Source organism: Polistes canadensis, unplaced genomic scaffold, assembly GCF_001313835.1.
Source record: "Polistes canadensis isolate GaletaPanama2010 unplaced genomic scaffold, ASM131383v1 scaffold_117, whole genome shotgun sequence".
Lineage (NCBI taxonomy): Eukaryota > Metazoa > Arthropoda > Insecta > Hymenoptera > Vespidae > Polistes > Polistes canadensis.
This window is the reverse complement of record NW_014569664.1, coordinates 49,885-118,058: the sequence shown is the minus strand read 5'-3', so window position 1 is coordinate 118,058 and position 68,174 is coordinate 49,885. Positions and strand designations below refer to the sequence as shown.

At 28.5% G+C, this 68,174-nt stretch overlaps 4 protein-coding genes across 8 annotated transcripts; 3 read left to right on the top strand and 1 right to left on the bottom strand.

Moving 5' to 3' along the window:
• Positions 1-24: 24 nt before the first annotated feature.
• LOC106787868 (transcription termination factor 3, mitochondrial) lies at positions 25-3,054 on the bottom strand. 3 transcript variants are annotated; one of them, XR_001381849.1, is made up of 3 exons: positions 1,998-3,054; positions 814-1,146; positions 25-189 (listed from the first exon to the last, which is right to left on the bottom strand). XR_001381849.1 is itself a non-coding variant. In XM_014750592.1 (2 exons), the coding sequence occupies exons 1-2, from the start codon at positions 2,914-2,916 to the stop codon at positions 866-868; spliced, it is 1,200 nt and encodes a 399-aa protein (XP_014606078.1). In that variant the 5' UTR covers positions 2,917-3,054; the 3' UTR covers positions 410-865. The 3 variants fall into 3 exon arrangements, 1 of the variants encoding a protein (XP_014606078.1); XR_001381850.1 differs by lacking the exon at positions 25-189 and adding an exon at positions 410-743; XM_014750592.1 differs by lacking the exon at positions 25-189 and having other exon boundaries at positions 410-1,146.
• A 5,396-nt stretch (positions 3,055-8,450) lies between these two features.
• Positions 8,451-38,832, top strand: LOC106787877 (L-ascorbate oxidase-like). Of its 2 annotated transcripts, none has more exons than XM_014750609.1 (9): positions 8,451-8,673; positions 22,013-22,112; positions 23,765-23,885; positions 28,036-28,246; positions 28,647-29,042; positions 33,194-33,568; positions 34,386-34,658; positions 38,148-38,363; positions 38,514-38,832. In XM_014750609.1, the coding sequence occupies exons 1-9, from the start codon at positions 8,598-8,600 to the stop codon at positions 38,663-38,665; spliced, it is 1,920 nt and encodes a 639-aa protein (XP_014606095.1). In that variant the 5' UTR covers positions 8,451-8,597; the 3' UTR covers positions 38,666-38,832. The 2 variants fall into 2 exon arrangements, with proteins under 2 accessions (XP_014606095.1, XP_014606094.1); XM_014750608.1 differs by lacking the exon at positions 8,451-8,673 and adding an exon at positions 21,623-21,842.
• Positions 38,833-44,196: 5,364 nt separating this feature from the next.
• Positions 44,197-46,753, top strand: LOC106787861. The gene is made up of 4 exons (XM_014750586.1): positions 44,197-44,445; positions 44,543-44,638; positions 44,967-45,217; positions 46,402-46,753. The coding sequence occupies exons 1-4, from the start codon at positions 44,197-44,199 to the stop codon at positions 46,751-46,753; spliced, it is 948 nt and encodes a 315-aa protein (XP_014606072.1).
• A 1,090-nt stretch (positions 46,754-47,843) lies between these two features.
• On the top strand, positions 47,844-61,559 carry LOC106787874 (sodium- and chloride-dependent GABA transporter 1-like). 2 transcript variants are annotated; one of them, XM_014750603.1, is made up of 12 exons: positions 47,844-48,026; positions 52,692-53,003; positions 54,055-54,189; positions 54,267-54,395; positions 55,215-55,335; positions 55,409-55,473; positions 55,558-55,780; positions 56,850-57,066; positions 59,627-59,776; positions 59,860-60,063; positions 60,170-60,340; positions 60,423-61,559. In XM_014750603.1, exons 2-12 carry the CDS (start codon positions 52,697-52,699, stop codon positions 60,558-60,560), a joined length of 1,860 nt encoding a protein of 619 aa, XP_014606089.1. In that variant the 5' UTR covers positions 47,844-48,026; positions 52,692-52,696; the 3' UTR covers positions 60,561-61,559. The 2 variants fall into 2 exon arrangements, with proteins under 2 accessions (XP_014606089.1, XP_014606088.1); XM_014750602.1 differs by having other exon boundaries at positions 55,409-55,780.
• Positions 61,560-68,174: the final 6,615 nt, after the last annotated feature.

The following is a 68,174-nucleotide window of genomic DNA, read 5'->3' as shown; positions in this document are numbered from 1 at the left end:
GAGAGAGAGAGAGAGAGAGAGAGAGAGAGAGAGAGAGAGAGAGAGAGTATAACTTCAGATGATTCTTTCTCTCAAATATTTACTTTACCTACAGAATTTTTACCGAAAAAAAAGAAAATTAAATTAGAATCAACTGGAAAAAAGACAACTCCTTCAGCAACTACCTCAGATGCTTGGTGGCAACAACATCTTGAAAAAGAAGAAAAAAGAAAATAAAGCAATAAAAGATAGCAAAAAAAGAGTTTCAAGAACAAAAACAAAAGATTGCTGATGAAATAAAAAAATTAGAATCACAAAAAAAAGAATTGGCAACAAAAATCAAAGAAGATTCTGTTAAAAGATAATTAAAAAAGAAAAATCTTAATTTTTGTTTCATTTTTTAATTTATCTTTTACCATCTATTTTTATTATTTAATGTTAATGACAATTTGATAAGTATGTATTTTTATTTATTAATTTCGTATAAATATTTACGTATATCTAAGTTTTAGACAATTTAAAAGTTACTGCACTTAATTGTAAAGTATTATATATATTTTAAATGTTATATTCGAATAAAATTGAAAATTTAAATTAAATTCACTCCTTTTTTTATGTCTCATAAGCATGGACATAATGAGTGAGATACTAGGTATGGGTTACGTTTACAGTGTCTCATAGTAGGTACCTTAAGTCACATTAATTTTTGTTTAAATAAAATTATTTTATGTATTAAAATTAAGCTTATAAAGCGATTTTTTACTCTAAAAGGTATCAAATTATTTATTTAAAAAAAAATAAAAAGAATTTACAATCTAAATTATTTTTAATTACCTGAAGTATTGAGGGCATTTACATAACCCGTCTCATAGTCGGGTCTTTTATCTTACATAATAGATTTCAGATATGAATCAAAAGTCTCTGTAGATGTTTTTGCTACATTTTGACAAAATTGGTCATTCGTGCCACCGATCAGAGCTATGAGTGAAACATACATTGGTTTAGTTGGGTCGTACTGCGCTCTACCCAACTTTTCCAAAAACTTATGCCTTTGCTCTAATCTACGTTTTCTGCATAACAAAACGTATGGTTGAGATGAAATAAATTCATGAGATAATTTCATCTCATTATGCGCATAATCAAATGTACTGATTATATTTTTTTTACCTGAAAATATAAAAGATAATAACAACTTTTAGTTACTCAGTAATCGATAGAATAGATTTGATTGATGCGTTTATACAAGGTATCCTAGTTTTTTCCACAGAATTTATTGATATATTTTATAAGTAAAAATAAAAAAAAAATTTATAAATATGAGCTCTAAAGTGTTTATTAAAAAAGTTATAACAGAAATATAAAATGATAATGGACTGGTGTTTTGTCTACACAGCATAAGAATCATTGCCGATATATATTTGATTATGTGACAATAACATATTCGAATTTCACTTTTTACTGCAAAATTTATGGATCTAATTGGATAGTTGTTTCGTATATTATATAGTACCAGTAAGGCAATAAAATGATTATTACCTCTAAAATGGAACAAAATAGATCAAAGAGAATAGAACAATAGATCCTTGGCCTCCAAAATTACTAAATATCACACGAATGGATTTTTACTTACGGGAAACAGTAAAAGAAAAAAATTATTATCGTTAATTAATAAGAATGGAAGCAAAGGATTAGTAACGTATTAGGTGCAATTATGTAAAATAAACAAAAAATTCGTAATGCAATAAATTCTATTCTCCATAAATATGTCTTGCGTTCATGATAATGAACATTTTGAAATGGAATTATAATTTGAATCGATAATCTATTCCTATACTATATCGAAAAGGAAAACAATTCATTGTCATTCTGTATTATTGTTCTAACTTTTTAATGAAATGTTTAAAAACTCATGTTTATATAACATTTTTATTTTATTTTTACTGATAAGTATTCCGATAAAATTTTGCTGAAAATAACTAAGACATCCTTTATAAGTTGACGTTAAAGAAAATTCTTACATTTCATCCATATTTTAGGTTGATTTAATAGTATCGCTTTCATTTCGTATCGATTAAAACCCATTAATTCTTTGACAACAAATGTATTTTCTCTTATGTGATTCATTTTGTATGTTATTAATTTTGAATTTTTAGTTGTCAATTGTCTTACTTCTTTTCCATTGAGACAAAAAGTAGTTTGAAAATATCCTAGCCTAGTATCTATAATCTTAGTGGAAAAATTTAACCATTTAGGATTAAAGCAAATGATTGTTTTGATCATATTTATATTGAACTGATGAAATCTCAAATATCTTATTCTCGTATGTAAATCATCCATGTCCACTTTAAATAGATATGGATTTTTAGTGAAGAATTCACCTAAATATTCACCAGGTACACCACAATCATGTAAGAATCTTATATATGGAAACAGATCTTTTTCAAAATCTTTACTCAACAAAAATTCCATCAGTTCTACGTCAGTTTCATGTTCATATAATTTTACACCAAGCTTTATTAATCTTTGAATAGTTTCAGAACTATTTGCATATTTTGCTATATTATAACTAGGAAGTTGATAATTTCCAATATGAGAAATGTCTTCATTACAAAAGTCCAAAGCTTTAGGTAATTTGATATACTCATCATAAATACTTAAATCATCTACATTAGTTATTGTCTTTTGAATCCAATCAGAACTGTTTGATTGAGTTTCTTGTAAACTTTGCACAGGTATAACTTCATTTTCTAAATTCAATGCTTTTTCAACATAACCTCTTTCCTCAGGTTTAGATTCAATCGTTGAAAAATGTGCATTGGGATTAATCGAGTTATTTATATTTCTATTTTTTGACAGAAATTGTTTTTTAAAAATATTTGTTATGACTTTAATTTGTTTTGCATTACTAAGGCTGACATAACACCGTATAGACCACATTTTGATAACAATATATAGTTGTAAATTAACTTAAGTTGTTAAATAACTTTTCTTCTTTCTAACCCTCTTTACTTTTTAAAATATATGTATAAATGCATTTCTGAAGGCACACACATGTTTATACACTAAAAATTAAATATAATTATTTAAAATTCAATTACAATATAATTCTACTCTATATACGTTCAAAGAATATATCATATACTGTCAAAGAATACTGTATTTGATAGTTTGTTTGTACCGTCATCGCGTTAAGTACCTACAACAGAATAGTACCTACTATCGTCTACTGGTGGTTAGGTTAGTAACTAAGATAAATCTGGTTAGAAAAAAAAGTGGACTTGTAATCTTCTATGTACTTCTATATTCTTTGATAGCGTTATAATTTGTAATAATATATTTTTTCGAATTAACGATAGAAAATAATAGAATTATTAATAAATAAAGTAAAAATAAATAAATATTCGAATATATACATTGACTGCAAAAAAGATCAACAATTTTAAATAGATAGACATAAAAACAATATAAAAATAAAAATACTAAATTCATCACTGTGTATTACAATGTAATCACCAAATAGTCCAAAAAATAGTTAACAGGTTATATTACTAAAATGTAATATATATTTGATAATATGTAATAATCTCGGGATAGTATTCGCGCGTGTGATTTTCAAAGCAGATATTAAAATTAATATTTAAAATGCAAATATAAATGTTGTCCTTTAACACGTTGAGCACCACGCGAATTCTTAAGAAAATACCGGTCAGGTAACGCGTGTGGTCTGATCAGAATTTCCTTAACCCATTCCAGACGGCGATTTTTTTCGAACACGGTCCCCAAGAGCGTAATTTTTTTCTTTTTTATATTGTTCATTTTTAATAAAAAAACTTGTTTACTATGGAAATCACTCAATTCATAAGTGAATTCACATAAATAAGATGATTGCACACCGTGTGTGCACCTCGCTCCTTAAAATAATTTTATTGTTAGGAGCGGATTAAACACCATGTTTGCAAATGTACGGTAAAATAAAAATACATCATTAAAATTGATAAAGACTTATTTTAAAAATAGTTAGATAATATAAAACCGTTACTTTGCTTTAAATAATGAAGAATAGAATATAAACTTTTTAAGAAATAGTAAAAAGTCAAAAAAATAAGTTGAATAATGAAGAAAATAATATAAATGAAAAATAAATTTTTAGGAAAATGTCTAAAGGTAATAAAGTAATGTAACTCAGTAATGAAAAAGAAAATTTAATTTGTAAATATATTTTTAGAAAATAATAAATTGATCGTAAAGTAGCTACACATTAGTTGGTTGATGATACCGCTTGAGACATTTTCACAAACATAATCTAGGATTTCCGACACAAGCAGGGCAACAAACCGATGCAAAATTTTGTTTTTCTGTACTTTACAGATACTATTAATATAAAAACAGTCTTACCTTGACGACTATTTTACTCACAATAATTGATAATTGCTCATTACTACTATCGCTCATCTGGTGTGCAACCCGTCTTTTTGCATCGGAAAGAAATTGCACACATGGTGTGCAATCGGTCTCGAATGGATTCAAAATTCGCGTGGCGCTCAACGTGTTAACCCTTTCGCGGCTAACAGCGCCTTTAGGCACTCAACTATAGATGCTCTGTCATATAGACAACATTTAATGTTAGTTTATGTAAGTTAATATAAGTTTCCTATAAAAGTCATATAAACAACATTAATAAAAGAAATTTCATAGAAGACAACGTGCCAGTTTGAAGGTTAATTTCGAGGAAGACGGTGCACCGAACATATACTCCTTGCTTTTAAACAACAATACACATTTCCTTTGATTAATTAACAATTATTTTAATACTTTAATGCACTCTACTTACATTACAGGAAAATTTTACCCTCGAAGTCATCACTATGAGGGAGTGCTAATATAATTACATAAAAATGAAAAAAATACTAAAATCACAACGTTATAATTTTAAATTCATTGTTGATAATGAGTGCGATCTTGGAAGATAGGAAAGCGGAGGGTGCCCTAATATGATGTCATGCATTGATAAATACTTGCGTAACGGTGTACTTAATCACGGAAAACGTTGGGAGGAAACAAAACTTATCGATATATATCAATAATATGTAGTATTCATATTATTCAAACAAGTATGATCGATATATTGATATAATTGCTGACTAGTAGTATTTTGGCCAGGTATATTTCGTTGAATAATTAAAATGACAATATAATTGTGAGCACAAAATAACTTTTATTTATTAACATGCTAGAAAGTTAACTTCTTACATTACTTTGTTCCTCTCTATCTACTTCTATTTAATCGCAAGATATATTTCGTTCAGTTATACATTTTCTACACTTCCGTTACTTTGGTTATCTAATCATACTCTACTCAAACTAGAAAACTTCCATATATCCGAGATCGCTCAAGATTCGTATGGAAAGGGAAACGGAGTATCCTCCCGAAAGGCGTTACGGGAGAAAAAGGATAGGTCCCATTGGTCCCGAACGTCTCATTTTCGATCAGCTGACATTAATTAGCCCCAGAAATATTCCTTCGGATTTTCTTACACAGGTCTCGCTATCTACTCAAGTAGACCACTCTACTCGGGTTCATTTTATACAAGGATGGTTCCTTTTCTAAATAACACATTGAAATCTAAAAGTTTAAATGATATGACTTAGGTGATAGCATAAGTACCGAATTCTCCAGATTGTTTCATAATTCTTGTTTATGTTTTATTCTCGATTTCCCATCAACTGATAATGTAAACACAACAAGTAGATATAGGCGAAAACTTTAATTATTGATGGTACCGAAAATTGCCGACGAGATCTTGAATGAAGTCTTTCCACGTGGATTCGTGATCGTATCCCATTTTTTTGAACCTGTATAACGCTATAGCCCGAATTCCCGCACATTTTTTAGTATGCCTATCACTTACAATACCGCTAGGGGATAACTATTTAGGTGTTTCAGAAAACAAGTTTTTATCGTGGAACCTGATTACGAAGACACGACAAGAATTCTTGAGTCGATGGTACAACGATTTGATTTGCGAGCTCCAAAAACAACAGAAGTAGATCGATTCAAAGAATAAAATTGAGGCAGACATATAAGGTGGCAACTGGGGAGGGTCGTGAATATTCATCCTGGAGACGACAACGTGATCTGGGTCGCTACGGTTAAAATCGTTCAAGGAATAATTAAATGCAATGCGACGATTATTTGTTCTTTACCGATTTATTATACTATTTAAGTCACATCTTTTCGTATATTGTAACTTTCCACGATAATTGTTCGACCACTATTGTAAAGATATATGTAACTAGGGAGTCACACTTTACGCACACATGTCGCATCTCACGAATTTTTGTTTGATCGCTATACTCTCAACGGGGGGTAGTATGTACGATCGAAAACCGACCGAAGTTTATTGCGACTTTAATTTCCCAAATTCCAAACATGAGCGTCAATTTGTCCAAATATTGTCCATGACTGTAGTTACAAGCATCCTCTCGCTTAATACCGCTGTGGTAGACCCTTGTTGGGCTAGTTTCTTAAAGCATTTAGCAATCCCTTCTATGATTTTCACGAGTAAAGTGGAAAAAAGCAACGGAGAATCTCTATTACGTAAAAAACGTAACGAAAGGAATAAATAGAGCAGCATATTTTTGCGTTGAAAATCGTACCTAAAGATGCAGAGGAAATATCACAGTACATTCCTGGAGGTCATAAAATTAATAAACAAACAGAACAAACAACCCAGGTATGAATTTCTCTCGTCACATAATTTCCGTTACAACATCTACGAAAAACGTTAACCTTCTGCATCGATGGACTGTTGAGTGGACTTTCCTGCTATTAGATAGTCAACCTAGAAAAGGGATGTCGATCATCTTCTTTCTATAAAAACCGTCGAAGAAACACCACAAGTTTCATTCATTCACTCAACTCGATTCACTTAATATCAAGAAGAACAATTCTTCGAGATCGTATCAGCTACTGACGACGTGGTAGAACAGCATCAAGTAAGAAACGCAAGCAGCATATCAGCATGCAACATATCCATCAAGAAATGTATCATTTAACAATCATCAGGTCTATATCATAGATCACAACAACAACAATCGACATCATAACATACAACGGGATTTTAGCGATAAAGAACATAATACCAATCAAAGCAACGGTCGTTCAACTATCTAATTACTAGGAAATCATAAAGCATTCTTGTTGGAACGAAGCGAGAAGAATATCCCTTATAATAAGTATTTTAAATATTTTTATATTACATCTTGTTGAGCGTATTGCGAGAAGAACTCGTCGGATATTGGGTATCTCTACTTAATAATTTTACTTTAACATCCTCAATCGCATAAATGCGAGCCGCATGCTTACAATTCTTGTATACGTATAAGTGCAAATAATTTCCTTATTTCTCTCTCTCTCTCTCTCTCTCTCTCTCTCTCTCTCTCTCTCTCTCTCTAACGTTGTATCAACATATATGTTATAGGAAAAATGGGAAATGCAGGCATTGTTCACATCGTGGATAACAATACAATTGTAGACAACATATACAAAAATTTAGGATTTTTATGTCGTTGAGGCCTTTCCCTAACGAGCCAAATGAATGATTATATAATTTGACTCAACCATGGCTTTTATTACCCTTTGTTGCGTCAGCTATCCGAAATCACGAAAGTACTCCATGTTGGAAAAGTCTAGAAGCGTATGTACATATAATTTACTTTTAAGGCGTACGCAACAAAGTTAAGTTTTCAAGTAATTATGACAATGGGCTGAGTTGAAAAATTGAAAAAATTTATTTTATAAAATTAATATGTTGATAATTATGATAGTAGACTAATATAAGTAAAAAAATTGATCAAATTAGATTTTATTATTTATTTTATAATATAAATAACGGCAGAATATACAAAAAAGTCATAAAATCCCTTTTTTTTATTTAGTTCACTTTCATAATTAGCGGCACAAGTAATTGTAATAAAAAAAGAATCATAAAATGACTGTTTTCGATTTTAGATATTATCTGTTGTTTCTATTATCGGCACAAATAATTGTAATATAAAACAAATCAGAAAATCAATTTTTTTCCATTGTTTGATTTAGTCAACTGTCATAATTACCAGCACAAATAATTGTAACATAAAAAAAATCATAAAATCACTTTTTTCCAGTTTTAGATATTTTAATACATTTTTATAATAATGGCCACATTATACACACGTATAATTTATTTCACGGAAGTTAATTATTATTACATATAAGGATAAAAGATTAAAATTTAAGACAAGAAATTCATTGGAGTATTTTCCTTTTTCTGTTTATCGTGTTCAGGAAGACGTTTAAAGGCAAGAATATTTTACTTGTAAATAGAATGGTGCCTGTACTGGTTTCTTCCTCTACTAGCAGATCTTTCTTTCTTTTTAATCAGGCATCAACTCTCTCTCTTTGGCAATGAACTTTCCTTGCATGTCGCTAGTGTATCCGTGACTACGATACCGGCAAGACACTACGTTCTCTACTGTATTCTCATTTTTCTTACGGAGATAGAAAAATTTCAAATACCTAAGACTATTGTCAAGTAGATATATTTAAAAAAAAACAAAATATATTTTTTTATGAGAGGATGCTTCTAAGATGTGCCATCTTCGTCGGTCTCGTGTCCGTCGTAGCCACAATTATTTATTTAACACCAATACCAGGTAAGTTTATTTAAAGATCAAGCTTTGTATCTCTCTTTTATATATATATATGTATAATTTTTTTTTCTATTTTATACATTTCCTCCCCCCCCCCACCATAATTTCATTATAAATAAATACTAAGTTGAAATGTAATAAAATTGCAAATTTTGTATACATGAGACAACGTTAAAAACTACTTATAATAAACTCAAATGTTACACTTTATGTATATGTATATTTGGTTTGAGTATCATTTTTTATAATTATTTATCATTAAAAGAAACTTGTGTTATACGTGTAGAGGATATATAGAAATATATTTTTGTGAAAGTATGAAATTTGAGCAAAATTTGTTTATTTAAAATTTGGTTTGTAGAACAAATAGATATAAAACATTTCGTTGTACGTGTATGGGAGGATATACAGTAATGTTTTATAATTTTATTTAAATATTTTTTTTGAGTATTATGAAATAAAAAAAAACTTGCTTCATATATAAAATTTTGTTTGAAGAGACATAGGTATGAGAGATTATACAATAAGCAATTTCATTTTAATAATTGTCATAAACGGTCTATACGATGAATGATCATTAGGTGAATGACCTGAGAGTTTGTACTATATCCATACCGCAAAGAGCCTATCATACATACTGTAATACATCCATGGTCAAGGATGTAAACTGAGTGAACGTTATGATGTCTTTTTTCACTCGATTAAGACCGATTGTAAATTACTCTAACGGTTACTCGCTTGAAATGATAACTATACGACTATATAAAACTAGAAAGAGATCTAAATCATTTTATAGTATTTCAAAGAGTTGTAATAGTTATCTAACAAAAAGCAATTTCATTAGAAACGCAAATGTCACAAATGTTTTTATATATTCATATTTTTTATCAGTTATAAGAAAAAAATACGCTTATATTTGGATCTAATAATTAATAGTTATTTATTATTAAAAATTGTATTTATAATAATAATTTCATGCAAAATTTACAAAATTTCGTTAATTCATACATGTTCGTTTTAATCCGATTTTTGAGGATCAATATAAAATAATCAAATAATTTTATAAGTAAAATTTAATAATTTATTATTGGAAATTGTACATAAAGTGTAGACTTTCTACTAAGATTTATAAAATCACGTTCTTTTATATGTTTGCTTCAATCTGATTTCTAATAATTAACATGAAAAAATGTAATAATTTATAGGTAATATTTCTTAAATTATTATTGAAAATTATATTTACGATAAATTTCGTACAAACTTTCAATAAGGATTTTTAAACTCGCATTATTTTATGTACATTCGTTTCAAATTGATTTTTAAAATAATAAATATAAAATAATTATATATTTCTTAAATTAATATTGAAAACTATACTAGGACATATTTTATATTCGGATTTTTACAATTGCTTTAATTTATATGTTTATTTTTTTTTCAATCCGATTATTAGAAATAAATATAAAATAATCGAATGATACACACACACACATATATAATATTTTATATAGATTATTATTAAAAATTATATTTCATTTCGTTTATTCAATTTTATTAGAATGTTCAAACTCGTGCTAATTTAAAGTATAAAATAAAAATAAGTCACATATTTTTAAAAGATGGTATTTATAAAAATTGAAAGTTATCGAGTGAAAGTGTGAATATCTGTAAAAGTGAAATATCAAAATTTCCTTTCCCTTTTGAAGAGAGTAATTCGTTAACGTTTCCGCTATGTTGTTGAAACAACGGTGTTATGAGATTTTATGGAGGCATTTCCTAAAGGATTAATGACCGGCAAAATATATCCATCATCGTTGTCACTTTAATAGGATGCCCAGCACTTTCGAGTTTATCTTTTTGTTTTTCTCTTGATGATGTACTTACTTTTGACAAATCTTATGCAATTTGTTTTTCTCTTTCTTTTACGGGAAAATAATGGCGGAAATCTTTCTTGTAGAAATAAATATTTTATTTTTCTTCAAATCAACGATTCGTCGACGACCAGAAAATTTATTACAGGAAGAGTTCACTCTTTGCAAAGAAGTTGAATAATAGCGAATAACGAAAAAACTTTAATCTTTCTTCTATTATTCTCGTAAGAGATCTTAGATTTTATGTTGGTAAGAAGTATTTGAAGTGAAAGAACGCATAAAAAAGTACCGGTGGGACATTAAATCGAATCTTTGTGTCGTAAAACAAAATTGCTTGGAATACTCTAAACGCGAAGGCGTGTTTGCGTACCTGTAGATGTAGAAAACACTTTCATCGCGAATTTCTTATATTACACTTTTGCTATCAGGGAATTTGATAAGTATAATATCGAATATCATAATATCGAATTTGAAGATTATTTTCTGGAAATAGAAACCATGGTGTTCTTGCCTTGAATTATTAAAGCACATTCGAGATATAATATTTTATATATCGTCTATGTTCAATCAAAAGCCACTTACTAACATTTATACTAATCTGAGTTATTGTTCGTCAAACAAATTATCAACAGGAAAAATCAGGTTTCGGACAAACATTCTTTTTGTTAATGCTTTCTACTACGCTTTCTCTTTGTAACAGAGTAGATAGTGAACTTTTTCTGGATTGTTTATGAATTATTAAACCATGTAAACAACGTGCTACGTAAGTCATTTTGGGCTAAAAGAATAGTTAAAGACTTTTGCCTGAACAAAAACGATATATTTATTATATAAATTATATTAATTTTTATTATATATATATAATATATATTTTTATTATAATATATTTTTATATATTATATAAATTGGATAAGTATGGGTATTACTACTGATTTGTCTATTACTACAGTTAAAGTTTAAAGTTGAATAACCTAATGAAATATAATTATTTCTTGCTTGAAAAAAGCTTGACTAACCACTTAATACCTAAAATAATAAAAAATTTTTTAATGATTTTCAATTGTACTTTTCATTTGCTTTATTTTTTATTTATTTTTCCATCCGCAGTATTTCTCACGTAGTAATTGAAAATCCGCAGTAATAGATGTGCAGTATATATATATAATATACGTAATAAGTTATTATTTATTAATTACTTTTTATTTAATTAGAATATACTTCTATTATTTTTAAACTTTTTCTTTTATTAAAATAATGTTTAATATTGATTATTAAAAAAAAACTCGATATCTTTCATTAACTATTCAAAGTATGCTTTTTTTAACACAATCGTAGATTATCGATCGCAATAATACCTATACTTACCCTATATACAATTTATGATTAAAATTATTTATTATAAAATAAATTATAAAATAAACTTTTTCTTTATTTTTTAACCTTATCCACTTTCATAGTTATCGGCAAGTGTATGTTATATTAACATTTATTAGAGAATATTCTTTTAAAATACTTTTATTATAATATTAATATTTGCTATATAAATTATATTAATATATATTAAAACTTGTTAATATTTATATATAATATTTATTATATATTTTTTTAATTGAACTATTCAAAAAATCATTGTGCTATATCATTTGTCATTTACATTTGAGGACTATCGAGGATTGCAGGGTTGACTGTAAGCAAGTCTGATAATTCAATCAACTATTTGAATGATTAAAACTCTATTACAACGTTCAATTTTATAACTCATTATCTGGATGTTAATCAGTGTATATTTGTGAAATATAATTTTTCATTAAAAAATTGGAGCGTTTTCTCGGTATTGCAGTGTATTAGAATAACTCCTGAAATAAGTATCGTTATAACTCTATTAATAAGTGGGTATGTTAACGTTACAGTCTGTTAATTCGTATTTTAAATGCTCGCGTTGAGAAAATCTTATGTATAGATGTTTATTTTTTGTCATATTAATAATAGCTTTCGATTCTTATATCTTTCTTAGTGTTTCGATATCTATAAAGTTTCACGATTCCTTATATTATATATATAAGATTTTCTATATTCATATATTAAAATATACAGGATGTCCCAATTATTTTCAGCAACATTTTATCGGAATACTTATCAGTAAAAAGAAAACAAAAATGTAGTATAAACATGAATTTTTAAATATTTTATTAAAAATTTATAACAAGAAATACAGAATCATAACGGATCGTTTTCTTTTTCGATATCGCATAGGAATAGATTGTCTCAATTCAAATTATAATTCCATTCAAAAATGTTCATTATCATGAACGCAAGATTGACATCTACGGAGAATAGAATTTATTGCGTTACGATTTTCTTGTTCATTTTCCATAATTGCACTTAATACGTTACTAATCTTTTGCTTCAATTCCTGACGCTTATTAATTAACGATGATAATATTTTCTTTTACTGTTTTCCATAAGTAAAAATCAATTGGTGTGATATTTAGTAATTGTAGAGGGCAAGGAATTGCTCCTCCTCGACCTATTTTGTTCCATTTTGGAGATAGTGGTCATTTAGCTATTGCCACACTAATACCATATAATGTACTAAACAACTATCCAATTAGATCCATAAATTTTGTAGGGAATCTAAAAAAATTGTGCATTTAATCTTTCAGGTAAAAAATGAAGTCTGAATATGTTGTTGTCACATAATCAAAAATATATCGGCAATGTTGACGAAAAATCAATTCTATTTTGGCCAGGTATATTTCGTTGAGTAATTAAAATGACTTTTATTTAATCGCAAGGTATATTTCGTTCATTTATATATTTCCGCACTTCCGTACTTCGCATTAAAAAATTCCCATATATCCGGGATCGCTCAGGATCCGCAAAGAGAGGGAAACAGAGTTTCCTCGCTAAAGGTGTTACAGGAGGGGATTAGGTCTCCCATTAGTCCCGAGTGTGCCTTTTCGACCTGCCGACTTTTATCAGCCTCAGTAATATTTCTTCGAATTTTGTTTACGCATACTTTGGTTTCTAGAATACACAATCTGTTCTTTTATATACCTTAGTCCTATCAACACTGATACGGATCACTCTACTCGGGTTCGTTTTTCAAAAAGAGGCTTCCTTTTCTAAAAGGGTCATACGATGTCATGCATTGATAAATACTTGCGTAACGGTGTACTTAATCACGGAAAACGTTGGGAGGAAACAAAACTTATCGATATATATCAATAATATGTAGTATTCATATTATTCAAACAAGTATGATCGATATATTGATATAATTGCTGACTAGTAGTATTTTGGCCAGGTATATTTCGTTGAATAATTAAAATGACAATATAATTATGAGCATAAAATAACTTTTATTTATTAACATGCTAGAAGGTTAATTTCTTACATTACTTTGTTCCTCTCTATCTACTTCTATTTAATTGCAAGAGATATATATATAAAGAATAATAGTTTTCTTAAAACTTAGATACCCTGTATATATCATACAGGATGTGCTAGCTAACTATATTGCAAATACACATGTACATGTATCATTATTTTCGAAAGTGCTTATGCAACGCAGCATTGAATTTCGACTAAAATAGAATCATAAATATTTAAACTATTCTGAAACATTCATCTTTTTCCTCTAACATTCTTTTAAAACTTTAATTAAAATAAGAATATGGTTTGCTACAGATAAAGTATGAAATATTTTTGCAAAATATCTTGCAAATGAATAATTTGTCGATATTATACTCATATTTAAGTAACCCTTCGAGTATCCAAGAATTTTCCCACTTTGGTACAACCAAATATGGGCGTTTCTAAGCGTTGCGAGACAGGAGCATACCAAAAATAGGTTGACAAAAAAAGTAAACCTATTATTTTGTTCTTTACTCCTTCTTCTTTCTTTTTTCCAAATAATTCCTAATTAACCTCATTACCTATTACTGTTTATAATCTTAAATAATAATATTTAAATTTATAATCTATTCACACACACACACACACACACACACGCACAGCCTAACTTATTACCGATTATTAATTATAATCTCAAATATCACATTTTTGCATGGGTCGACTTTATTGGCATACGGCCCTGGTTTCTGAAACTAGGGATAGGGTAGAGAACACACGGACAAACTAACACCTTATCGTTATCCTGTACAACTTCAAACTCTGATTTGATTGGCCTCGCTACTACTTACACGGAGATTCCTGGCGATATTGAGTACCAAAGTGTTAATTAGAATGATACAAGGAATTAATTAACGCAAAAAAAATCGTAAAATTGCATTTAAAAGAATATCGATGATTTTGAAATCTTGTGAAAGAATAACCTTGAGAAAACATTCTTTCCATTGTCAAATGTGTTCCTTGAAATGATGTATTTTTGTGATAATTGTAAATGTAGCATATTTGAGAAACATTGCCGTCTAGGAAAAATCCTCGAGAAACGTTTTTAATTGCTTCTGATATTCTTAGATATTCTAAAAAATGAAGAGAATATCGAAGAAATAGAAACTCTTTTTGTTATTAAGCTTTCTATTGTTAAGTATTGATAGATCCAGAAATCGTAAAATGCTAATCCCTCTTTATTTTAAACATAACTCATCCTATGCTTTATCTAATTTATATGTTACTGGGAATGTATGAAAGGTAGGCATTCTATAGAATTAATAGGCAATTTATATAATATACATTACGTTTTTAGATAAAATATAAAATGATTAATATCTCACTCATTATTTAGGCATTCTATGAAATCCCAAAAGACGAACCGAAAAGTATAAAATATTTCTGCTTATGATGTTTCTACTGTCATGTAACTTTCTATGTTCGCCTCAAACAGATAATTCCTCATTTGCATTTCAGTATTTATTCGAAAGAGATGAAATATGCTACTTTGAATTTGTTCAACAAAGACTGTTAAGTCTTGGGGTCTTAGAATATTGTAAAGTATTAAGAAACAAGTTTTAGTTGTGACGCAATATAGGTAAAGGGATAACTACCTGTGGGGGGGTCTCTTTCTATTTCTATATGACCTATACTTTATTTTGTATTACTTTCTTCTTCATATATATGTACGTCCTTTCAATAAAAGCCTTTTAAATCAACGGCCTAGCTATTTTGGACTATATATTAATTCCTGCCAATTACTAGAGGTAAGCAATGTGGTACGATTAGTAACATGGATTGGTAATCCAATCAAAAAAAGATAAAACCCGTGTGCCATTAACTCCAGAGAGGTGGTAAAAAGACGTGACCTCTTTGGTAGAGTATTGAATGGATTTGAATATGTATGAGAAAGTAGTTCATAGAGAAGAAGTGACTTGACACGTACAAGGAAGAGTTCAAAGACGCAATAAAAGTCTTTCATGACACTCTTTTAATACTTTGTCTAGATATCATGTGTCATTCTAAATAATGCTTGCTTTTCATACATTGGGAATAACTATATAATGCCTAGGGAAAGTATATATATACCTATATATATATTGTACATATATATATATATATATATATATATACTTTTTGAACTGACTTGAACCTCGCAAGAGTTCTATAATTTTTCTGAACTACAGAATATACAACAATAGGGAACCGTATTCCTTTGTGCGTGGCTAGTTTCAAAGGGTCTCTAATCCTCAGGTACCAAGAATGTTATGAATGATCTCAAATCGTTTGTAGTTTTGAGATAAAATCATGTCGACGTAAGTGGTACGTCGTTCAAACATAAAAGGCTAAAATAATTCGGATATTTTATACTTTATCCAAAAACGCTAAGCATTTTATGGATTGTCTGCCTTTCATATTAACAGTTTTACATTGTTGCAGAAGTTTTTTGCAGTAGTAACTAATTCTAAATCATTTTTTTTTTTTAAAAAGAAAGAAACTGGTGTGAAAGAATTTTTTTGAAATAGACGTTAATTCGAAATTACTTTCTTTTAAAGCTCGGTCTAATTTATTTTATTCTTTATTTTCTTTTCGATTAAATCGAAATCAAAATTAACATACATTTTTAACGAATCGTTTACATTTACGTTCATTTTTTGAACTAAAACATAATCCAAAGTTACTTTTTTTTAAAACCGTTCCCATCTTATTTTGTTTTCATTAAAAAAAATCAAAATACATGATTAATATATTTTCAAGATTTTTAGCGAATCTTTTGAATTCAGGTTTAGTTTGATCAACGACAAGAAGATAGCAGAAAACAACTCGGTCAGCCAATCGCGTGAATAGAAACCGTTGTTATTAGTGTCGTAATTTTTGAATAAATTAATTTAACCCTATTTGATCCTATTGTTATTATGTAAAAATACTATTTTACATTATTGATTTTCAATAAAGTAACGCTTTCCCTTTATAACATTTTAATAATTTAGTTATTTTGACTATTTTTTATCTATTATTTCATTGAAAAAGTTTGATTTATTATTAGGATCGAAAGTTCATTTAATTACTATATCTATTCATCTGTCATTTTTATTATATTTATATCATATACAATATTTTAATTTTTGCTTTCGTTTCGAGGTATTACGCGCTAATACTATAATACATATATTTTTACTTTCATCTTTTGAGGGACCAGTTAGTTTCTTTGATTCATAGTTTCATAGTGGGTGGAAGGCGGTCCAAAAATAAAAACAGAAACGAAAGTTATTATTAAGATCCTTGACTTTGCCAATCGGAAATTCCAGTGAAAGTAAAAAGCTTAACAGATCGAAAGTGCAAAAGAAAATAAAGAAAGAGAAAGGTCAGGATATGAAAGCGTAGTTGTGTCTAAGCAAGAAGTGAAAAGAAACATAAGAAGATCTCAAATGAGTGTGCGTGCTTATGTTAGAAAAAGAAAAAGAAAGAGAAAGAAAGAGAGAGAGAGAGAAAGAGAGAGAGAGCGAGAAAGAGAGAGAGAGAGAGGAGACAAAAAATATTTTCTGATTGCACGATTGTAAATACGTATGTATGTTATCTATATATGTATATACATACATGCCTATACATACACGATATCTTAATTCACACTCACACACATAGAAGTATGCCTGGAACCAAGAAGTAGTAGCTCCAGGGCAACTTTCACTGATCGTTTCGCCATATCTTTGGAAGCGGCGGCGGCTTCGAATTTCTTACAAGTCATCTCAAACATTATGATATTACGTTGGATAAGGATTGAGTGAAGTACAAAACCTATTGTGTATTTATTTATCTTTTTTTTTCTAAGAGTATTGGATAAGAAAAAGAAACAATGAAAGGATGTTCAGGGAATTTTGTAAATTTTGAAAGATTAGAAGAGGAAATAAGGACATAGAGAGAGAGAAAGAAAAAAAGAGAGTGAGAGTGAAAGAGTACATTGAAAGGTGGTTCGGTCAACGAAATTCGTACGCAAATACTTCGTCAGTCGTTGACGGGAGACCGCGAGGTTACCTACGACTTTTGTCGTACTCAAAGTTAATTTTTTTCATCGATAACTGTGGTGCAGTGAAATATGAATATATTTTTATTATTAATTGTTCTTTTGCTTTTTCCCCATTATGACCAACCGATCGAGTTTTTTTCTATTTAATTTTTCTCTTTCAATTCAATTTATTCATTTCGTTTTGTTCTTTTTTATCATATCATGAGCTTTGGTGGCGGTGTTAATTTGTGATCAATTTTTTTTAATAGCGATATTTTGACTTTCGAATTAGAAAATTTGAATATTGCATGTATCTTTAAACAGGGAGATTGGAGAAAGTTGATACATTTTTTATGATTTTAAATTTCGATAATGTTTTTGATTTAATTAATTATTTTTTATTTAATAATTACTTTATAAAGTATATATATATTTATTTTGACATTTTCTTTTTAAATATGGAAAGTGAAACTTTCTATAAAATAAAATTTAGCTATACGTATGTATTATCATAATGTAATATATCAAAAAAGATCAAAATTAATTTTCCATCTTACACAAAATCATAGAATGTTGATTTTACCAGTTATCTGTGGCGATCTTTTTGAAAAATGAAACGATGACGAGTATACTCATTGAACATAGAGTATATGTAGCTGTTATAATATTGAATATTAAGTTGTATTCAAATAATTGTTTTATTTATTACTAACATTTATTTATTTGCTTTATTTAAACGTTATTGTTTCTTTTTATTTTTTCTTTTACGAATTCGTCTAACTTCTCTACGAGAACCTTCTCACACCTATTCAAATCTGTCCAATTATTACCAAAGATGTTGTATCTTTTTACAGCCTTTCTGAAGTCAACAGAACTTAATTTTTGCTTTTTTTTAGTGATCTGACGGAAAGTAGTAATTTTATGCTGAAGTAGAAGTAGAAACATATTTATTTTAGGTAGATAAGTAATCCAACGTGGCTAAGCCATTTTGAAGCCTGCTTTATTTAAACATATAGTTTGCATATGAAAGAAAAATAATAACAAAAATCAATTACTTAGAAAAATAATTAGTTAGAAATGTAATTTGCTGTTATTGAATGATATTGAGTAAAACCAAATTTAATACAGAATGACACTTCGCACACAAGTCAAACATTGATTCTTAATTGTTTTTAATATTATTTTTCTTATAATATATATTATATATTCTTTTGATCGCATCAATAATTCAGTCTTAATTTTTTCTGAAAACAAATTATCTTCAAAAAATGGCTGTTGTTATTTATAATATCAAAAGTATGTAAAGTAGTATTGAAAGCTAGTGGTCGCTATTTCGATAAAGCTAAAATTTCAATATTTTATATACATTCTGTAAGTTTCTGTCTATTTTTTCGTAATATTTCTAAAAAATTCGATTTATATTTGTAATTTTATCACGAAAATAAACGATTGATAATTTATTCCCTTTATTTAATCAGAAAATTTTTGAATTTTTCTCTACGTGGTAAAATAATTTTGACCGGTAATGTATATATGCATAAATGAGACATTGTTAATTAAATATGATCGACAGAGTGGGCATACAAAAAATTCAATATATTGGGTTGGCAATTAAGCTACTACGGATTTTAAATAAGAAGGAAAATTCAAGATTTTTGCTGAAAAATATAACTTTATTTAATTAGGTACTGTCCGTTTTTGTCGATGACCTTTTGCCATCGTTCAGGCAGTGTCATAATTCCACGTTCATAAAATTTCTGATCTTTGCTATCAAAAAACTGAATTAAATGTGATTTGTCTATCAACAAAATCCACAATCACTTACAATACAAAGAACAATTAATGCATGTGTCATCAAAATATGTTAGTTATATTTTATGGAAACCAATATAAGAAATGCATTGAATTCATTCTTCACTTTAACGCAAATAAAATGTATCAACTTACTCCATAGGAAGATAGTTTATAATTTCATTTCTATTAAATATTGTGGAGCATATAAACAAAGTAATAAAATTTGATTACCTTCTTTTCAAATGACTTCATTAAAAGTTAAATTATATTATAATGTTTCATATATTGTGTATCCAGACAAATTGAGAATTGGGTCAACAAAAATATTTATTCTTTCTTTACAAAAACGAAAATAATTGAATAACAAATGATATTGTCGGTGTAAAAAGAGACTTATGCTATATATTACAGTAAATAGATAAGAAAAGTAAACTAAAAGTATTTAATTTGTCAGTAACTGACCGACTTACATATACATCAGTAATGCAAAACCTTTTAATTATAAAGGAACGAATACAAGTTTGATTTTCGCTGCTGGCCGCATTATAACATTTTTCGTAAATTTTTTAAGAAGAAAAATCAAACTTCCGCCAAAAAATTATAATGCCTTTTTCCTTGATACATCGATATTGTAAATGTTGCACATGCGATCCGGGGGGTCGCAGGTTGTGCACCACTGATATATACAGTATCAAAATAATTGTACTCTATATACTTACTCGTGTAATAATAAAAGAATTAAAATCCCGGTTTGGATTCCTATAACATATTTGAGACAAAGTATGTTATGTATCAGATGATGTGTGGAATTTACTAACTTCGATAAAAAATATTCGATCAGTGTAAAAAATACTTTAACCTGAAGTAATTTATAAACTGTAAAGTATACGAATTTTACCCTTATTAATAGCATTATTAATTATACTTAATTGCTTGTAACATTTATCGTCTGAATTTATTAATTCATGTTGATTGAACATTGTTATTTGATTCATTAATATCATTACTTTACTTCGAGTTTAAAATGCTTTTGATGAAATATACGCAAGGAAAAATTTATTGCAATTTATTATTATTGTCTTTTGCAAAGTGTTGTGCCAAGGTTATTACATTTTTTTATATTATAGTATAATAATAAATAATGACGGTCAAAAATGGGTGGAAGTATCATTTGAAATTTGTGTGCACTTCCTGTCCCACGGTGACGCGTTCATTATTCATTCACTTATTAGTACATGCACTCAACGTTATGGCTTTCCAGAGGATCATTTTACTTTAACGTAATTTAATGGATGATATAGACGTCTGGATAGGAATTACGAAGAGCTTTGCTTGCTTTGTTACTTGCACGAGATCGAGTTTATGAAATCGATAAATAATGTTATGCTTCTCGTTCCCATTCTTTTTGTTCAATTTTCTTTCTTTTTCTTTTTATTTCTTACACTTTGCATAAGAGCTTCAATTCTATAATTTAAATTTTCGATGTAATTAAAAACTTACCCTATGATTATTTTCCTTGCAAAAAATTATTTTTATACTTCAGATGTGTCTTCACTTGATCGATGCCCAAATTTTGTCGCTTTCTGTATTAACCGATTTTTCCAAAGTATTTCTTTAAAAACATATTTATTTAAGTTTATATGTATATATATACCTACACAAATTATTCCTTCGTGTTATTTCCAAATATGCGAATAGCTTCGTTGATAATATCAAAAAAATTGATAAAATATGATTTTTTCAAAGTTTACACATCTTTTTAAATAAAAGTGATTGATCATTTTAATATTGTTACAAATTGTAAAAAAAGATATATTATAAACAATAATAATCGATAACATTATTTATTCTATGGAAGTAAATGTAATACGAAAAAAGTAGGCTGATTAAGGACGTTTAAAAGAAAATTAGTATAAAAATTAAAATGCCGTCACCGGTTGTTATCGTTGTATAACAAATAAAAGGTAACAAGATTAGGTAGACGATGTATATTACAAAGGAACCGAACAGAAATGTGTCACCGAGCACCTACTTGTTAAGGTGTCTTGTGGTAGTCATGATGATAGCTGCTGCTGCAACTTTTCTGCATTTAAATAATTACAGGCCCAGTAAGTTAAAAGCTCTCTCATTCATTGAGAAAATTGCTAAGGAATTCTATCGATTTGTACTCATTGACACTTTCTCCAAATAACTTTCTTATTCCTTTACTAATTTATTTTCGAGAAAGTCATGATTTTTAATTGTTTATCACTAATGTCTTCTTTTCTTTACTTTTCAGAGCAAACTTTCTTATCCTGTGATAGACCATGTCATCATTTAGATTGGCCAATGATTTGTCGAGTGAAACTCACGCTGGAAGTGTTCCAATCTCTCAGCAAGTAAGATATAACCATTTTCTCTCTTTTTCCCCTATAATATGAGAGATTCTCGTTTCTAATCTAATCATTTGTAAAAATAATTATTTATTTCGTCATCTAAATACACGCATGTCATAAATTTATTTTATTTCATTTTAAACGTCTATATGAAAGCCATTATTTCTTGTTAAAGTAGATATTATCCTATTGCATAAACTTTTTTTTCATACTGAAAAAGATATCTGTTGGTTGTCATACGGTTTGACTGACATCTAATTTCACAAATTAGACAAAAATATGGAATATTTATGGGTGATTTATTTTGTCATCTAAATGTACATAAATATATCATAAATTTAAAAAATTTTTAATTCCTGTAAAATAAAGTTCAAGGCTGATATGGAGGAGGCTACTATTATATATTTTAGATCTAACAACAATATATATTCTGTTATAAGAACACCAATAATACAAATTAGATTTAAAATTTTTAATTCTTTCTATTCTCTATTTCAATTTGTTCACTGTTATATTCTATCTATCATGCGTTCACTCACTCATACTTATACGTTTTTACACTCACATTATCTACAACACTTCTTACACACTATATTTAAACCAATACGTTAGACACAAGACACTGATATTTAACATATTATATTTATTACTACTTGATAAAACAGAAATAAGCTTATTGCATATATTTATTTATATATTTCATATATTTACTTTTTCATACTTATATAGAAGGTTTTTACTTGCTTTCATACGTTTTGATGAAAAAATTTATTTTCCCATTTAAATATAAACAAGTATTGCATAAATTTTATTATTTTGATTTTATGTAAAATATAATATAGTTTAACATTTACCCTTTGTTCTCAAAATATCATTACCGACAAATATTAATCGTTCTTAATTACGCTAATAAAAATGAATAAGTTTAAATAATGCTCTTACAATTTGATAAGTTTTGTGTCTATATTCACATATTAATATCTAATAGAAATAAAAATAATATGTTTTATTTATGAAAAAGAGAGAGAGTTCAGATCTTTTTCCAAAGTATTGTTTTTATTAATAATATATATAAACTTGGAAGTCATTGGAATATAAAAACTAATTTGAACACAACAAAAAATATATAGAATGTAAAGGATTAATTGTTATTTATAAAGTAGGAATCATTTAATTGCATATATTTTTTTTATTCAAACAACATCCAATTATAGTTGCTGACTTACAATTATCAAATGTGTTAACTTGAAAAGTAAAACGTATTTTCCCTTTTTTCTTTTATTCGATTACTTGCACGGTTATATAAATGATATAATGTATGAATATGAGTTATCAGAATTAGTAATTTGTTTAGATGTTGCAACGGCCGTTATGCAACTTTCTTCAGAATAGTGCAACGCGGAAGAAGTTAGATTAACCACAAAATGTTTGATGGAAGAAGTACTAGTAATCAAAACCTTTTCAGAAAGGATTCTTCTTTAGATATTCAATCACATACACAAAAGTTTATGATATAAGATATTATTACATCATCAAAGAATCTTCTTCCTATGCATTCAATTTTGATTGATATAATTAATGAAATATTAACTTCTTCGTTATAAGTAATGTTTGAGTAAATATATTTTCTGCAATGTAATTTATTTAATGTTTAGATCATGTGGAAACTGTTTATCGAACGAGACGGCTTGCCTGGCACATAATTGTGTATCAGCTGATGGACAAAGGCGAATAATAATGACAGCGAATCGACAAATGCCAGGACCTAGTATACAGGTAAAGTTACAATTAAGTAAGTCATTATTTAACACTAAATATACGACCAGTCAAATAATCTATCCTGAATTTTGAAATAAAATCTTGTATTTAATGTTATTGCTTTTGTACCATTAGATTTTAGAAGAATTATAATTGTAAAGAATTATATTAGATCGTTGAATAATTTGTTGTATTTTTTCCTGACACAGTGTTTGATTTTTTATGTCAAAAAAATAAAACATTTTTTCATTGGAATTTGACATACTTCTACAAAATGAAAACAAATTGTTGACAAAAATGATTAATATATCATTAATTAAATAAATGCCTTTTAAAATTCTAGTGGTTTAAATTAATTTCAAATATGACAGAAATTATGTAACGATCTAATATATATATAATTTTATTAGTCAACGGTCTAGCCATATTAGATTAATAGTTCTTGGCACGATTATTGAAGTCAAGCAACGTAGGAATGGTTAATAACATGGATGGGGTCACCCGTCTGAAAAAACAAAAAATAAAAACCGTGTGCTGATAACTCCAAAGAGGCTGTAAAAAAAGATTACGACCTCTTTTGATGTATTATAGTAATATTGATTAGTGTGAGAAGATGTTCGTAAAAGATGTAACTCGACTCGTAAAAGAAAGAATAAAAAAACGAATTTATTTAATGTACAAGGTGTCCGAAAAAATAAAGACACACTTATATTACGTGTTGGTAACGTTAAATTGATCAAGAAAGTTTCTATAAAATATATTCGAAAAATTTTTAATGAAGAGTTAATAAATCAAAGATTTCTAGAAAAGTGAACAAAGTTGATGAAAATCCAAACGCAAAGCGAATTTTGCATATGTATATTAGCAATTTTTAATAAATGTATGGATAAAAATTATAGGCGGCAAATTATTAGATTTAGATTTGGTGAACACAATAAGTAATGAAACAAGACCACTGACTAGTAATATAAAGTAAAGCAAATGCCAATCGCTAGTGTGTTATCACGATGACGGGAAAAAAATGGAAAGAAAGATAACGTGAAACAATAACACCAGTGACCTTGGTTTAGATAGGGACGTTCTTAGTAACGGCACTATCCACTAGATATCTTGGATCACAGTAAAAACAAGACCATATATACGAAAAAAATTCTAATTCTAACGTTTTATAAATATAAAAATAAGTTTTATTATTATATATCAAAATATTATTTTATTTATTATTTAAATTAATTTCAAAGTAATTATTATCCGTGCGTAGTTTTGAAGAATATAATTTTTTTTGAAGACAAGTTATCGAATCGATTACGGCTTAAATAAGTATGCGTATGTAATCTACATTAAGATAAACATTTTTGTTGTTGTTATAGAATACATACCGGGTAGTCAAAAAATCACTTTAACACATTGACAGCCGGTCCCGCGAAAACGCGGATTTCCGAGTCTTGCGCTTGAGTCCCGGCCGCGGGATAAAGCGGGTTTTTGCTCGATGTGTGGATTTTTTTTGCTGGTATGAGTATCTTACACATCGATTTTTATTAACTTGCTATGGTTACGCCGATGTTTTAAATATTTTTTTGGGGATTTTCAATGATCAGCGTTGGGGCGTTAAGTGGCCGCTACGGTGCTGGCGCTCAGGCGTTGAATGTTTCGTACGTCGGCGGCTGTTAATGTGTTAACAAGAAAAGAAAAGAAATCAATATTGATTTAGTAATAAAACTACAATAATTTGTCTTTCATTCCGAGATATGAATCTACAGTTACAGCAACAGTTCCCAAATTTTTTCGATTCTCGCTGCTTTTGGTGAATTCAGATTTTCCCAAAGCATCCTATGTTAAATTTTAACGAGTAAATTTTGCGAAATATCCAATAATTCTCTGCAAGGCTTAGGAAAAAATAAATAGAATGCAATTTAAATTACAAAAATATATAATAGAAAAATTTCAATTAATTATAATAATTAGTGGGATGAATAAGTCTGTTGGTCGTTGCACATTTTCTCAAATCGTGGAATTAAATTGGACATAGTCATTCTCTTCGCACAAATAATAAGTCGCTAATGGAAATAAAATAATAAAAATTGTTTAATATCTTACGGCATTCTAGGATATCGAGGTGTACATTTTGCGAATCACTGAGGTACAGTATTACAATATTAAAATAGTATAAATTAAAAATACTTTTATTCCAAATACTTGCCGAAAAAGATTTATAATTTTTCGATTTGGTTAAGCAACTTTTAGGACACCGATATTTGACGTAAGTTTGCGAATTGTTATGTTTGTTTTGTTGAAAATACAATGAATAACTTTGGTTGACATACATATGTCTCATAAATTTCTGTTTGAATATTGTCTATATTATTCAAAATATGTATTTATCTAGCAATTATTAACGTGTAACTAATAGAATATCCTTCTTAAAAGATCTGTTTTCAACAGCCAAGATTTTCAAGGTGAGCGTACTTAGTAGATTAATATGTACTATGGTTGATAACCACTTTACGTACGTACATTACTTAATTAATTTAATTATTCGACAGAAATGAGATTACACGAGCGTCGATATTGATTAGCTATCACTTAGAATTGATTTTCGCTTTATTTTAACACGTAGAAAGTTCTTTCTAGTTTTATATGAGTTTCCTGAGAATAGACGCGATCGATTAAACAAAAAATTTCTCTTTCTCTCTCTCTCTCTCTCTCTCTCTCTCTCTCTCTCTCTCTCTCACTCCTTACTTTATTACTTTATCATTCTATTATATAATCCATACGATAAAAAAGCTAAAGAAGAAAAAACTTTATTCTTCATGAATAATTCTAATCAATTATATGATTGCGTAGTCTGTTATAGTTTTTTTTATCATTAGTCATTTTTTTTATATTAAAAAAAATGTGATTTTTCAATAATATAATAAATATAAAAAAATAATAAGTATTACTAATAATATAGGATAATTATTATTATTTTTTCTTAAATTAATAATACAGGATAAAATAGTAATGTGGGAGAATAAAAGGATTATTATTTGCACTATTATTATATATTCAAAAGATTATTCTAATCGTATTAAAAGTATTTTCGTAAATATTGTTTTCAATGAAAACAACGAGTAAGTTTAAGATTATTTGTAACCTTATTGTACATTTTATACTTTTACACTATTATACATTTATGGGATATTTTTAATTAATATAAAAGAAATTTAAAAGTACAAAACATTTCTCTTTAAAGAAAAATAAATGATTTCAATATGACGAGCACTGAATTCAAATCACGACGACGCAGGATGAATATGAAGATTTAATTTAATTTTGTTGTTTTTTAGTATTCGGGGGTTTTCGGAGTCACTGATTAATGAATCTTTTATTATTTTTTTGAAAAACAAATTAGTGGATTTTCTTATTAAAAATTGATTCAATCTTTTTTAAAATTAGTATGTTGAAGTTTTTGAGATTGCTAATTTTGGATTTGATATTATTTTGTCGAAAAACAAAATGGCTGACATTGTTTTGAAAAACTGCTGGAATGATTTCAAAAGTCTATATTTGGGAGTTTTTGGGGTTATTGATCATGAATCCGTTATTATTTTTATGAAAAACGTAATAGCAGTATCAAAATAATTTTGTTTTTTTTTTAATTTTTGTTGTTAGAAGTTTTTATATTTAAAAATGTTTGTTTTTTAGAGTTATCTATTTATTACCTTATATTATATTCATTTATAGTTATATCTATTTATAATATTACATAAAGTAGTGGATAAAATGTAAGGTTCTTACAAGTACATATGTGTACTATCGTACAAAATCCTAAATAAAAGTGAAACCTGGCTCAACCTGGTTTTAATTTTTTGAAGTTAATGATCAAAGTTAATGATCAAAATACTTAAAATTTCAGTAGCATCATATTAATATTTCTTTTGTTACTTCGCAAATGTAACAAATTATGTTTCGAGAAAAAACACAATTACGGCACCGTTTTTAGAATCTTTTATGACTTTTAATAATATAAACTTGAATAGTTATAAATTTTTGTGTTGCACGCTAAAAAATATGTACAATCAATAAATGCAAAAAGAAAAAATCGATCTTCTGAAAAATTGTGACTAGAACGACACTTTTATTTGATATAAATGTTAAATAAATGTTAATAAATTCATGATTTCAGGTTTGCGAGAATGACATTTTAGTCGTGGATGTAGTTAACAAGCTTCCAGGTAAAGCTGCTGCGATACATTGGCGTGGTCAATCTCAGATTGAAACACCTTATATGGATGGTACGCCATTGGTAACACAGTGTCCTATACCAAGCTATACCACTTTTCAATACAAGTTCCGTGCGTCAGCTGCTGGCACTCATCTATGGCACGCACATGCTGGTACTACTTTTTTTTTTAAATTGTTTTGTTATTTTCTCTATTTTCATAGAACTCGTAAAATAATTTTTTCCCAAAGGCGTTTAATACTGGTTAGGTTAGAAAACAGAAAGCACTTCCTTCTTGAATAAAACTTGAAATATATATAAGCTGAATACTCGTTCAATAATATTGCTCGAACAACGTGAATTTTAATTTGCAGTATAGTCGCCAACTTTGTAAAGATAATTATCGATTTCACCGGAAATTAAACCTAACAATCGTTTTTCTTCTCTGAGACGTTTCCGTGCTAAATAAAATCCTTGTTAAGAAGGGGTATGAATTACTGAAATAAAAAATATTTTATTAGTTATATAATTTTATTAGTATTCATTCCGGTTTCACTATATTAATCTGTTACTAGGTGCTGACGTTACAAATGGAATATTTGGATCGTTGATCGTTCGACAGGCAGATATTCGTGATCCTCAACGTGCTTTTTATGACGTCGATGACCCTAACCACGTGATACTAGTTACGCACTGGCAGCATTCTCCGGAAATATTACTCGATCGTGGACTGACAAAGCCAGCGATACTTCTCGTCAATGGTAAAGGACGGCAGATGAATGGACCGAAAGTTCCTTACATGACATTTAATGTTGTTCCCGGACGACGTCATCGTTTCCGAGCTGCCAATGCTGGTGGTGCTGGATCTTGTCCTATTACAATTTCTATTGATAATCATTCTCTTTTCTTGATAACTTTGGATGGTCATCCTATCGAGCCTCAATACGTAACATCGATTACTTTGGCAAAAGGTTTGTACAAAATTTCATTCAAATCATCGCTTTATTTTATTATATTTTATTTTTTATTTTCGTCTATTAATATAAAATTTTATTTTTTAAATTGTTATAACATTAATGAATTGAATGAATATTTTTAGAATTTTTTATTTTTCTATTTCCTTTTTAGAAATTAAGCTATACTTTTATAATAATTAATGATTATTAAATTTTTAATGATATATAATTTTTATGTTTTTTAATTTATTATTTTTTTAAATTTTATTTTTTTATTTGATATATTTGACTGTTTTAAATAATATAAAAAAAATTTGGAAATATTAATAAATAATATTCATAATCATACAGTAGGTGTAGAAATTATTCGTACACCAATTAATTTTAAACAAAGCTTTATGAAACTGTTGTATATTAACTAATTTTTTATAAACAAGAAATATATACATATTTTCCGAAATCTCTATAATAGGTAGGATGTGACAAACAAGAAATTTCGGTAAAATTTTGTATTTATTATGCAAATTAATAATTATTTTTCTTGTTATTTTCCTATTTTTCAATAATAATTTTTAATTGTACAAAATTTTGAGCTCTACTAATGCTGGTAACGCTTCCAAATATACTGACGACGTCAATTATAATTAATCAACAATCATGTGATTTATTTACGTTATAAATCTCTTCTAAATAGTTACAGAGAAGAACTTTATGAATACTTATTGTTCTTATATTTCCGCCGATTGTTTGCTTTTCCTTGTTAATTTTATAATTTATATAAGTAAATTATTGTTTGTTGTATCTTACCTATTTTAGAGATTTCGAAGAATAAGTTCATGTTCCTTGTTTATAAAAAACTAGTTAATAAACAGCAGTTTAACGAAATTTAATTTCAAATTGATTAGTGTACTAATACTTTCTACACCAACTGTATAATTTTCAAGTAAAATTAATTGATAAAAAACGTAAATATTGAGTGCAGAATTTTAATCCAAATTTAATATTTGTCAATTGAACGATCATGATAAATTTTGTGTTAATCATTTTGATTTTTTTAGTTTTATTTTTTATTTTTTAAAAGCTCTATCAATAACAGTCTAAAATTATATTTATTTACAAATTCTTGTATAGCTGGAATTGATATAGTTATTGATCAATAGTTAATTGTATTTTTGTTTGACATTTATTGTTATATACGAGAATATATTGCGCCTGAAGATAGGCATTATTTTATACTTTGTCACTAATGTTTCTTGTGAACGTCATCTATCAGTAAGAAAGATTATAGCTGACAACATAATTTTATTCGTCATTTATTAACGTTGGTATTTTGTAACCTTGACCTTACACTCGAAGTTTTTTCCGAAAGTTTATTATTATAGTGTATTAGTATATTAATATATACTTTTATAAAGAATCAAAATATTATAACTCTGTCAGTAATTGTGACATTGAATTAATGTAAATCAAAAAAATTGACAAAAATACAATTATAATTTATTTATTTTCTTCTTCTTTTTATTCAGACTTCGTCCTGTTATATTTTAGCTATATTGTTCTCTTCAGAGCGTTTGTTGTTTGATGTCGAGCTTTCATGCCACCGTTTTGGAGGTCTTCCAGGTGGTCTCGTTGTTCCTATTTTTCCTGCTTTTGCCACTTTCGGTAGCCTACTGTTGTCCATCCTGTCTACATGGTCTCTTCACTCTCTTCTCCTCCTTCTTATCCACCTTACCACGTCTTGGGTCTCACATTCTTTTATTATTTTTTTTGTTTCTTCTTTTATCTCTTAGTGAGTTTCCTGTTATGGCTTGTAGCGTCTTCATTTCTGTAGTTCTCAGGATACGTTTTGATATCGCGGACTCCCCCTTGTCTCTGCCGTATATGTCATTATCAGTCTGACACAAGTCTTGTATATGCGTATCTTGCTTGTAATGCTCATATGCTTGTTTCTCCATATGATATCCCTAATGTATCCGGAGATTATGGAGGCTTTGGTTGCTTGGTCTCTTACTTCCTCTTCTAGGTTTCTGTCGCTCGTAATGATCGAACCTAGGTATTTAAATCGCATTACTTGGTTGACACTTTGGTTGTATACTGCTAACTTACATCGTCTGGGCTCCTTGCAGATGGTGAGTGATTCAGTTTTTTGTACCGAAATGGTCATATTAAGCTTTCCTGCTGTTTTTTTTCGAATTTGTGTAACATCCTTTGCAGATCGTCTTCATCTTCTGATATGATGACTGCGTTACCGGCGTAACATATTATTTTTATATTTTCTTTTCCTAGATTAACTCCTTCTCCAGCTGTTTTCACCTCCTTGATTATTTCGTCCATGATCAGGTAAAAAAGGATCGAACTTAGACTGTCTCCTTGTCTGATTCCACTAGTTGTTGAGATTTTTTTCATTGTCATATTGCCTGTTCTTATTATTATTGTGTTTTGAATGTTAAGTTCTTTTATTGTATGTATTATATTACCGTTTACTCTTCTGGCTCTCAGTATCTGTAGTACTTCTCCAAGCATCACTTTGTTGAATGCTTGCTGGAGGTTAACGAAGCACATGAATACTGGTTTGTTAAATTCTATGAATTTTTCGGCTATTTATTGTAGTATGAATATTGCGTCCACCGTGGATCTGTTTTGTCTAAAGCCCTGCTGTTTTTGCTTATTCCTATCTGTTCTATTTCCTTTGCCAAGATTTTCGTCATAAACTTCTGTACTGCACTTAGGAGACTAATTCCGCGGTAATTCTCTTGGTGTCTTGGTTCTTTGTCCCTTTTTTGAATATGGATATTGTTATGCTCTCTTTCCATTGCACTGGCACTTTTTTGCGTTTAATATTTTATTAAAGAGGATACTTTTTTAATTCCTTTGTTAGTGCGTTTCCTCCATATTTAATTAGTTCGTTTGTAATCTCGTCTGTTTCTGGAGTCTTACGGTTTTACACCATGTGATGTTTCTTTTTCCTCTTCCTCGCGTATGTTGTTAGTCTCCTTCGTCTCGTTTTTGTACAGCTCTGTGAAATGTTTTTCCCATTCATCTGTTGTGATTCTGGCGGTCTGTATGTATTCGTTTACGTGTTTTCTTCGGTTTCTTAGCATGTGCCATACTTTTTTTGTACACCCCATAGGTCGTGTTCCATGTCAGCTGAGAATTTTTCTCAGTAATCCCGTTTGATTTGTCTAATTGCTTCGTTTACCTTGTTTCTAGTTCGTCAGTAATCGTCGTATGTTATTGTTTTACTTCGGTACTGTAGATAGGCGTACCTTTTTTCTTCTGCTAGGGTCCTTACTTCTACTTTGAACCAAGGAGTATTATTTCGTTTTACGTTAATATTGCATTTCATTATTATTCATTGCATTATAATTTATTTATAATAATAGTAATTTATTTATTAATATAAATAATTACAATATAAAAAATACATCATAAAATCAATTTTTCCGTTTTAAAATATAAAAAAATATAATAAAAAATAAATCATAAAATAAATTTTGTCAATCCTTTGACTAGCAAAAATTATAGTAAAATTTTAGTTTCATTTAATTGCATTCTGAATTATCTTATCAATATTAAACTATTTCTTTAACTGAAAAAAATCAAAATTGTTGTAAGATTTAACTGAGAAAAAGTTTAAATGCAAAGATTAATACATGCTTGCATGCATCAATAACCTCCAATGTGTGGGGAGTTTCAAAAACTTTACCTTTGATAAATCGTCTTTGCTTGTAGCATTATCAATGATGTATAATGTGTTGCCTATATTCGTGGGCGATATTTAATATTCTTACACACAACTACATACTCATCTAAATCATATTTGTAATGATCCGTTTCCGAAGATGTCACACTTCTTGTAAATTATGGATCTTTTTTAAAATATTCACTAATGTCATTTTTCTGGTTTTAAATATTTTCTTAGATAAACCCTATTTTTTATCTAGGAAAATAAATATTAAAATAGGATTTTTATTTTTTTATTTTTTTATTGAAATTTGTACGTCGTGGTACTTTTTATTAAAAAACTTATACCGTCAAAAACAAATACTCTTATCAAATTTTGTCCTAGAAAGCCAAAAGATAGAATAGTCTTGATTCAAATGATAAAAAAGCCATTTTAATAGATGAGCTTTACGGTATTTTTACGTTGTAAATTTTCTTGACAGGTGAGAGAGCAGATTTTGTACTAAAAGCAAGCAAAAAAATTTCTTCCTATTGGATGAATATAAAAACGGTGAAAAAATGTGGAACAACAATTCCTGTTTATGGTGCTGCGATTGTAAAATATAAAGGAAGTCCTATAGACAATTTACCAAGTATGAATTCAGATGACACTTTGATGGATCAAAAAGAAAACCAGGAAATGGAAACGAATCGAATCGCGATGACGACAGTTCATAAAGAGACGTGTAATAATCCTGAGAATCTTTGTCTCAACAAAATTCAAGGAATACGTAAAATGCCGAAATCACTTACTACCAAAACCGATATGACTATTTATTTACCGATTAATTATATAATGCAGTCGACTAATTCGGAAGGTTAGTAATTAGAAACACGCTTTGATGAATTTTAATATATTTGATAAAATATATTTTTTTTTTATTATCATTTGAATGAGTGTATAACAAATTAATAGAAGTATTACACTTTAAATTAACACTGCTACCGATTATATTCACCATTTCAGGGATCAAATACACCCTTTTGCAAAGAAAATTTTTTTACAAATTTGTTTTCTTAAATAATTGTAATAAAAATCGAATCTGATGTAAAAATATTATTCTAAAACTGTAGAATAATATTAATGAATGACAATCTGATGAAGTGACTATTGCAATAGAACAATTAAAAATATATTAAAAATATATAAACTAAATGATTATAGTTTGAAATATCAGCCAAAATACTTTTTGCATAAAATTTAATTATTGATGAAACTTCTTCAATGTGGTATAAAAATTATAAATTGTGCTATGTTTGGCCAATAAGATCACGTATCTTTGCATGCCAGCACGAGTTTTGTGGAGGCTTACATTGTCCAAAATCAATCATACTTCTTTCAAATTATTTTTATTCAATTTTGGCAATAATCTTCAAAAAAATTCTTTAAAAATATTTGAAGCAACTAAACGTGTAATTATTTTATGCCACACTATATCCTAAATATTTATAATTTTAATTGAGAAAACAATTCAATAATTGTTGACAAGACAGAAAATATGATTTGCAAAAGGGTTAATTAGAGTGCAAAAAGGTAATTATGATCTGCATATTTGTTAATTTGAAGAGCAAAACTTGTAGAATGATATGTGTGAGCACGAAAAATGAAGGTTCGTATTATTTGTTCTTTTGTAGAAAATGGTGGTGTTGATATTAAATCCTTAAATATAAACAATATTACATTTACTTATCCATCGTCACCGTTATTGACGCAGAGTGGTGACATACCGGAAGGTTTATTATGTACAGGAAACGACGAAGATGATCGTAACGAGAACAACGAAACTTCGTTATCATCACGAAAGTGTCGTCACGATGATAACAAAGATACTAATGACACATGTGAATGCGTTCATATACGTTATATTCCTCTCGGAGCAACCGTGGAAATCATACTTTTGGATCAAGGTAATTATATTTATTACTTTCTTGTTTGCTCGATAAATTCGATTAAAGAGGATGTATCTATTAGATGACTCAATAAGTTCGTGTGGTTTTGTTTTCTAAGTAAATTGTACAAAAATTTCTACTGATTTAAAAAACATTCTACTGAGTTAAGCTAACAATAAGATTAGAAAATAAAATTTTCTGATAATGTGATAGTAAATGAGAGACCTGTAACATTGCATGATCAAAAGTTTGTGTAAACAAAAAAGGTTTTAACATGAACTATCGTGTTTTATCTTTACGTTAATTATTAAAACCAACAGTTAGCGTATTTTTTTTATTGAAAATTTCAATGTTTGTCTTGAGACAATTGAGTGAAAATTAAAAGATTTCACAAAGAAAATCGTTGCGTAATTTTCCGTAAACATTTTTTTTTTTTATTAACTCCATACATTGGTAAATTATTATAAAAGTGAAAAAAGATAGCACGTGGACGGTTTCTCCAATGAGATAGCGGCGCTATTGTCATTTATTTCGGTTAGGTTTAATTTTTTACTAGGTCTCCTGGGTGGATTCTTTTGTGCCTTCTAGGAATATATTAATTGTAGTTATCGTTGTAGCTAGCGGGCTTATGTGCGTATCAATTCTTATTTTGTATCTGCCGGTTGCCATGATTATTTCTTCTTCAATCGTTATGTACGTACAGTTACGGACGTACCATGGAACATTCACGATTATGCGTAGGGTTATGAATTGTTGAGCCTCGAGCTTGGCAATGTGACTTACCGTAAACAGTAATAAACACGGAAAGTGAAAACCAGTATTTCCAAGTAGACGCTATCGTGTATATTTTTCATCGACAAGTTTTAAATAGGTCATCGTGTAAGGTTTCGTTTAACGTTAGAGCAAGTAAATAAAACTGGATAGAGTAGTCTTGTTAATTAGAAATGATCAGCTTTACTTGTAATTCGACATGTACCTAGTTTACCTGACGTTGTCCTTGTGAAAACGAATATAGAAAATAAAAGAAGCATATTTTTCGAAACTTGTATTTATTTTTATACTGCATTATATTAATAAAAAGTTTGAAGGTAAAATTTTAAAAAGATATCATAATGTTACAACGTGAAATTATAATTCTACAAATATAATAATAATAATAATAATCCGGAAAATTTTTAATCTGGATGTCGTACTGTTTTATTTATTTATTTGTATTTCATTGTGTATTTTAGATGCATTTATTTTTCATTTGAATCTTTTGAAAAAAGTTTGCAATGAAATCAGAGTTAATTTTACAGATCGATAAAGCAAAAAAAAATGAAAGGAAGAGAAACAGGACATCCTGCGTTTGTAGGTTACAAGCCTTGATATCTGGAATCTTGATCTGGTTTTCTGTGAAAGTTTAATGTATTGATTCTGTACTCTGTTATTTTTTCTTATTACTTTCCCTTTCTATTCCATAAATTGTAACGATCAGTTCTATCGATTTAAACTTTTTCTCCCAAGGGAAATAGCATGCAGATATAAAACTTTATTTACGCGATTTAAAAATTGTGGGGACGGAGAATACAAGAAAGTGTATCACATTGATAGGAAGTCGTGACGCTTCTACTTGGCACAGTTCCTCTTTAAATGTATTATATATGGTGACTTATTCGGGATATGTATTTACATTGTTGAATTATTTGTCGTTTATCATAATGTATTTTTATCTGATCGAATGTTGAATTCATTTATCTGATCGAATGATAAATTTTAATTCCGTCCAACGAGATGAACGGATACAATTGTTTTCTAATTATTTTCTTAATCGGCTCTTGGTTTCCAAAATTCCCCAATTTCTTCCGAGACTGTACATTGCCGTGGATCGTAAGTGGGCCTTATCTACATTACTTCGCCGAAAATTATTGAATCGAAAATTAGGAGAAGAAAGGAGAACGCTGATCACTTAAAAAAAATGTTATAACTTAAACAATTTCAAATATATTTTGGTTATTCAAACAACAGAAAAAAACTAAAATTTCCAGGAAGACCCGGTAAGGTCCGGTAAGTCCCGGTAAAGTCCAGTAACGTCTAGTATAGTCTGGAAATGTCGGGTAAGGTTCGAATGTTTTCGATAAAGTTCGGAAAGGTTTTCAAATCAAGAATAATGCTCAAAACTTACCTATATTTCTTCGTAAAAAAGTTGGAACGTTTACGATAAAACATAAATTTTGCTGTCATTGCTCACGTGTATGAATAATCCCGATCACATAAATAAAATTGTAATTCTGATGCTATTTCGTTTTTCTGATCTTGATTACAAACTGATTTACGTCCTATTATTAAATTATTTATATTCTAAATCTTCAATCTTTCTTGGTATTTAGAAGATAGAATGTTGCACCTTTAAGTATCTTGTTTTTCAACAGTTCTTTTTTAAACGTTTCTTTTGAATTCCTAAGATCTTTCTCACACCAATTTTCTCTGTTGATTGTCTTTTTACGTTATCTATCAGAAGTATATATTAATACAAAAATAAAAAATTGCATTTAACGATATGCCGATTACTAGCTTGCATACAAGTTAAGAGTGGTCATTCCAAGCATCTTCTACGAAAATGATTTGTCTTGAATTATTGGAATGCGAAAGTTAACTTTAAAACAAAGTCAAATAGGATATATATTTATAAGGACTTTATTCATTGTTTTTGTGTCTTCTGTCCATTATTGAAGTGGATTCCACATATTACGAAACACTACTAGTACACAAAGCAAATATATTATTTATTGACGCTTCGTGCTAGTGTTGTATACATTTAAATCTATAGATTTGTAATCTTGTAAAGTTCAATTTTTCATTTTTTCCATCATTATTTAAAAATATTCTTTGTGTGCGAAGGGTAAATTAAATAACGTTAACACAAATTTGACGCAGTATGTCTGGAAATGTAACATATGATAATAGAACATATACTGATCATTAGATGCAGTAGAAATTGATAAGATAGATAGAAATATTGTCCATGAAATAATTATTGGTAGCCTAAACGTGTTAGTAAATAAATATTGTCGGGGAAATTCGGCAAGGATGAAATTGTGTCGATGAAGTGATTGTCAATTAAATGATTATCGATGAAGCAAGATAAAGTTGAGTGGATTTTCCTGTGGTCCCTAATGAAAACGTGGTCAGTAAGGCTATGTAATAGCCTAGTTCATTGAATCATGTGGCCACAGTGAAACTACTCATCTCGTAAATCTGCAGGAGCTATCGATTATTCCGAAGTTTTACATATTATCTGCTAAAGTAGAGTAATAAGTAATTTTAGAGATGTTTATCTGAAAAGGAAACATAAAAACAGTCACCTTTTACAGAATAAATGTCAACCCATATCGACCTGTTTAAACCTTTTATGTGTTGTTTATTGTATAGCGCCTTGATTTTTATCGCTTCAAAGGAAATAAAAAAAATTAAAAAATATTTTCAAAAAAATTTATGAAAATTTGTAATCTAATTACTTTTTTCTAGCCGGAATGAAGGATCTTGTTTACCACCTGCACGGATACGACTTTTACGTTGTCGGAATTAACAAATTCGATCGAAGCATGTCTCTGGATGAAGTTAAGCTACTTGATAGGAAGGGATTACTTTTCTCCCGTAATTTGGATTGTGCACCATCGAAAGATACGATAACAGTGCCGAAATTTGGCGCTGTTGCTCTTAGATTAAAAGCAAACAATCCTGGTAATATTCAAAAGCTTTCGATTTACAACCATATATTCGTTTATTATAATTATTAATAATAATTATTAATAATAACTCTTGACGAATTTAATTTTTAATCATTATTTGTGATCATATAGATAGAATATTAATATTTAATATTGTATTTAGGATATTGGATGTTACGAGACGAACACGCAGTTGACTGGACACGTGGGCTTGATGTTATCTTACAAGTTGGCCAACCTAATGAAATGATACAAGCTCCGCTAGATTTCCCAAAATGTGGCTCATTCGTCGGACCCGACTATTTTCTAATATAGATTTCTTTATATTATTTTATTATATGATTTATGTGTGTGTATGTGTTTGTAAATAGTTGTATATAATGTAAAATTAAATGTATAAGTTTGCTGTGAGTACCATATAACACTGTTCGAACGGTTATGCCTTTATCTTGCTGCCAATAAACTATTTACATGTATCCTTATTACGTGAAATTTTATCGACAGCTTTAATAATCATTAACGCATTAATTGTTCATTATTTAATTGGGCATACTTTTTTCAGAGCACAAATTTATGCTTTGCTGCAGATTTATACACTACCAAAATATGTGCTTACGATTATTATATTTGTTTCTTTTCAGCATAATTGAGACTATTTTAAGAACAAATTTTCTTTTTATTTAAAATTTACGTTTTTTTACCTTTCTATATTTTGGGAAATTGAAATTCGAATCATTAAATTGCTTGGGATCTACGGTATTACTTTGATATTCGTCGAATTGAAATTTAATCCGATTGTATTATACGATGTCACGGATTGGTAAGGAATTACTTGAAATAATATTCTTTTTGCTTTCTAACTTTGCTCTTAATTTTATTTTATAAGTCGCACAACGTGTGTATTTTTCAAATATCATTCTGTGATTTTTTGATTTTGATTTAGATATGTTTTTTGTATATTTTTAATTATCCTTTTTAATGTGTCTTTCAGACGATGTACAAGTGAAATTGTTCGTATCTAATGTTCGTATTACAAATAAAAACTATTTCTTCTATCCGAAAATATGGTATACATTTTTAAATTAGTTTTGTCCGAATTTATAGTATACAAAATACATGTAATTGCAATTTCGATTATTGATGGAATATATTTACAAAATTTTAAATAATGTTAGTCAAAGTGAAGTTAGACCTTTTCTAGGGATTCTTGAATGTAATTGATTTTATAAAAGTTTGTTATGTATAACAAAAACGTTATCTGAATACGTTGAAATGGGAAATCCTAACCCCCACCCCCATTGTATTCTCCAGACGTTACTCCCTCTGACTATCACTTCTTTCGATCAATAGCACACAACCTGGCTGACCAGCATTTCCGGTATTATGAAGAAGTACAAAATTGCATTGATTCGTGAATCGCTTCAAAAGATGAACAGTTGTTTCAACGCAAAATTTGACAAACGTTGGAATTGAACAAAAAATAGGAAAAAGTAGTGACCAGCGATGTATAATACTTTAAATCATATATGTATAACCAGTTCATTACAATAAAGCCTCGAATTTAAGAACAAAACATCTAAGTAGTAATGCAATTTTTTCTTTCGTCCATTATTCATTTTTCTAACGATCTGGTTAGCAAGACCCCTTTATTGATTCGATTTGGTACTCCTTCTTTGCAATCTACCACTACTTTCACCATGATCCTCCATTTCCTAAAAACAGTGAACGTTATTTTATTAAAAGAAAAATACTATACTTTTTTTATTCATAAATTGTTACGTCCGGAGACGAGTTAAGTTAAATCTTATTTGTTAATCCTGTGTTAGCCACCCTGCGTGCAACGAGTCTAGCCAGGACCAAACAGGTTCGTATTTTCCAAAGGTTAAATCGCAATAAAGAATGGCAAATAATATTAGGGTTGGAGAAAAGAAAGGAATGAGGAGGAAATCGTAGGGGGTTAGTAATTAATGCTAATTTCCGTTCATCGTAGCTCTGGTACACAAAGTATTTAATAAAGGAAACATTTACTTACAATGTTATGTAACAAAAGTGCGGCCGTAAAAAAAAAATGTTCAAAAGTGCGGTTTTTCGAGGAGCTCTCGGCCTCGCAAATCTTCTGTCGTTTTTTGGCTGGTAAACAGCTGTCGAAACTAAAACATACTCGCGAAATATTAACTTTTACGTAATGATACACACACTTCTATAAAGAGACTTATTAATTTTGACAATAATAACTTTATAACGTTTTACGTAGAGGACACTTGATTATAATACTCAACACGATGATTGATTAATTATTATGACGAGCAACGAAAGCAGATAGTTATTAATTACGGAACGTAAGTTGGTACAGTATGAATACTAAAAGAATTACCCAAAGAATGAACTCGCGAGGGCTGAAGAAAAGCTCCTTATATAGATTAACATTATCCCTGGAAGGGGTTTACTTGCATCTATTTTCCCAGGCACATTCTGCTGTCCTAAACAGTTTCGCGAGCATTCCAGGAAGCCGCATAAGCGGTGGCTGAATTCCTCTTATCACGCAGTGTGACAGTAATTAATATGATTTAATATTTATTTTAGATCGCTCTGGCGCCTATGGTTTTTAGCTTTATTCCGTCGTAGTTTAGTTCCTGCTGATGGGTTTAATGTTTCTTTTACATTCATCTGCCCTTCTTATTCTAACGCAGCGGATGTGCGTCCAGGGTTACGCCCGGATTGCACTTTTGGAAGGGGCGTGCACTATCGTAGAGGAAAAATAGATCGAATACATGCAAAAAGTAGGGAGAAAGTTTCCTGGTATGCACGAGAGAGATTGAGTATTGCAAAGGGAAAAATAATGTTAAGATATTATGATCGTGGCGGGACGTCACAAAATGTTAAAACTTATTGTTAATAAGGAGCAAATGTTTAGCTATTATCATCTATTATTTTACGATAACTATCAGATACAAAACAAAAAGTCAGAATATTTAATTATTAAATTATTTATTTCATCCTATATTATGAAATAAATTTATGTGGTATAAACTAACAATTATTTGTATAAAATTCGATTTGTTCCTAAAATAAAATCTTCTGATCATTAACAGTGTCTTACATTCGTGAATTGGTACTTGAATCGTATTTAAAAAAGTGAAGATTTTTACAAAAAAATATTATTTTCAGTGACGGAGCGCATTTCCACTTGAACGACTGTGTAAACAAATTTAATTGAAACAAATGTATTTTTTTCAAGGCTTAAATTAATTTAATTGGTCTCAGTAAAAATCCCTATACATAAAGTGTCGGTAGGCTTATTAGTTTTAAAGAATAGTAATTCAAAATATACAGGGTGTAACAGAATAAATGGGAAATACTATGAGATGGTTTCAGCACATCAAAACAAGAAAAAAAATTCTTATAAACATGTGTCTTATTTGACCTTGTTTCGGAGTTTAGCGAATTGGAGTTTTGATGAACTGAATGCACCTACATTCGCGAAAGGTATTTAAAATGACCTCCTTGTACCTGCACAAAAGTTTGCAGTTGTTTTACAAGCGATTGCCTCATTCTTCCTATATTTCAAGCCATTGCTCAGATATGATGAAAGCTTTATTCAATCCTTTCACGAGCTACTTCCGCACTGTCCATGGACTTTTTATAGACAATGTATTTTAATTAACTCTACAGTGAAAACTCAGCGAACAATACGACTACCACGATTTATCCACTTGTTTAGAAATCGTTTGTTTAGAAATTATCTGGTTAGAATCGGTAGAAATGCGGTGGTACTTCGTCGTGCATAAACTACAAGTGATTTTTAATATCAGATGAAACATCCTGACTCACCCTGTATTATTTAAAACAAAAATTTAAGAATTTATTTAGTTATATTTGTAAGATTTAATTTATTATAATTTGAATAAAATATAAAAGGTAATAATAATGACTTAATCATTAACGCTTAACAGTAATGCTAARCGATTTTGGTATAATTGTTTTAAGAGATAGAATGGTGAATAATCTATAATCTATTGTCGCGTAAACTAAAGAACTATCACGGAATGCCCGAATATGGAATGCGCCGTCCGGTCCCCACCGACGCCTATTTGTGCCCTTCCCCCTCTCCATCGTTTTTCATCACTTCCTGGCATTCCCTCCAGAAACCTCTCGATAATTCTCCCTCATAAACAACGAATCACTTCCGTACTTCCGGAGCGAGAACGTTCGAGAGATCTCGATGGAGCTACACAAAGGCGACAGGCCCAGACGGTGTAGTCTTACTATCTAAACCAGGGCTTCTTAAACTTTCGTCATTCACGACCCCATTTATGATTGCGAGTTTCTTGGCGACCCCATTTATGATTGCGAGTTTCTTGACGACCCCATACAAATATTACTGCTGTCGGTGGAGATAGCTCAAAACCTTCAACAAATGCACGTGTCTAGACGCTGCAAGTCCACTGTATTCCGCCAACTCTAGTGATGTTATAAAATGGTATATATAAATATTTGACATTAGAATCTCTCGCGACCCCATGTGGGGTCGCGACCCATAGTTTAAGAAGCACTGATTTAAACAAAACATATCTACAGGAAACGCTTTCTTTCTTCTTCGTTCATCGCTACAATCTCGCACACACTCATACCATACACATGCACTCTTTTGTAGAAACTTAAACACTATGGTCACACAACTTCTAAGATATTCTGTATCCTGACATATTTATTTCCTAGTTGTAATCTAATACTACGATATACAATTTGTGTATGCAAAATGTTTATCTTTTGTACAAAGCAAGATAATACAATTAATTTTTTTAATATGTACTTTTCAATCCATACTGTACCACAATCTGATCTCTATCTCTATCGCTTGTCTATTTATATTATCTAGCCAGCTCGTTGTGCTGATCGAGTACCGTCTACTTTAAATTTGCAAAACACGGCTATTGTTCAATTATCCATTGAATAAATTCTGACAATAAGCAAAATACAAACATTTATAAATATGAATAATTTCGAAGCTAAGAATGGCCTAGAACTGACACACGCGTTGATAATGATCCGACACTAAAAATTAAAAATATTATATGAAATATATAGAAATGTATACAAAATAATTTTCGATGAATGAAGAAACTCGTGAAGGCTCTTTTAACGATGTTTGGCTCAACATATTTCTGTGAAAAACTGTTTTCGTCAATGAATTTTGTAAAATCGACGAATAGAAATAAGATTGGAAATGAAATATCTACGAAATGCATAAAACTGATGAATATAGAATATAAACCTAATATTACGAAACTATATCCGAAAATAAACAACAGCAGGTTTCTCATTAAAAGTACAACAATTGTATTACGAACTCTTGACCTTTTTTATTTTTTTTGCTTTTCAAATAACAAAGTTGATCCCCCTCCTCCCTCCCAAGATCACCTCGCTCAATTACTGACCCACGAATTAGCGCTGAAAGCGATGATAAGCCGAATTTGATCCACGCATCAAAAAAGGTTCGCCATCCCTGACTTAGAATCTTCTAAATTCTAAATTCTCTTACATAGTCAAAAGGTTTAAACGATAAATTAACGATTTTCATTATTAACGATTTTATATATATCTATATATACAATTTTTTTTATATTTTTATATATATATGTATACATGTATGTGTAACAAATCAAAGCGTCAAGTACATATGACATGCGAATGAAGATATCAAACTATCAACGAACAAAAGATTGACGCGAAACGTCAAGCAACGTACTCGTCAGGTGTCAATTTAACCAACATTTTTTTGTATTCGATCGGAATAGTATCATTAGGAAGAAAAGAGATTAGGCTGATGAACAGGGTTGTTAGTGATGTCCTGTCTGAACGGCGTTCACGCCCAGATAGCAACGTTTTTTTCCGTTCCCCATGAGATTCTATTATTACAACATAGGGTTTTTCGTGAATATGCCAAAGTAGCCGTTGGTCCGGATTTTATTCATACCTTGCCGTCTTTTTTGATCTTGGCCGCAATCACGCTTGTCCTTTGGAAACATCCACCAAATTCCAAGTGGTTCTTTCAAACTACGAGCGGATTTCCGTGGATCTATACAACTTTTCAGGTAATAAGATACTCGTGAATTTTTTTCTGCTTATTAATCTGAATTAATTATTTGTATTTTTTGACCTTTTGTTAGTAAACTTTAATAAACTTTTAAGATCGTTACTGCTTGGGCAACAATTGATATGATTTTGTGGACTTGGTTGATTTTTCAAAGAATACTTTATTGCATGGTTTGGATTTATTGGAATAATGTAAGTGTTATAAAGGAAAAATTATGGATTATTTAACCTTTTCGTTGTTAACAATGATTATCACTCAACGTCTATTATATGTTTTATTTATATTATTGAATCATATTTTTTCATCAGAATTTTTAGTTTTTATTTGCTGCGTGTCAGTTTGATAAAACTTTAATGAAGAGTTGATAATTTATGTTGTGCAGTTAGGAATTAAAAGCTTATTTCTTCCCGCGGTGAAATTAAGTACGTTCGTCTAGGGATTTCCCTGTAGTCGTAACGAAAAGGTTATATAAACTAACAGATATTATTTATTTTTTCTAAGTCGACATTAATTACGTAGGAAACTGAATATCATGACGCAATTTATCCTTGGTGGCAACGAGTTTGGTCCTTGTATTATCCACCACCAATGCAACCACCAGTTCTCTCGGCCGGCCTCATTAGCTGGATCATTTCAATGTTCTTGTCAGTTTTGGCGTTAGGTTGTGCCATTTCTACGAGTCGTGTCAAGGCCTTTTTTAATGATTTTTCAATCGTTCTACAAGATTTGTTTACTATGGTTAAAAATTATATCGAACATCTGACGAAGAAGTTAGTATTTATGACAATACATTCCTTTTCCAAATTTAAATATATTTTTTTCTAATCCTCTAAAAAACCTAATTTTTTTTAGGTTTAGAATAATAATTGTTTTAGGCTTTTTTTTTAACGTAGAATATGTTGTTATTGCAAAAAAATGTTAAACCTTTTATCTACGGCGAGACTGGCTGTGCATATAAATAAAAATAATATGCGAAAAAAATATGTATAATATAATAGCATTTTCTGTTATTTATGAAAGACGTATAATTTTTAAAACAATGAAGATAAAAGTGAGATAATTTCAAAAATAGAACATGATAGAAAGTCACTATAGTGGAGCTTCATCCAACAAAATTACTTATCCAACCCAATTACCACTGTAGTTAATGCAATAATATTGACCTTAAAATAATCTTAAAACCTTCTACTAAATAAGAAACAATGCATCTTATAATATTTTATCATTAAAAATTCAATAATAATAGCCTGAACAATTTTTCTCAAAAATGCAAATTTTTGAGATAAACATTTGGAATGCTACATTTTTAGCACCCCTTATATATAATAATATAACATTATATACTATATGAAATATAACACAGAATTAAAAAAAATTTTTAAAACTTCGTATAAAAATAACAAATAATGTTACAACGATAAAAGCAATAAGATTTTAAAATTGCAGATATATACAATATCATAAATTGCAAGGAGTATAATATTATTGGAGATTTGTATAAGAAAGAAATGATATGAGAAAAAAATACTAAAAAATAAATGAATAATAAAAAAATATAATATAATAAATAAATTAAATATAAAGTCAATAATTGATTAAATAAATAACATAAATAAATAATAAATAAAAATAATTAGTAATAAATAGTCAAAAAATTAATAGTCAATAAATAAAAAATAATGAATAATTATATAAATAAATAATAAGTATGTGGATACTTTGGATGAAATACAAAGAAAAAATACAAATACATATATAAAATATATAAGTATACATATATTTAAGTGTATGATTTTAAAATTAGATGGGGTTGTAGAAGGTTAATTGAATGTCTTAAAAGAAAAAAGAAATTTAATGCATGTTACTTTTTTTTAATAATTAAAAATAATGAAGAAAATATCTTTGAATTATCAGTGTATGAACTTTTTTAATTAATATTATAATTTTTTCATAGGATACGTGACGTTGCATTATCTAGTGAAAGCGACAAATCGTCTTGCGATGGTGCAGACGAAAGTGATATTAGTTCTCTATGCGAAGATTTTCGATCGGAGCTATCAAGTGAGATCAAACAAACAAAACGTCAGCAGGTATATCCGATTTGTTATGGAACAAACTGGGCACCCAAGCCGAATTTTATGAATTTTGGGAAAGAGGCGCAGAGAAAAGCTTCGATGAAATCTGTACATACCGTAACGGGTGCCACAGAAACCCAACGTGCAGAACAATTTTCTCCGAGATGTCACAAACGTGGCTGCCAAACTGCGATTCCGACCAATTCGAGTGACAAATCAAGCGGATGTTAAAATTTTATATATTTTTAAACGTGTTTTTTTTTGTCATTTTAACGAAACATATAGATCGAAACATAGTGATTCGATGATTATTTTTTTTTTTATTATTATTATTATTATTATTATTATTATTATTTTATTTTTATTTTTTATCCGCGGAAAAGAGATCCACATGGAAATGGATTTTCTGTGAATAATCGAATCATAATTTTGATAGATATAACTTTCAGGAAAAATGAATTGAAATGTAGGTACTCTGTAAATGATTGATTAAGCATGCTAGCTTAAAAGTCGGTTACACGAAACGTAAAATCTAAAATCGCGTGATTAGTTTTGTAAACGAGTAATATGGAACGTTATAAAATCTATTTTTATTAAACATGATATAAGATCACGTGAAAATAATTTTTACTATAAGCTTGATCCTTTTTCTGTTATCCATTGAAATAAATTATCACTCTTTTATGATCCTCAAATAATCATCTTCAAAATATTTTATTGTCTAACCGTTCTTCTTTTCTTTTTTTAAACATAAAAGGTTTTTAATGAATGTAATTTGATACATCTGTTAATTTGTAAGTTAAAAATTTGTGGTATACTTATTCGCACGAGCGTATATTAAACAAACACAAAGACGTGTATGTTAATGTTACATTCTTCGTTATCCCCCTTTTTAACCGATGAACAACAAAAAAGAAAATAGAAAAATAAATAGAAGTTCTACGACTAACCCGTATAGCTAGGATTTCCATGGCACAATCATAAGAGAAGGTACACATTTTCATTGCGCATGCGTCTGTGGTATAAGGAGGGAGATAAACATAAAGGAAAGGGAGAGAGAGAGAGAAAGAGAGAGGGGAAAATTACTCCCCATCTTGCACCAAAGCATTATTCTGTAACGATATTCCTTGTGGGGTAGGTCGAACAAGATAGCGTTCGGTAATTCCAGTCGAAAGCATATTAAACAAATAAGAAAAAAAAACAAATATATATCGTTGAACGATAAGAGATTAGTGAAAATATAATATTTTTAAGTCAACATTTTTAAAAATTGTGGAAAAAAAAAGAAATTCAACAATTTTTAATCTCAATATTTTTTTTTAATTCAAAAGAAAAGGAAGTTTTCTTTTTAATGATTTTTTTTTCTTGATCAGAGATTATTTTCGTTTAAATATTGGCAGTGAAGAAAATTCGTGGCATTTGTTTCTTATTATTTTTTCGAACAGTGACGCATTTAGATAACAAGACAACGGAACGTTAAACGAAAAGAAAGAAAAGTTATTTGGTAAGTTTTATTACCGTTCAGAAGTTAAATAATATCAGCGTTGTTTTATCAATGATTTATTTGCACATTGATAAATCATTTTTCGAATGAAATAATTGAATGAAGGAAATATACAGAAAAAGTTTAACATTGGCATTGATGATGTATCGTATTCTCCTCTTGAGAATCTAATTGTAAGTTCGTAGAATTCTTTTTACTACTAGGTACACATTCATGGTTAAATATCCGTCCACGTGTACGCGTGTAACGTGATATAAACCATGTTATTGATTTTACGATGCGGTGTCTAGCATGAGATTCGTGTGCGCGCGCACCCATGCACGATGGTCCATGTAAACGAATGGGATCGCGCGAAAACAGTCTCACGTATAGGAAAATGACACACAGAGATACATTCTTACATGTGTTTTCTGTTTTTTTAGTTCGTAGTAATATTTCATACGAGAGAATGAGTGTTTAGTAGAAGATCTTGTTAGTGACTAAACAGGGCGACATAACTTACATGATTTATAGGTGTAATCGGTTTAATTGAAAGTAGGTTATATTTTTGTTTAAATTATACCTCAGACGGAAAATATATATATATGTATATAAATATGTATCTATGTAGAAAATAAAAATACAATGATAAAATGAATTTTAAATTTATTATATTATAAAACGAACAAGCGCTTTTTTATCAGCTTATTGAGAAGTAAATTATAATAATTAAATATATTAATAATAATATTGTTCTTCTCTCGTTTATGATAATCAAGTAAATATTTTTTTCTTGATGTACGTGATGCTATCTTGTTATTTTTTTGTTTACAATTTGTTATTTAATTTACTATATGTTGAATTTTAGATAAACGTTAGTTGATCAGGCATGTAACTCATTTCGGATCAATCATAAGAGATGTGAGAACATGTAATTAGTATCCGTGTATAATGCAAACAATATTGCGCATAAAATTTCTGAACACGTGTTCGTCTTGTTATTCCTTTTCTCGTTCCTTCTTTTTCAGTAGACTCGTTTTATCCACCGTGTGTATTGTTGTGGAGAACAATGAAAGAAACCGGTATGTGCATGCGTGAGAAAATAATGAAAAACAAAAAAGAAAACGAATTTTAAAGGAAATATAAAGTCGTCAAAAGAGAGTTATTAGATAAAAATTTGTATAACATATTTGTTTAAATAACGGTTAAATAACATGTAAAATGTAATTCATAGTAAATAAGATAATCAGTCTTAAAAATATTATAATAAGAGGTTGTACTTCTTATATTAAGAAAAGACATTTACTATATTATTAAAAAGCAATATTACAAAAAACATAATATTATTAATGATAATACATTAGTATTATTATCTGATAATTTCGATTTTTTTAATATAACCATCTATAATCTTAATTTTTGTCGTGACTATAAGAAATTGTATTTAACCAGTTAGTTTTTATAGACGAGTGTACTCGTCAAGAAGAAAAAGTAGTTGTCATATGCAATTTATATTGTAATTTTAGTGCAAACTAGAATATATTTGTAAATTTTAAGATATTAAAATTATTTGGAGACGAAGACGAAATAAAATGAAAAAAACATTATAAATAATTATTATGAAAATTCTATATTTAAATTGAACAAAGTAAAACAAACCCGGCCAACTAAACCTAACGATAGACGTTTATTCGTGAAATATTTTTCCGATTATGTGCCAATCACATCTTCCAAAATCAATCCTACACGGAGTTATTTATATTCCTAAAAAAATAATATTCGAAAAAAATCAAGATATTGATGTTCCTACTCAATATCATTAAAAAATAGCAGATTAAGCTTTTAACTAATCACTTTTCTAAGAAATTGATTTTTGTTATTATTTGCTCCTATATGCAAATTATATGTTTAAATTAAGATATTCGTCATTAGCTTTTTTTTGGTAGCACAATTAAGATAAATACTTTTGAAAGAGGTTGCTGAAGCTAACTAGTAAATTTCAAGTTGAAAAATATTAACATTTAAATAAACATTAAAAATTAATTTTTTTTTAAATGTTTAAAAATAATAGATTTTCTTCAATATTTTATGTTATAGAGTTGATAATTTTCATAAACAATTTTATCAGTTTAATAAAAAGTTATACAGTTTGGTAAAGACAAGGCTTCGATATTTGAAAAGCTTACAATACTCACCGAGACGAGTAAGAAATGTCTAATTAACATGGCTTTTAGAATCAACCCTTACGATGTAATTAAAATTTTACTATTTATGAGCGTTCGATCGAGCCCTTCGACATAAGCCCTTGAAATATCGAATCCTTTTTTTATCATCCTGTATTGGACAGTATGTGTACGTCACACACACATTGGAAAAAATATTAAATTAAATAAGAAAAAATATTGATATATATTCTGATAATTATGACAGTTAACAAAGTAAAATAATTGAAAATATTGATTATATTATAAATTAAATGATAAAACAAACTTTTTTAATTTTATAAAATAACAAATTATTGTGTAGGATAAGAATATAGTGTGGGGGTACACAAACTTTTCCTTCCGAGGGCCGCATACGTTCGTTTTTTTATTTAAGAAAGTATGTTTTTATGTTAAAATCATTTTAACATACATAACAAAAGTAAAAAACGATATCTTACAAAAATTTAAACAGATAAAATATAAGCTATGATTTGTTATAAAAAAATATAAGTCTAATCATAATTTTTATCTACAGATGTATATATATCTAATTTTCGGTTATTAAAAAATTTAAAAAAGACCAATCAGCATAACATTTTCACATACGTTCGTTTCCTATATTAAGCGAGAAATAAAATGGGTCAAAAACAATAGGCGTATTTAAACATTGATATGATTTTTTGTGTTGTTTATAAGATCGATCAATCCTTATGGCGGAGTTTTGTAGGGTGGAGGTCAATTTTGGTTACTAAAAAAGAAAAAAATTACAATTTATGACTGGGTCTTACGTGGAGCATTTGAAAACTTGTCGAGCCACAGATTGAATATGGCTAATGCATTGTGTATGCATGCGCTGGAACACAGATCTGATAGGTATATCGTTCTCAAACAAAGAAAAGAAATGGTAGGTAGAGTGAGATAGCTTCTTGGGTGTATAGTGCTTGGGAATGAGTGTGTGTCTGTGAGCGAGCGACTGTTATACAAAACAGCGATTATCTATCTTATATTTTGATACGTGTCAACTTGAGTTTATTGAACATGTACGCGTATGATCTGAGGAGTGTATGTTTCGTGAAGAGAGAAAAGAAAATATATAAAGCAAAATCAATTTTTTTCAATTTTATGATATAAATGTACCGATAATTATAATAGTGGACTACGTCAAAAAATTGAAAATTATTTGATTTCAGTAATTATTTTAAAATCTAAATAATGATAATATAAAATTAATTTAATATTACACTAAAATAAATAAAATGTTTAAAATAATAAATTATAGATAAATTATCTGTAGAAAACAATGAATAAAATAATTTGGTCTATTTTTTTTAAAATTCTTAATTAAGTAAAGTCAAATTGATTGAATGTTTTCACTTACAATTAGTCTACTGTCATAATTATTGACACAATTATCGTTATGCGATTAAAAAGTTACACGGGTCTAAAGAGGCTTAATTATTATCAAAACAATGAAAAAAAATTAACAAATAATTTTACTGCATGAAGGTCACTTTGCGTATTTTTTTGTTCTTTTATTAAATAATAATTTAGCAGTTTGTTGTAATATCCTCTCTAATAAAAGCTACCGTCATATAATCAAGAATTGTATGCTATCAGAAAAAAGATTATCCAATGACACGATTCTTCGTGAAGGAGTAATTTATATAATCGCTAACATCGCCATGTTTCTAATCGATCATGCGACATTAAGAGATATGCATCGTATGTTAAAGGTCATGTAAATCCATTCACTACCCTTTTACAATTCTTAGAATTGTATTATTATAGGATTCATATTAAAAGCTGTGTCCTCAGTTTAACTTTCAGGGGACCACTGTTTCAAACAATTAAATTATTCAGATCCTTAGTTTTGTATGCTTAAATTAGAAGAATTAATGTACCTGTCCTCGTATTAGAAGTATTTGAATATAAAGTAAACCATTTGAATAATCAGGATATTTGAAAAAAATTTGCAATGATTATCATCAATAAATAAAGAAATATTGTAATGATTAAAATAAACAAAGATGAGTAAGGGGCATTCCACACCAAATCGGCCAATTTTTAAATGACCCCTTTCGATTCAGCTAAATATTTTATGTTATTGATTTTTTTTTATTTTTACGACCACTCTTTTTTTTATATATGAATTTGTTTAGAAATTTGAGGTTCTTTTTTGAATGCTTTTAATTTTTTGAAAAATTTACCTACTCAGTTGTCTTTTCCGAATTGTTTATTTCTAAATGTTTATAGATGTTATAAAACCTCAAATTTTTAAAAAAATTTATATCTCAAAAAAAAATGGTCAAAAAAATTTGAAAAAAATCACGAATACGTCTTTGGTCAGGTCTAATAACATATACAATTTTTAACTGAATAGAAAGGGATCATCTAAAAAAGTGGCCGACTCGGTGTGTAATGCATCATAAACAGATATTTAAATAAAATTTATTTTCAATAGCAGAGTCGTTTTTTGTTTTAGAAATAATGGCGGAAAAAATGTATTATTGGGGGGAGGAAAAGAATCAGCCTGACTCCGATCAGACCTTCATAGAATTCAAAGCTAAATCTACGGTAACGGAAAATAAAAAGAGGAAAGAGGAATCACGTGCTGCCACGAAAACGTCGTCGTCTGCTATTCAAGGAAGATCAACAGATTTTGCGAGCCGTGAAGAAGATGCAGAACGCGGTGGATGGGATAACAAACTAGATTTCCTCTTTTCGTGCATCAGCGTTTCTGTTGGCCTTGGAAATGTTTGGAGATTTCCTTACCTTTGCTATAAGAACGGTGGTGGTAAATTAAAATTAACATATATTAATTAATACGAAACATAAAATTGTTTTTAAAAGCTTGTTGAACGTAGGAATATTTTTACTTTTTTCAATTTAATTTGCATCTTATTTTGCATACAAGAGAGATGTGTTTTAAATAATTCAACTCTAATCTCGATTATTCATTTAATCTCGATTTATTTGTGTTGTTTGTTCTCCGATCACGCTGATTAATCAAGGTTCTACTGTTCTTTGAACAAAATATGTTTACATTTTCAAATACAATAGTTTATTGTTTTCAATGACAGATTTTCAAAAAGCTAAAAGGTTAATACGATTATTTTCTTTATAAAAATGATATAGTTTACATGGTTTTCGATAATTTATATTGTTCGTCTTCCAAGATATTACATTCTCTATTAGATATAGTTAAAAGTAATATCTTATTTTCAAAGAATTAGTTACAATTTTAGGAAGGTGATGACGCGTTTGAAATTACTTTACGTCAACATTAAACAGTGCACCTAGAATAATTTGATACTCATATTCTGTCGATAATGTTGTTTATAAGCTCTATGTAGCTGTACATAAATTATTAAAATTAAAAAGTTTATTTAAATTCTTTCGGATCGATATGATAATAAATTATGACATACAATATTAGTTTTGTAAACAATAATGTTAACAAAATATAAAAGAATGTCTATTTTCAGGCACTAGAATTATAAATATATATAATAGATAAATAATAATTTCAATTCAAATCCAACAATAAACGAATTAATTATACTAGAAATTAATTAGAAATAATTTATCGTTCAAGTTGCACAATTATTAAAATGAAAAATTAAGAAAATTTTCTATTCAATTATTTATAAATTTAAAGCTATTTATTATTTATAATGACAGAACGTATTACCATTGATAGATCTTAAAAGATTAATCACGTTTATCTCAACTTGTATTTAATGATTATTGAGTAACAATTAGGTATAATTACTCAAATATACACGTAGCCACAATGGTTTACGTCTACTTCAGACAAAAAAAATACATAGTTTAATTTTTCGCAGGTGCATTTCTTATCACTTACGGTATAGCTATGCTGTTTTGTGGGATACCAATATTTTTTCAAGAAGTCGCTATTGGACAATATCTTGGATCTGGTGGAATGACTCTTCTTAGTCAATTGTGTCCCTTATTACAAGGTAGATTGTAGAAATCATTGTTTATATGATCCTGATATATTTGATAAAAAATTATCATTGTATTTAATCTTTTGCAGGTGTAGGATATGCCACGATGACTATTGTTTTTTTTCTTGACATATATTACTGCATAATTATTTCCTGGACTCTCTTTTATCTTATAAGCACGATCATTAATTTACCTGGTGTCCCTTGGAGTAGTTGTGGTAAATATATTATATTATACATTATACTAACAATATAGAAATATATATAGGATATCCGGGAATTGGTGATACAAGCGAGCAGGGGGTGACTCTACATGAACAATTAAGTAAAAAATAAAAAATTAAATTTGTTCATACAATGCTTTGTTTTCGAGAAAAATAAATTCGAAAATTTGTCAAGTACGTGTGCACTTGATTTAGTTTCAGCTATCTTACTCTCGGATATTTTGGAAAGTATATTTGTGATTCTTAATGTGTTTATAAACATTATCAGTATGACGATTTCTCTTGTATCAGTTATTCTTTTATACTTACTGAACAAGGTTTTCAGTTTTCAAGATTACAAGCTCAGTCAAGTGTACGTGTACTCGACATATTTTTAAACTTATTTTTGTCAAAAACAAAGCCTCATATGAAAATTTTTTATTTTATATTTTCGATTAATTTTTTCACATAGAATCACCCTTCCTGCTCGCTTATATCACCAATTACAGGACATTCTGTATACATCAGCAAAAATATATTTGTATATCATAATAAATAGAAAGTGTTTTTAAAATTAAGACATTTAAATATCTTGGAAAAGAAAGTTTGAAACAGAAGTTGTTTTGTATTTGGGACAAACTTAATAGTATAATTTAATCATGAAAACAACTTTTGTTTCAAACTTTCTTTTTAAATATGCATTGTTTCTGAAATATTTTTAAGTGTCCTAGTTTTAAAATTTCTCCCCGCAGATACATATAGAAATATACTTGTATATATATAATTATAAGATATTTATTATAATTATAAATGAAATTTTCTTTTTTCTCTTAGGTCATTGGTGGAATACGGAAAATTGTTTTGACGCATCGACAGAAAGTAAAATGATTTCTGATGCAAACTATACCAAGAATATAACTTATCATCACACTACTCCTGTAGAGGAATTTTACGAGTAATTAATCATTTTTTTTATATTCATAAAAATTGGACAAATATTATCTGGATATTTATGTTTATATTTTTAGACGACGAGTTCTCGGAATCACAGCTGGTATCGAAAACATCGGTGGAATGCAATGGGAACTTCTAGGTTGTTTGATACTCGGCTGGCTACTCGTTTACTTGATCATCCGACGTGGTCTTCATCAAAGTGGTAAGATCATCTGGTTTTCAGCGTTGTTCCCGTACGTGGTGCTTTTCATTCTTTTGGGAAGAGCGGTGACCTTGGATGGATCCTACGATGGTTTACTATATTACGTGACACCAAGATGGAAGGAATTGTTAAGTCCCGGACCGTGGATCGATGGAACAACACAAATTTTCTTCGCTTACAGTATCGGAACTGGCGCCTTACCTGCTTTAGGATCTTACAATAGATTTCATCACAATTGTTATAGGTAAAACAATATTTAACGTAACCACGTTGTTTCAGTCCGAAATAAACATTTCTTTCTTCCCTTTGTAACTCAAAAGTTGACCTCGTGATTCAAATTCTCGTCGCGACCCTATTCGTTTTTAACACGTTGACTGCCATGTAGGTCACCGGTGACCTCAACACGACCAATAATAAAAATACATAATTAGAGTAAATATCGATACTGATAAATGTTTAAATAATACCATTGTTTTTATAAGGGTTTGTGAAGAAAATAATGACATACCGAGCATGCAAAAATAATTTTATTAATACAAGGAAAATATACATGACATGTAACGACATTTTTTCTGTACGTAATTGCTTGATAAAATGCAATCTTCATCATGAGAAAATTTCAATTAATAAATCGCTAACTTCATCCTAATATCGGAAATTAAAATATTTTTCGAGTTATTTGTTTATACAACACCATTTAATTAAAAACACAAGTAATCAGTAAAAGCCCTATTGTCGATTTCCTGTTACATTTTATAGATTTTCGCAGTGATGAACTATAAGCAGTCATTTGATCAAACAAATCAATTACAGATTTCCATAAATTTTAATCTACTATCAGTTTTGGACAGTTTGAAACAACTGATAATCACAAAAATGGTCTATAACGCCTCTGGAGTCACCAGTGACTTCACCACAAATAATGCATTAAACACAATTATACAACTCCCTTTATCTGGTGTCTAAAAAATTTCAACAAAATATGCATCCCATAATGAAAAATTCATGTAGGCGCTACGGAAAAATAACGTGAAATGCGAGCGGCAATCAACGTGTTAATTATAACTTAGTTTCACATTCATTATCTCTGTTTTCTCGTTGACCTTAGACTTTTTAACTCCTAACTTTTTCATTCAACCCTCAACGCTTTTCTCCGTTTTTATTAATTAGCTTGATCAAAAGGATTCTTTTTCCTAAGTAAAATGAAAAGAAATGCAATAAGTGAAAAAAACAAACCTGTTTATACAGGCTCGATCAATAACAAAGTAACCTTCTCCGTTGAAATCTTTGAAAAAGTAAGTTTTATCTTCCAGAGATGCACTAATTACTTGTGTAGTCAACACTCTAACTTGTCTTCTGGCTGGGTGTTTGACATTTTCGATATTGGGTCACATCGCTTTGGAACAAGGTACTGAGGTCTCTGAGGTCGTGAAGAGCGGACCTGGTCTTGTGTTCCTCACCTATCCTGAAGTCGTTCTAAAGCTTCCTGGTGCTTCGATTTGGGCTATTATATTCTTCGTCATGCTTCTCGTAAGAAAATTATTGTTCCAGTGAGAGACTTATTATGTCTCTCTCTCTCTCTCTGTCTTTCTCTATCTTCTTCTTCAAAAAAAAATTACACTTTTTTACAAAATATTATATTCTTCATACTTTTTAACCATTTGTGCTTCGAACTCAATACTTTGTCATTATCGATGAATATTATAGTTTCGTGTTTTTCACGATACTAAAAGACAATATATAATAATAGAAATTATTTTATAAATAAAACAAGTTAAAGATAGAACATTTTTAAGGTATTCGTAGATAATAGAGCTCTCTTCGTCAATTTTGATAATCTTGAAATATATTATCAAGGTCAACATCCTGAATAATTTTTTTTATATATATAACTCGATTTTAATTTTCGAGATATAAAGGAAAATATGTCTAGCATTTTATCTCCGTATATTAATTATTAATTATTTATTAAAGGTTTCTTTAAAAAGATTAGATTTTAAATTGATTACAATGTACAGTGTACAAATTACAGTGTACAAGAATGTGTCAATAATTGACCATAATATAGGATAGTTCACGCAACTTGCACGCCTCTATAAGTTCCAAAGTATGTGTTGCACGAAAAAGTTTTGTATACAAAAGTTGCATGGTTTGAACAGATACATCATGCAGTATAATTATTTTTTGGTAATCTTGTTTTTTTTTAAGAGGGAAAATACCTTGAAACAGGCGAATGTTATTCGATTTTAATGAAATTTTTGTAAAGAATAATTCATTCTATATTTTTGAAACTTGGCGTATGGTTTATTGATACTTTTAATTATTAAAAAACAATTTTTCCTTTTTTTATACTTCAAAATAAAAAACTCCGAAACTTTTCCACCTTTAAAAACAATAAATACACTATATAATATATCCCTTCAAACTATGCAACTTTTTTATACAAAAATTTTTTGCGCAACGCATACTTGGAAAATTATAGAGGTGTGCAAGTTGAATGGGTTACCTTATATAATAAGGTTTTTTTTAGTTTTACTGTTATATTCTTATATATTGGTATTTATGATTTTTTTCCTATCACAGGACAGTATTAAACAAAAATTAGACAGGATTATGGCTCATTGATACACTTTTATACAACAAAAAGTGAAAACCCATAAATAAATAATGTAGTAATGCATAAAATTGATAATACAATCCACTTACAAAAGAATATTATTACATTGTGAAATATTATAAATTTACCTTTACATATTAAACTTTATTGAATAGTTTTAGGTTTTGATTTGGTTAATAACTAAAAATATTTTTGTTATTATATGAATAAATATTATTATTTGATCTTACCCTCTCTAAGTCAAAATAAATAAATATTTACATTAGCACTTTACATGTCACAGGGAGTCACCGGTGCCCGGCGAAACCAGTATTGCTAGAAACATAATATAATTCGAGTAATTATTAAAGCTTTTAGATTTTTCAATATTACAATCATTATTAATATGCAAAAATTAATGCAATGTACGCTATGCATAAACAGTTTTATTTATATTTATATATGGGGCATTCCGCACCAAGTTGGCCACTGTATTAGGTAACCCCTTTCGATTCAGTTGAAAAATTTGTCATTAGGCCCGACCAAAAACGTAATCATGACTTTTATCAAATTTTTTCAACCATTCTCTTATGAGATATAAATGTTTTTAGAAATTTGGGTTTTTATAACATCTATAAACATTTAAAAACAAACAATTCGAAAAAAAGCAACTGATTTGGTGAAATTTTTCAAAAATTACGAGCATTTAAATAAAAATCTTAAATTTTTAATAAAATTTATATATAAAAAAAAGTGGTCGTAAAAATAAAAAAAAATCAATAATATCCCATATATATAACATATATGGTTATATATTATGCACGCATATTGCAATATATCGTATTTAAATACTTTAAATAAAGGAAAAGCGAATCAATATTGTTAACATAAATCAATATAAATTTTAATAAATCTTATATTTAAATTTATTGATTAATTAAAAATTATTTCGCGCTAGCTAAATTTTTAATTAAACTTTTTAATGAATATTACGGAAACAAGCGGCAGTTATACGTATGAGAACAAAATAATCAGAATGTTGACCTAGAGAACATGGTAATCGAAATCAGAGAGGTAATACTTATTCTGCATGATTACCAATTTTTGTTCTATTTAATACTTGTTTGTTTTATTGAATGGGAATTTTCTGTTTTTTTTTCTTTTAGTAATGAAAATAATTTCAATTTGTGCAAGTAATATGTTTTACTTTTTTATTTTTTGTTTATTTTTTTTTTAATAAAAAAATGTAAGATTATTGGATTAGAATAATCGTTTTCTTTTACAGGAAACCAAATAAATAGAGTTCTTTTTCCTTTCTTTTTATTTCTTCATAAGATCGAACAAATTTGGAAAATAACTCGTATAAATAAATGATTTGGCAGCAGAGTAAACATATTTGTTCGTCGTTACACAATGTTACACAAGAGTATGTAAAATAAAAATTAATTAAAAGTATTTAAATTTAATAATAATTATGACATTTTTTTACTATAGATTCTCGGAATCGATAGTGAATTTTGCATCGTTGATTCGTTCATCACCGGTATCATTGATAATTGGCCGAATCTTCGTCCTCATCGAAGCAAATTTACCATCGCCATATGCATTCTCATGTTTTGTTTAGGACTTCCCATGGTGACAAATGTTAGTTATTTTTCAAAATATTTAAATATATTTTACATTATCGAATTGACATTTAATTATCAAATGTTTTTTTTCTTTTTCAGGGAGGCGTTTATATTTTTCAACTAATGGATTTCTATTCGGCAAGTGGAATGTCGATTTTATGGGTATGCTTTTTCCAAACGATAGCAATATCATGGTTTTTCGGAGCACAAAAATTCTGCGACTGTGTCCATCAGATGATGGGAATACGATTGAATAAATTTTGGTATATTTGTTGGATCTTCTTTGCGCCAGTGATTATGGCAGTGAGTATAACTATGAAATAATAATAATAAATTCTTATTAGATGTCTAAAATATTTTTTGTCGTTATTACAAATAACATATATCGTTAATATATGTTTGTTTTCAGTTTATTTTCATATTTCAATGCGTCCTCTATAAACCATTGAAATATGGAAACGATTATGAATATCCAACATGGGCAGAAATCGTTGGTTTTTGTTTAAGTATTTCATCAATGATTTGGATACCACTTTATGCGATTTATTATGTCTTTGTTACACCAGGATCGATTAAGGAGGTGAATATTTATAATTATAGAATTTTCTTATTTATGTTTTTTTTTTCTTATTAATGTTAATCAATAATTGTTTTATTTGTAGAACATTTTGAAGGGACTAAAACCCAACTTAAAATCTAATCCGAAATTACCGAAGGGAGAAAAGTCAACAGTAATGCCGATGTCGGAAAGCAGTGCTGGCTTAATAACAAAGAACAGTAGTTTTTTAAGTCAAACATGATTAAATTTAGGAATGTTCTTGTAACTGTTTAGATCGAGAATAGTATTTAAAAATGAAATTTATCTTCGCGAATAATTTATGCAAATTTAGAGAAGTAACGGTGTAGTTGAAATATTTTGTTTTTCGTTTATAATATACAAATTTACTTATCAGCTTGTTTTTTTTTCAGATGTAATTTCAGTTCTTTTAGTTTGTTTCAATAACTAATTTCTTTTTTGAGAGGAATTTTATTAACATTGTAAAGAACGAGGGCTGTGCGATTTATAGGACAGATTTGTTTTCTTTGATCAATTTAATGTTCAATAGTAGATAAGTGTTGAAAGGAAAATATGCATGAAACAGTATTTCTGACCATGACAAAACAAGATATTCGATGAAATATCAATTTCGTCAAACTTAGAATTAGTATTTATGTGAGAAACGATGACGAACCTAAGTCTTTTTAAATGCTTTCTGTTTTACATACAAATTTTGTATTTTTTATTTTCACATTACATTGTTATGACAATGAAAAATGATATTTCTAGTAATAATGTAATATTAACATAAATAATATAATTGTTATGCACATCTTATACGATTCACTGGTGTGCATTGCACTGTAAATCAAAAGATTTTTATACCAATTTATAAAGAGATGAATGAAGATTAGTTTCAAGGTTACAACCGTACGAATTGTCATAGGTCATAAATTATTATATAATTTTTATACGTTAAACTACGTGTGCGAAACAACAGTTACAAAGAATGTAATATTTTATTTTGATTATTATCTATAAACACAATCGCCGTTAATTAATTGTATTAATCTTTTTCATTCGTTGTATTTATAATCCGAAAGAGTATTAAAACTGGAGATTGTAATTGTAAAGAAAGGTAAACTTTTCTAAGCTCTTAAATGTACAGAACAAATATTATGATAAAAATCTATAGAACAGTTGTGTACCTGCAAAAGAATTTCTTTAATAGCGATCATTTTTGTTAGAATTATTGAGTAATTATAAATTAAATATGATAATAATAAAATTCGATGAGAAAAAGACTACACTTCTATAATTCTTATTTCATTCTTCCTTTCACATATGTACCCATAATTATGAAAATGGTCTCAGTCATATATCTCTTGTTTCGAGATATTTAAAGGATTACATTTGAATACTAAATGAATTCTATATAATATTGAAATAACAAACACTATCTAACGGTTTATTTTTGGCAAGTTCGTGAAAATTACATTGAATTAAATTAGTTTAAAATAATGTGGTGTGAAATAACTAATAAACTCATTTTTTTTTAATTTTGACTTAGACCACTTTTATAATTATAGCCACATATTTCCTCTATTATTTTATACAAATTTTTAACGACAATTTTCGAATGAAAGAAAATCGTTAGGTGTATAATATCGTTTCTAATAGTAGGTAAATCAATTTACCTTGATCTAATTATGTTCCAATACTACCGCTTAATATGTTGACATTAAAAAGGAGAAGAGATATTTTTAAATTGAACGTATTAATACATTTTCATAGGTACTTTCATGACTAAAAAGCATGTAGTTTCTTTCGACGTGAAAATTAACGTATATTATGCATAGAATTTAATAGTTCACTGAATTTTTATTGATGCTGGATTAACTTTATTAACATTAAGATAAAAAAATACAAATTCTTTACGTGTTACTTTTGATAACAATATTTCTCCCTAACGTAACGCTTATACTTAAGTTCATTCACCTCTTTTCCTTTATCGTTAGAAAATTTTTTCTAGAATTAATCTGATATACACGCAGAGGTACACACATTCATGTATACATTTACATACCACATTCACTACACAAATTGCAGATACATATATATATATATATATATATATACCCACGCATACAAAACGTTCAGACAATACACAAAAAACTCACTCAACACACACAAATATAGGTACAATCATATCGCATTGAAGCTGACTTCAAAAGGTAGTTTTTTTGGTTGGAAAATATAAGTACTTCTTTGTTAGGAATCAATTAGCATAAAAATTCGAAGAAAGGATCGAAAAACTGAACTGAAACATCATTTCCTTATAACTGGGGATCGATCGAGAAAGTTCGCTAAATGTAACACGCATACAAACGAACAGTTTTGAAACTTTGTAATAGTCCATATTTATAATTTTCACATTCCATTTCTGACATAATTGGCTATCATGTTGTTCAAACCACTTTTCGTAATGATTCAACTTCGACTTCATTTAACAGAAGAACTTCTATTTTAACGTCTGAATTATCGCGAGATTTCTGTTCTAGTTTTATTTTATTTAGAATACTATGGATGTGTTTTGTATAATCATAGTTTAATAAAATAACAAAAGAGAAATAGAGAAAAATAGTATTTTAGTTGATATACGATCATAATAATTTTATCATCCGTGTACCCAGGTGTAGTTTCGAAGATAATTTAAAAGTAAATTGATTGGATCGATTTTTTTGACAGTTTTTTTATCACACCTCTCTGTTTTCAATCACACCATAATAAATACAATATTTCCATTTGACTTGCCAACGTAGATGAAATGAATCAAAGTTATTTGACAGGCGAAAATAGGGTGAAAAATTTTTTTTAACGAAATGATGCTCGGTTTAAATAATAAACAAAAAAATTTGCATCGGTTATTTTATTTTTTTTCAATTCAATTAACAAAAAACTAAAATTAATATAAAGAATTTTCATCTTGAAGAATTTTATAAGGGAAAAGAAGAGAAGTAAAAAAAAAAAGGCAGGCAGATACGTGCTCAGGGTGAAACCTTTTCACGAATTATCATATATCTTGAGAAAGGCGATTCATCATAGCATCGCTCACAATAAATTGCGAGGAAAAATAAAAGTCAGGGAATAGAAAAGGTAGGAAATGTCGAGTAAGGCGTCACGCAATGCGTGACATCGTCACGATACCTTTTTCTTCCTCTTTTTCTTTTTATTAAAGGTGGAGAAAAAGGTCGTAAAAGAACCCACGTCTGTTCCTTTCAAAATTTAAAGGCTTATAGATTCCTTATATCGTTCCTTTTCTCCAAAATCGAGCTCGATCAAATATACGTTCATAAAATATTCAACAATGCAACGCAATCCTCCTTGCTTTCTAATGAAGTTAATTAAATATCTTGCAGTCTGTGAAAATTTCTCATTACAAAATTGAACCGGAGCGTTGTATACAACGTTTTGCATTCTTTTCAAATTACCTAAATATATATGGAATGAAATACCGTGCACGTTTAAGAAAAAATAAGCAGATTTATCATTGACCAAAGTCATTTGATTTTCATTAAATCAGTTTAAATGCGATACGAGAGAGGAAGAGTCAGAAATAGGATAAGTTGAAAAGGCTAAAGATAGATCTTATACATTTTATGATCCGTTATCAAATGACCGACTTGTTGAATACGATCTTAGTATTTTCGTGTAGAATATTCTGAGGAACACGAAATGAAAAGCTTAAGGAACCTTTGGCAAACAGGACGCTACTTGGGCGTATATGGTTCGAACCCGTCGTCATGACGACACCCTTCGACGCCTTTATGTGTGTGTGTGTGGATGCTCTGTTTCAAATAATATACCTAACGGTCGAAAGATTGCAGTTAAACCCTTCGTCCTTTGCCCTTCCTTCCCTCTTTTCTTCAAGAAAGAAAGAAAAAGGGAAAAAGGAAAGAAATAAGTAAGAAAAATCTTAACTTACACGTAACGTTCTAAAAAATAAATTCATTCTTTTTATATTGTTTTTTAATATTAATACTAACTCATTTATTATTATATTGTATAATAGTTCCTATCGTTTATCTTTTGAAAGTATGAAAATAAATATTGTTTTTTTCAATCGATTATTTTCTTCTTTACTCAAGGTCATTTTATTTTTTAAATTTTGATTGTAAGTCTCGTAATATAATGCTTTTTTTCACGATTTTATATATTCTTAGAGTTTATATATTTTCGTTAAATATTTTATATATTATTGTAGAGGTATGATAAATATTTTTATCGACATTTGAGAGTAAATCATTGTCAATTTTTTATGTGTATCACTTATTGAGTATTCTAACGCGATAACCAATTATTTACAAACTTCGTGTTAGAGTTTTAGAAATTTAATGAAGATATCCAGGTTTTCTCAGGTCTCGTACAAGTTTAGAACTAAGCATTCTTTGGCCTTTTTCTAATAAATTTATATTTTACGAGGATTGTGTGTGTGTGAGTGTAAAAAGTCGGTCGTGGAAAAAGCCGAAGTAGGTAGGAGACCAGCAGAAAATGTATGGTTTTCTTATATACATACATACAACCACTTCTTTCCTTAAAAGCGCCTACGACACCAGTACTGTACTGTACTTGCTTTGCCTAAAGCACTTGAAATATTTAATATTTTATACGTGAGTGCTTGATACTTTAAAATATCTCGACTGACTTTTGTATGCTTAATAAACTCTTCGGGAATTTTTTCGAATTAAAAAATCAATCTTTTTTTTCATGTAAAAATAAAATATTATCAAATTAAATAAAAACAACGACTTAAATAAAATTACAAGTACAAATTTTTACATATCAAAGAAATAATTTGTATAATAAATTATCAAGTGCAGATGACTGTAATTATAATAATTATCTGTTTGTTTTTATTATCGTTATGACATTATATGACATAATTTATGTAATATAAAATTATTTGAATAGTTATATAATTATTATTTTATAAGAATAGATTCGTAAGTTTACCAAAAGACGGATTGGATTCCGTAATATTTTTCTGTTGTAATACATGACATGTTTTATTTCCAGTCTCAGAGCTTATGTAAGCTTAATAAACTTATACAAAAGTAGCTAATATTTTGTTAGAGATCGAAATAAAATATTTTGTATCGTTGTTTAGCACATTTCTTTTTTCTTTCTTTCAAAAGACAATGTCAACAAAAGACATCCCAACCATGAGGATTTTACGTTTAATAAAATTTGGTTTTATCATTGCATGTGTATTACTTAGTATGATTTGCGGTATCGGTTTTCGCTTCGTACGTACCATAATTCCAGTGACCCAGGATCGATAAAGTGGAACCCTTTTATTTGTATTTCTAATTGCTATGATATAATTATTTACACTTTTTATAATGGTACATTTATCATACATTTATCAACAATCACTGAGTAAAAGTAGTATTATTGGAATTTGAATTTATGAATGCGTAGTGCTAGAGACTAATTTCAATAAGATCAATAGAGTGTTTTCTTTTCAGTTTTTTTGTTAGACTTGAGTAACGCAATGATAAACGAGGCGCAAAATAGCTGATAACAGTGGTTCTCAAAATATAATATTTTGATTTATATTTTCCCAAGATACCCTATGTCAAATTCTAACAAGTACACATTAAAAAATAACCAATAATATTTTACAAAAGTTTGGTAAATATAAAAAAAATACAAGTTAGTTCACGAAAAAATGAATTGAACAAATTCAATTAATTTTAATAATTAGTGGAACGGATGAACCAGTTGGTCACCGTACATTTATTTAAATCGTCGAATTAAATTGAACATTATCATAATGTTCAATTAAATAATCAAATATGAACTATTCTCATTTTATTTCCTTTTGTTTTCTTTCTTTACCAGTTCTCCCAGGTTGCTCAGGTGCACTCTTTGGGAACCACTGGCTTATAGTGAGAAACTAACAAGCCGACACTTCGTCTGTTCATATATAATGCGGTCTAATTAAAATCCAGGGCTATACCATAGTGTACTTCAAAAATATATTAAATTATAAATTTAATTAATAATAATATAATATAAATATTTTCAATATATATACAATAAATCATGACATTAATTTTCATTATTTCCTGATTTACAATTAGTCTACTGTCATAATTATCGGCACATATATTTGTCTTGCTAATGAATAACGTTACATAAAAATTGAAATATTTTTGTAGACTTGTTATCAATTAATGTGTAGATTTCTCTCTATGCCATATGGATGTACTATCAATACGTTTAGCAATAGTACGTTCGTTTTAACTTTAAATAATGCGGTGAAACTGTGATATCGATTTCTATTATAAGTAATTTAGCACTTTAACCTATCCTGAAATGGATCAGTTGCTTTTGAGATTTGTTTTTGTAACAAGAAAAAGATTTTCGAAAGCTCTTCCATTCATCCAAAGAAAATAAACCCAAGTGGAAAAAGAAATTCCAATAACATGGATCGTTGTTTTATTTAATGATTACATGGGATAATATCACGACCCAGAAATCGTCCTCCTGGATCGATACTATACGCCTTACGTGACGTCTCAGGATTGGGTGGGACAAGGGTACACACCGAAAATAATTATCTTACGTATGACAAGGCAGAAAAATGCTAACGTCGATTTCAACTATATTTTTTTCTATTCATATTTTTGTTTCTATTTTTATTCTGATCAAGTAGCAAAAAAATAAACGTATTTTCATCACTTCTTTTTCAATAAAAACAACGAATTATCGTTTGGAATTTTTTATAACTAATTATTATATTCTTAATTATCGGAAAAGAAATTAATGAAAAAAATAAAAATCTTTTAAACATCAATAATATTATATCTCGGGAAAATGTCTTAAAACTGGCATAAGCTATTTTTACCAATTTTTGATTTTAATAAAAAAAGAAAAGTTATAAATTGTAAAAATGATTTCATTGAAAACCATTCAATGGTCGCGTTAAAAGTTGTAGTATCGAAACTTACATTTTTTGATGTTTTTCATTTCTGAAAATTTATAATCACTATGGATTTAGTTTTAACTAGAACTAAAAGTGTGCAGAATAATGTGTAAAAATATCTGAATATTCGGATTTGTAGTTTTTGTTTACACATGATAAATTACGTTTAGAGAAAAATGCATTCAGTTTGTGGTACTATTTTCATGTACGTGTTATATACATAAAATAATTATTATTTTTCAAACAATAATTATTTTTTATACACAGAAACATATTTTAGGATTATAAAGCATTTTATTAAACGAGAAGTAAAATTTTACATAATTGATAAAAAAATTGATATCATAAAATAAGCCTAATCGTCTCAAAAGAATTATAAGATGAAGAAGGGAGGGCTAACTAAGTACTACTTATAAAAAAAAATAATGGTATTTTTATTATATCTTATGTAGATACAAATACTCTTGTGAGACCAATTTTTTATCATTTAAATAAAATTATGTTTCTTTTAAAAATAAAATGTTCTTCTGTACTAAAATTTATATCAATTTGAAAGTTTATTAATCGTTACACTGGTTTCTGTATTTAAGAATTTTGAAGCTTTGCATTATAAGCGCGAATATCAATTATTTAAAAATTTATAGTAAGAGCGGGTACGAATATTCCTATGACTCCTATATGCAAGAAAATCGATTTTTTCCAAATTTTTATCATAATGATTTTTTTTCATTCATTCGATTATAAAATGTAAGCTTATTTGAATTTCGTGTTCAATGTATGTGAAAGATCGTTATATTTTGAGAACAAAGAATTTGTCTATTTATGTAGCATTATGATCGGCTCAAATCCTCAATTATTTACAACTTGATGATATATAAAGAGAGA

Coding starts and splice junctions, on each gene's coding strand:
- LOC106787868 (XM_014750592.1), bottom strand. CDS start 2,916: ATGTGGTCTATACGGTGTTATGTCAGCCTTAGTAATGCAAAACAAATT. Junction 1,147..1,997: donor ACCTAAAATATGGATGAAAT/GTAAGAATTTTC, acceptor TTATATTTTCAG/GTAAAAAAAATATAATCAGT.
- LOC106787877 (XM_014750608.1), top strand. CDS start 21,719: ATGTATATTACAAAGGAACCGAACAGAAATGTGTCACCGAGCACCTAC. Junction 28,247..28,646: donor TCTATGGCACGCACATGCTG/GTACTACTTTTT, acceptor ATCTGTTACTAG/GTGCTGACGTTACAAATGGA. Junction 29,043..33,193: donor ATCGATTACTTTGGCAAAAG/GTTTGTACAAAA, acceptor TTTTCTTGACAG/GTGAGAGAGCAGATTTTGTA.
- LOC106787861 (XM_014750586.1), top strand. CDS start 44,197: ATGTCCTGTCTGAACGGCGTTCACGCCCAGATAGCAACGTTTTTTTCC. Junction 44,446..44,542: donor GGATCTATACAACTTTTCAG/GTAATAAGATAC, acceptor TAAACTTTTAAG/ATCGTTACTGCTTGGGCAAC. Junction 44,639..44,966: donor TTTGGATTTATTGGAATAAT/GTAAGTGTTATA, acceptor TTAATTACGTAG/GAAACTGAATATCATGACGC.
- LOC106787874 (XM_014750602.1), top strand. CDS start 52,697: ATGGCGGAAAAAATGTATTATTGGGGGGAGGAAAAGAATCAGCCTGAC. Junction 55,336..55,408: donor CCTGTAGAGGAATTTTACGA/GTAATTAATCAT, acceptor TTATATTTTTAG/ACGACGAGTTCTCGGAATCA. Junction 57,067..59,626: donor TATTCTTCGTCATGCTTCTC/GTAAGAAAATTA, acceptor TTTTTACTATAG/ATTCTCGGAATCGATAGTGA.